The 72,089-nt window shown below is 48.7% G+C and overlaps 1 long non-coding RNA gene across 1 annotated transcript; it reads right to left on the minus strand.

Moving 5' to 3' along the window:
• Positions 1 to 1,476: 1,476 nt before the first annotated feature.
• Positions 1,477 to 36,507, minus strand: LOC144167821 (uncharacterized). The gene is made up of 4 exons (XR_013322131.1): positions 36,371 to 36,507; positions 31,491 to 31,625; positions 30,461 to 30,638; positions 1,477 to 1,741 (listed from the first exon to the last, which is right to left on the minus strand). It is a non-coding gene; the product is annotated as an uncharacterized LOC144167821 (long non-coding RNA).
• Between the last annotated feature and the right edge of the window lie 35,582 nt (positions 36,508 to 72,089).

Here is a 72,089-nt window from a genome sequence, read left to right on the forward strand (position 1 = left end):
CCGTCTGGAGGGTGGAAGGCAGTTGGTTCGCCCGCACTGATGGCTTTGCATGACGCTGCGGCTACCCGACATCCGGGTAAGTCAGAAGCAGCATTTGGTTCCGTGGTCGATGTCTCTGCATATCAGGATGCGTCTCCTGGACAGCACAAGGAAAAGCAGGGGTGTTCCACTGCTGCGAATGCGGAGCACGCAGGCACTACATTGCAGCGCTTCAAAAGTGTATCCGGTCTCAAACATGCTTACGGAATTTCGGTGGTGCTGATGAAAATTAAAGTTTACCAAGCGGACCAAAGTGGTACAATGCGATAGTCAGTTGCCCTCCTGGACGTTTCTTCCGAAAACCCCTGAGCGCACATGCTGCCGTGATTCAAATGCAAAACAGTTCCTACACCACACAAAGATTGGTACAGTTCAGAACACTAGCAGGAAGGTACAATGTGAAAGCGTTCGACAACGTGGCATACTCGGTCATACCGCGAGCCTTAAATAGGTAAACCCAGAAATGGGACGTTCGTTTCTGGCCGACGGAACCGCAAAAATGATTATCTCGGTGGACAATTTTCAAAATCTTACCGACTATACTAAGGTCTCAATATAGCCATGAATAACCTCCCTTGGAAACTATCACTCGGGGCTAATCTGTAACGTACAATTTACGAATATAGTATAACGATAGCGTGCGGAAAGGAAAATGCGCGGAACAAGAAGACACTGCAAACTGGCCAGGGCATTTCATAATCACATGCAAAGAAGCAAAACTTTAAGTTCCCGTCGAGGAAACCGGAAGAGACACTGCCGTCACAAGCCGCGCAAGGCAGAGAGGGCCCGGAAATAGAACAAGTGGGAGGGAAGGATGGGTTGTCGCGCCCCTTCAGTGTTTCGGCACGTGAGCTCGTAGTTCCCCATACGCATCCCAAAATGGATGCTCGTTGCGTCAATCACGACACTTAAATCGTTGTCTATATCTCTCCTAACGGAGCTGCCGGCGTTTTGTACCATGGACTGCACGGGTAACCGTCTTGAAACGAGAATCCCTGAAAATCTCCACAGAAGACATGCATTAGTTCAAGTTGCTGTGGCTTCATATTATGTTCATATCACTTTGTTCTTGATATTTTCTCCAGCGAGAAAGTTCTTTTCAGTTCCTCTTTTATCGTCATTTGCTTTATAGATTTTTTCTGCGTAAATTTGGTGCACCGGTTTTCCCTCCTTTAATACGCGCCAAGGCAATTGAACTTTCTGAATGGAGGAAATCTTTTCCAATCTATCTGGCAGCTCACAGCTAGTTTCTCGGAATCAACGACGCGTGCGAAGGATATAGTAAGATTTACAGTTGTCCATAAATTCGCGGGCTTTTAGGATTCCGAGCGGCCGTTGAGAAAATGTTTTACTCCGGGGTCATATAAAAACTTTAATGTGCTGCGGCGGTCACTTCGTAAGCAAGAGTAAGAAAATGGAATCGAAACCACCGTTATATTTTTTTATTTCTTTAAGCAGTTTTCTTAATATTTATTTTTGTATGCGTACAGTTTCAACGAAAACACTTTAGAAACTCTACTCAGTTTGTTGAGCTGCAGCTGTTGAAATCCGCCTTCCAAGCTCACATTCTCCATCCTTTATGTTCTCCACCCTGAGTGGCGAACAAAGCAAGATCCACAAAAAGTGCAGTCCCCGACGCAAGGCTTCTTTTGGCGTGACAGCTCGGCCATTAGGGTAGAATCCTATTCTTCGGTCACCTTCCCTGCAGCCAGCATTAAACAAAATGCGAAGCCAGCATTCTTTTCTTTTTTTTAATTTTCTGTGATTTCTGATAACAGTATACTTAAATATCAAGATTTAAAAAGTGTACATCATTTACTGCTAGGCTTGCTTCAAGTGATCTCTTTGCAGGATCTTTCTCTCTCTACAATCGGACTTTTTAGACTGGCCACCGCTGTTGTGTTCACTTACAGGGAATTTGACAGGTGATGTATTGCAGCAAAAGAAGTCACAAAATAAGGTTTACGGGGAGGTATTTTGTGTCGGGGGCTTCCTCGTACACTTTGAACACCAGACACTTGTGGTAGTACGCCAGAGCATATGTAGTTGCGTTTTAGTGTTTTTCTTTCCGCGTTTTGTACTACTAACAATACAAACATCATGTGACTGCGTAGTACGAAGGACTCTGGTAGTACTCCCGCTATCTCTTCAACGCAACTTCTTTTCTAGAATTGTTCTTGAAGCCATCATGCGTAGTTTTCTAATATATAGCGAAAAAAACGCATTAAATGCAGGTATTTATAAACTAACGCATAGCATCGAAACGAAATTTTATATAATATATCTCTCTAAGAGCAAATTTTACTTCTTTTGTTTTTTTAGAACAAAGTCACTGATAGGTACGATTAGAAGGAACAGCTTACTGCCCAATTTACCGACTGAAACTACATTGAACTTTCTGATCGACCCGGACAACATAAATTTTACCTCTAACAAGGCAAACGGCTTAACATGCCTTGAGAACACTGCTTCACTATTCCCGGGGCTTTTCGTAGCCATCGCAAACATGACCTCAAATTTTCGTTCTCTAATGCCACCTCTTTTCTGAAAGCGGCATTTCTTTCCAGCGTCAAACCACGTGTTTTAAACCGTATCTCGTTGCTGGTAGGTGACGTAACTCCTCTCCAAAAGTTTTCGAACACGTTAGCTGGTGCTAAGCCGGACACGGAAGGAGAACGGTCGCCATTTCGTTCCACGCCTAGTTTCTCACTACGAACTTCATGCGCGGTCACCATGAACACAACTCGCCCTGACATGCGACATTTGGGATAGTTAAGCCCAACTTGGCCGTTCAGGGAAAAAAAAAGAAATTTGTCGTAATACGAGCACGAGTCCATGAAAAGAAACGCCAATTTCACGATAGTATACAAAACTGGTTCGTCGGTACAAATTCCCGGCCGCGGCGGTCGCTTTTCTGATGGAGGCGAAAAGCAAAAATGCCCGTGTGTACGAGATTTCGGCGCACGATAAAGATCCCCAGGTGGTCGAAATTAATCCGGAGCCCTCCACTACGGCGCGCCTCATCGCCTGCGTTGCGTCGGCGCGTTAAACCCTACAATCAATCAATCAATCAATCAAATCCTATTTCGAGAAAAGACGATTAAAATGAATCGTAAACGGAAAAGCCCGCCATCTTAACTGGACCGGCTTATGTCCAGCATAGATAGACGAAGCTTTCTAATTGTCTTTATGTTCACTTAAAGCCGACGGCTGACACAAGCGCCACAATTCTCCCTCTGGAAGCTTTTAACGGACAGAACAAGAAATGAGAAGATATTCCTTAAAGGTGCGTAGTGTAGTGCAGAGTATAATAAATCAATTGCGTGAAGCCCCGCACCACGCGCGATCCTTAATGTGGTTTAATCAAATAAGTGTATGTGATGTGACTAGTACGAGTTCATTAAGGCGAAAGCCTCAGGTTTCTCATCCAACCGGAAAAGTGACCGTCGTCGTCGTCGGCGCCACGACGAATGGTACCAATACAGCCGCCGCTGCAAATAAGAAACAAAGGAAGTGGAAGTTGAAGGGGAAGTTGATCTCACGTTTTAAGAGTGCGTACAAATAGGAATACAGAAGGGAGGTGCCGTAGTTGAAAAACTTTAGGGGGACCGCCCTTGAGAGAGGGTGATTAAAAAAAGAGCACAGATATATATATATATATATATATATATATATATATATATATATATAATGTAGTAAGGAAATCATAATATAGTAAGGGTCAGAGTGGCGCTGGCTACCACCCTCAAGCGTCAGATACACTTCTAGTAAATATAAATTGCCCAGAAAGTGAAGGAGAACACAGTCGCCCAGATAGCCGAATTGGTAAGGCATTCGACATGTAATCGAAAGGCGTGGGTTCGGTCCCCACTCTGGGCGCGTGTTTTCTTTCTTTCTTCTGTATATTTAAAAAAAATGTTTACTTAATTAACCGTAGTGAAAAAGAAAAGAGCCTAACCACACCCCTATGCCTCCTTTGGCATTGTAGACTGCCGACCTATCTTTCTGTATGTCCTCAACGAGCCCCTCATTTCCTTACTGTATTATTCTGCGAAAGCCTAGCGAGGGTCTCGGTTCTGGCAGCCTTGATGCCTAGGTAGCATAAGAGGGCTTCCCGCCAGTAACCCGCTCATGACAGGCTGTAGACGTTCGAGTCACGCCCCGGGGGTTGAAAAAGAAGGTCCCCTTCTCGCCGTGTAGTCAGAGTGGCACTGGCTACCACCCTCAAGCGTCAGATACACTTCTAGTAAATATAAATAGCCCAGAAAGTGAAGGAGAACACACACGCCCAGATAGCCTAATTGGTAAGGCATTCGACATGTAATCGAAAGGCGTGGGTTCTGTCCCCACTCTGGGCGCGTGTTTTTCTTTCTTTCTTCTGTATATTTAAAAAAAAATGTGTACCTAATTAACCGTAGTGAAAAAGAAAAGAGCCTAACCACACCCCTATGCCTCCTTTGGCATTGTAGACTGCCGACCTATCTTTCTGTATATATATATATATAAATCTAGAGAAAGATAAACTCACAAAGCGCGCAGAAATAGTATAAGTAAAGAGTCGGATACACAGCAAGAACAATAACAAACAATGTTTACTTACGTAGTGGCAACGGGACTTGCCTTCATTAGAGTAAAGTTACATGATTTTGCTATATATATATATATATATATATATATATATATATATATATATATATATATATATATATGGCTGCGTCATCTATGCATCCTCTAGTGGGGGCGGTGAGAAAACAGCGTAAGGATACTGGATTGGCGTAAGCTATTCCAGTGTTCCGTAAGGCCTGAAAATATGATGGCCTATTTTTTTGCCGCCTTTGTAAACATTTACGTGGCTGCATCATCTATGCATCCTCTAGTGGGGGCGCTGAGAAAACAGCGTAAGGATACTGGATTGGCGTAAGCTATTCCAGTGTTCCGTAAGGCCTGAAAATATGATGGCCTATTTTTTTGCCGCCTTTGTAAACATTTACGTGGCTGCGTCATCTATGCATCTTCTAGTGCGGGTGCTGAGAAAACAGCGTAAAGATACTGGATTCCCGTAAGCTATTCCAGTGTTCCGTAAGGCCTGAAAATATGATGGCCTATTTTTTTGCCGCCTTTGTAAACATTTACGTGGCTGCGTCATCTATGCATCCTCTAGTGGGGGCGCTGAGAAAACAGCGTAAGGATACTGGATTGGCGTAAGCTATTCCAGTGTTCCGTAAGGCCTGAAAATATGATGGCCTATTTTTTTGCCGCCTTTGTAAACATTTACGTGGCTGCGTCATCTATGCATCTTCTAGTGGGGGTGCTGAGAAAACAGCGTAAAGATACTGGATTGACGTAAGTTATTCAAGTGTTCCGTAAGGCCTGAAAATATGATGGCCTATTTTTCTTGCCGCTTTTGTATACATTTACGTGGCTGTGTCATCTATGCAGACTCTAGTGGGGGCACAGCGTAAAGATACTGGATTGGCGTAAGCTATTCCAGTGTTCCGTAAGGCCTGAAAATATGATGGCCTATTTTTTTACCGCCTTTGTAAACATTTACGTGGCTGTGTCATCTATGCAGACTCTAGTGGGGGCACAGCGTAAAGATACTGGATTGGCGTAGGCTATTCCAGTGTTCCGTAAGGCCTGAAAATATGACGGCCTATTTTTTACCGCCTTTGTAAACATTTACGTGGCTGTGTCATCTATGCATCCTCTAGTGGGGGCGCTGAGAAAACAGCGTAAAAATACTGGATTGGCGTAAGCTATTCCAGTGTTCCGTAAGGCCTGAAAATATGACGGCCTATTTTTTACCGCCTTTGTAAACATTTACGTGGCTGTGTCATCTATGCATCCTCTAGTGGGGACGCTGAGAAAACAGCGTAAGGATACTGGATTGGCGTAAGCTATTCCAGTGTTCCGTAAGGCCTGAAAATATGATGGCCTATTTTTTTACCGCCTTTGTAAACATTTACGTGGCTGTGTCATCTATGCAGACTCTAGTGGGGGCACAGCGTAAAGATACTGGATTGGCGTAGGCTATTCCAGTGTTCCGTAAGGCCTGAAAATATGACGGCCTATTTTTTACCGCCTTTGTAAACATTTACGTGGCTGTGTCATCTATGCATCCTCTAGTGGGGGCGCTGAGAAAACAGCGTAAAAATACTGGATTGGCGTAAGCTATTCCAGTGTTCCGTAAGGCCTGAAAATATGACGGCCTATTTTTTACCGCCTTTGTAAACATTTACGTGGCTGTGTCATCTATGCATCCTCTAGTGGGGACGCTGAGAAAACAGCGTAAGGATACTGGATTGGCGTAAGCTATTCCAGTGTTCCGTAAGGCCTGAAAATATGATGGCCTATTTTTTTGCCGCCTTTGTAAACATTTACGTGGCTGCGTCATCTATGCAGACTCTAGTGGGGGCACAGCGTAAAGATACTGGATTGGCGTAGGGCATGAAAATATGATGGCCTATTTTTTTACCGCCTTTGTAATTATTTACGGGGTTGCGTCATCCATGCATCCTCTAATGGGGGTGCTTCAAAAACAGCGAAAGATACTGTATTAGCGTAACCCATTCCAGTGTTGAGTAAAGCCTGAAAATAAGACGGCATTTTTTTTTTACCGCCGGTCAAGTGTATTTCACGCGTCAACAATATCCCTTACTCAGAACGATCACTTGTGTATTTATTTCCGAACAATCCCAGAGCCTTTCCTTCAATCTTTCAACGAAATGATGTTCGATGGCCTTGGCCTATGAGATGGCACAATTTTAATTGACGGTGTCGCGATTGGGAGGAATTCCGTCGCCATGGTTTACAGCCAGAGGTGCCATCCGCCGCCCTGGCAAATTTGACCCAGAAACACGTGCGCTCGTTATTCCCTGGGAAACTGTATTCCTCCTAATTCGCGCCTCTCGAGAGCTGGGCGCCGGAGAAAAAAAACGCGCGTAAACTTTGGTCCGTTTAACTAGCGCGGAAGAATATTGATCAGCCGTACGCAGGTGCGAACTGGCCGGGTTATCGGAGCAGCCGAGGAGACCAGGGGAAATGGCGTGCAGAGGGTGATTGGGGCCAGAACAACCGTTCTCCCGAGCGTGCTCATAGACCGCTTTCGGTAACGAGTTCCACCCAGCGGGATTTCGTGGCGCTTTCACCGAGCTCGTGGGGGTGCCACGACAGATGTGCATTCCAAGCGCCTTCTTTAAAACTACAGGCGCTCATTTAAACACCGAAGCCCGGCGTTAAACTGGCGAAGAGAACAGCAGAATCCCGTCGCCATGAGCCGTTGTGTCCGCATGCGCTTCCAAAGCTGTCTCACACGCGGCAGGAGAGCTTACCTCGAAAGGGCTCGAACGGCAGATTCCTCTGGGTGAGCGACATAGCTGAAGCTGCATTTAAATTTGGGCCATAAGGGCGCATGGCCTTGGGAAAGGACAATTCTTTTTTTTTAGGCGGGTTAACCTTCGATTTAATGTGTTGGCTCCCGTATTTAACTAAGTAGCACTTCTTGTCTAGTAACCCGGGATGTTGGGGGGTTCGAATTTCATCTGTGCGTTTCGCGCTGCAGTTGTGCTTGCTGCCTGGGAAAAACCTAGCGTCATCTGTGTGTTTTTCATACCCGGGAGCCTGCAGGACCAGTGTGCCAAGCTAAAGCTTAAGTGTGTTAAGTGTTAAGCTCACAAGATAAGTCCACGACACGGTGTTTCAAAAATTACTCCCGAGCCAATGACAAATCTGTGCTTGAACATCTAGAAATATGTCTCGCTAATTTTGACGCTGATGACGCTGGCAAACCTATGGGATCGGTTTGAGGACATGTGTCACTACTTCCTTGACAACTTCATAACGGGTAAGCGTAAAAAAATTCACAAGCGTACACCCTGGATAACACCTACAATCATGCATTTGAAACACAAACTCAAAAGATTACAGAAGAATGCACAGGCTGACGTCATCAGAGAGCTTAAAAATGCCTTACTATCTATGCTGTTGAATAAGTCTTCTTGTGGTGCAGACAATATTGCAAAAGACTTTTTGCGCAAATATTCGGAACTACTTGCTAAGTTTCCGGTTACAATATTTCGCACTTCTTTGTCCACTGGCAACCTACCTAGTGACTGGAAGATGGCTGTGATTGTTCCTGTTTTTAAACAAGGTGACCCGTCTAGATTTCAAAATTACCGTCCGATATCTCTAACGTGTCAATGCTGCGTAATCATCGAACATAATATTTCTGAACAGATTATTGAATTTCTAGAGGAAGATACAGTACTGACAAATTGTCCATATGGTTTTAAAAAAAGTTATTCCGCGGCCACCCAATTGATGACAATAATTCATTCGTTTGCAGCGTGTCTTGACAACAATGGCCAAATTGATGCTATATTTTTAGATTTCAAAAAAGCTTTCGACGAGGTGTCATATGACAAATTAATAGCAAAACTTAAAAACATTCACATTGAAGATATTTTTGTTTCCTGGATCACAGCCTATCTATCGAACCGTCAACAGCTTGTAAAAATTGACGAAGAACAATGTCAGTGTCTTCCTGTCACTTCTGAGGTTACCCAGGGTAGTGTTTTGGACCATTGCTTTTTCTGTTCTATATTAACGATTTAGTAACTGTTGTTGACCCTAACTTTCAAATTTGATTGTTCGCTGACGACTGTATATTGTTTAGAGAAATCACAGGTACTAATGAGCAGAACGAACTCGACAAAAACATTGAAAACTTGCGTAAGTGGTGTGTAAAATGGGTAATGAAATTAAATTTTGAAAAAAGTGTATATCTTTGTGTGACAAGAAAAACCCCAGTGAACACTTGCGTAAACTAGGATCGTCTATAGTCACACAGGGTCACAGCAATAGGTACCTCGGCGTTACACTCACAAACAACCTATAACGGAACTTGCACATTGATAATATTTGCTCATCTCCCTCCCGGAAATAATGCTTCTTAATATATAAGCTACGAAATTCTCCCCCAACGGTTAAGCTTCTTAGTTATTTTTCTTTCATTAGGCCCAAACTGGAATGTGCGAGTATCGTGTCAGACCCCCATACTAAACAAAACATTAAGAAACTTGAAAGGATTCAGCGGAAGGCCATTCGGTTTGCTTATTCTAAGGTTTTGCGAACGGCCTCCCCCTCAGACCTAATGCTAACTAATATTTCTTCCTTTCACGATCGAAAAAAGAAGTCCCGCCTTGATTTTCTGTCTCTTCTATATAATCGCAAACTTGGCCTTGATCCAACCCCTTTTTTTTCTCCCTTAAACACAAGACCAATAAGACATCACCAACCAAGCGCACTAACTCTGTACTATGAAGAACGGATGCCTTTATATTCTCTTTTTTCCCACGCACCATTTCAGATTGGAACCAGGTAACCGAAACACGTCCTTCAGACTGGGTACGTGTGCATTGTTTCTTGTGTATGTTTTATTGTATTGCTCTTTGCATTGCACCATGCCCTCCTGCTTGGACCGAAGTGTGGTCCGCAGTATATATGTAATAAATAAATAAATAAATAAATAAATAAATAAATAAATAAATAAATAAATAAATAAATAAATAAATAAATAAATAAATAAATAAATAAATTATCAGCAGTCGCCGCGTTCCATTAATGTTGTACGCAGTGCAAGCGATACCGTCAGTATCACGGCCAATGTGAGCACCCAGGGGAACGCTTCACAATCCCTTGTACTCACGCCCCATCGCCATTACCATCCGTAAATAATAATCATCGTCATCGTTGAACTTGCGCTTCCCGGAACGTTCGCTCCGAGCAGGACAATACACATCGTCTCCGAGACCTCGCCCCTCGCTCTATCAAATGGTGGAGGGTGGTGTTGATCCCGACGTCTACCTCTCTTGGTCGTACAGCTGGAGCTACGATCATGTCGGCGCTTGACGCTAGCAACCAGCACCATGCAGCACGAAAGTAGCCGTAGTGCTACCAGCGCAGCAGCTCCTGTCCAGGCCGCCATTACTATCACCACTCACCAGCGTGATCCTCCGTTTTTCGGGGGCCTCCGTGGGGAAGACGTTGGCGAATGGTTCGATCAGTACAACAGGCTAAGCTCCTTCAACCGCTGGGACGACACGTTCAAGCTACAGAACGTTGGTGTCTCCTTGAAGAAGGTTGCTAAGACCTGGTACCACAATAATGCGGAGGGAATCTCTGATTGGAGAAACTTTACTCAGCAGTTGCGTCTGAATTTCGGCACGTCGTCAGCTAGAGCGGCTGGAGGCAAAAAGAAACTGGACGCCCACTTACAGTACCTGGAGGAAACCTACGCCTCGTACATAGAAGAGATCGTTGGACTGTGTCGTCGAGTTGACAAAGACATGCCAGAGGGCGATAACGTACGACACATCATAAAAGGAATCTACTCTTTCGCTTTCAATGCCCTGGTGATTCAAAATCCCACGACCATTGCAGAAGTTCGGGCGATATGCCAGCGCCTTGACAATCTGCAAGCCATTCGCCTCCAGCAGGATTCCTGGCCTACCAGCCCCTCCGGGAATGTGGAGCTTCGTGCTTTAATACGCGCTATCATACGCGAGGAGCTACATCACCGTGACGCTCCCTGCCCCCAGAATGCCCCAGTCTGCACACATGGACTGCGGGACGTGCTGGCGTGTATGACCAACATTCCCCAGCCATGTCAGTCTGCTCCACTTCACATCATTCCCACGTACTCAGAAGCTGCGTCCCGGCCACCCATTTCCGTGGAGCAAAAAAAAAGAAAACATCGTGCACCCGACTGCTCCCGCCCACTTGACCGCCCTCTGTGCATCTTCGATACCAGCACCTTACTCCTCAACGTGGCTAGCTATGCGTGCTCCAGGCGACCGGCCTGTGTGCTTCTACTGCGGCATCAGGGGGCACATTTCCTGTTTTTGCTGCAGACGCCAGCTAGATGAACGACGAGACTTGCCCCCTTCGAACGAGACAACCGCTTCAGCTACACCCCCCGTCAGCGTGGGTACTCGTCCCCTCCAGCCAGTCGACCCCCTCTCCTGACGTCCTATCCCCGCGACTCTCGCCCATTCGACGTCGTTCCCCTTCACCATTCCGTCGTGCCTTGTCACCACTTCGACCTGTTACGTATGCTCCCAACCTACAACAGGAAAAAAAAGGTGCTGCAGTTTTTGGAGGGAAAACTGCATCACTTGGACAGACCACAATTCCTCCATAACTACCGGCTAATATGCCGTCTGTTTTTGTCGAAGATATTCAAGTGGAAGCATTAGTCGACACTGGGGCTAATATTTCTCTGATTTGTGCTAATCTGTGTTCGCGTTTCAGAAAAGTCAAGACTCCTTATTCCGGTCCTTGTTTACGTGGTGTCAATGACAATGACATCAAGCCCACTGCTTAGTGTACCGTGCGTGTTACGATAGGAGGACTTCGCCCTTCTATCCAGTGTGCAGTTATTTCTCCGTGTGCCCATGAGCTGACTCTCGGATGGGAATTTCTCGCCTCTGCCTCTGCCGTTATCTCCTGTAGTCACCTGATCATCCGTATTGCTGACACACAACATCTCAGTTGTCCAGACGCGCCATACCCACCCTCAAGTTGAATGCCGATCACGTTTGGAAGCACGTTGTGAAGGCATACTATCAGTTTCTCCGGACGGATTTGCTGAAGGTGATGTTTTGGTGGTCCCATGTACTCGATTTCTGCCGCAAGCAATTGCCATCGCACCGTGCCTTCTTCGGTTTGTGAGTGGGTCTGCAGTCCTGGCTATTGTCTGAACCCATTCTGTTGTCTGAAGGAACTACAATAGCTTCGGTGGCTGATAGCAGTCCTGCTTCAGTGGTTTCCAGTGGCACGTCCACTTCAATTAGCCCATTGATGGCTGTGCCAGCGGATATGTCAGCTCTTACTTGCATGCTCAGTCCAGACCTTACATCTAATCAGGCCAAGTTACTACTCGATATTTTGGCCAAGCACCGTGATTCATTTGACGTTCATTCACCTGGGCTCACAGAGACTGCTGCTACAGAGCACCGAAATGAAACGGACGGGTCAGCCGTGATCCGACGCAGACCATACCATGTCTCCTCGTCTGAGCGCAAGACAATTCAAGATAATGTTGCCGATATGCTGAAACGGAAAGTTATTAGCCCATCAACGAGCTCTTGGTCTTCTCCCGTTGTTTTGTTTGAGAAAAACGATGGATTTGTACGGTTCTGCGTAGATTACCGGGCGCTCAGTAAAATCACTCGGAAGGACGTCTATCCTATGCCCCGCGTAGACGATGCCTTAGACTGTTTGCAAGGGACCGAATACTTCTAAAGCCTCGACCTTCGCTCCGGGTACTGGCAAATACCCATGCACGAAGCCGACAAGTAGAAGACGGCATTTGCCACCCCAGACGGCCTTTATGAAGTTAAAGTCATGCCATTTGGCCTGTATAACGCTCTGTCTACCTCCGAACGACTCGTGGACACGGTGCTTCGTGGCCTCCAATGGCACACTTGTCTGTTATTTGGACGATGCTGTGATATTTTTGAGCACATTTTCGCAGCACCTGCAGCACCTTGACGAAGTACTGACCTGCCTCTCTAATGCCGGAGTGCAACTGAATGCGAAGAAGTGCCGCTTTGCAAGCAAGAGCATCAAAGTTTTGGGGCATGTCATCTCCAAAGAAAAAATACGTCCGGACCCAGACAAGACAGTCGCGGTTGTAAACTTCCCTCGTCCCCTCCAACTGAAAGATCTGCGGAGCTTCCCAGGCCTGGCGTTGTACTTTCGCCGTTTTATTCGCAACTTCGCGACCCTTGCTTCCCCTGTGAAAGCTGGTTAGCTTTCACGTATCAACGTGCCCTTCATCTGGGCAGGTGATTGCCAGAAAGCGTTTCAAGACCTTAAGGACGTGTTAAAATTTTATAGATCAATATCATCATTGCGCCGATGAGATCATCATCATCATCATCATCGGTGCCCGTAATCTCTGGTGAGCAGCTCTCCCTCGAGCTGCTTCGTCTTCCTCTAATCACCATCTTGCAAAATAGAACACCACTGCATTGCCGAAACGTCTCGGCCCTTGGTCTCTCCTCTTAATTTATATGGTGCCGAAACCCGGGACTTCTGTGTGTTTTAACAGGACACCCTTACAGATGATCCCGTTCTGTGCCATTTTGACGATACAGCGCCTACCACCCTGCATACTGATGCCAGCGGGTGCGGCATTGACTCCGTTCTTCTTCACCGTGGCACTCAATCCAGAGAAAGGGTGGGAGCATATGCTAGTCGCTCACTGACACCCGCTGAGAAAAACTACACTGTCACTGAACAAGAATGCCTAGCTGCTGTCTGGTTCATTAAGAAGTTTCGCCCACACTTTTACGGCTGTCATTTCACCATCATCACAGATCATTATTCCCTTTGTTGGCTCTCAGCCATGAAAAATTTATCTGGGCGCCCAGGCCGTTGGATCTTACATTTACAGCAGTTTGACTTTACGGTCGTGTTCAAGTCCGTTGAAAAGCATTTAGATGCTGGCGCCCTGTCGTGATGCCCACTATCTACTTCATCGTCTGCTACCTTCACCGAGTCACGCCAACCACGTATACCGATGGGGCCTATCAGCCATACTTCAGTGGACGCGTTTATTGACGTGCCATCGATTTAGCGGGCAAATGCGTATTTTCGGACTCTAACCGACCGCCTCAATGGATCTGCTCGACCACCAAATAGACGGCTGCGACGCTAACTTAACAACTTCCAGCTGATTGATAGAGTACTTGGCCACATGAATCGTCATGCTGCAGGCTGCAAATGGGTACCAGTAATACCTGTGAGCTTCGTCTTCACGTGCTCAAAGCCCTTCATGATGGTGCGACGGCTGGACATCTTGGCTTCGAAAAGACCTACGACCGCGTCCAGAGTCGGTTTTTTTGGCCAGGCTTATCCACAACTGTTGCAAAGTACGTCGCACCGTGCGCCCCGTGTCAACACCGCAAGCGATCTACGTCCCCTCCCGCTGGATTGTTGCACCCGGTTCCCTGCCCATCTGTTCTTTTCGAAGCCGTGGGCATAGACCTGTACGGACCCTTACCTCCTACATCCAATGGCTGCCGCTGGATCGGAACTGCGGTCGACCAGTTGACTCGATACTCGGAGACTGCTCCCCTGCCGTCTGGCTGTGCTTACGAAGTTGCCGACTTCATCTTACGCAATATCATCTCGCGACATGGAACACCTCGGGTCCTGCTGAGTGACTGCGGCCAGACTTTTCTTTCTCAAATCTTTGCCGAAGTCCTTCGTGCTGCCAAGACCATTGACAAAAATTGTCTAGTTATCATCCTCAAACACATGGCCTTACCGAACGTTTAGACCCCACTTTGTCCGATATGCAGCCTATGTACATCACCCCCGACCACAAAACCTGGTAGGACATCATCGTACCTTCTTTACGTTTGCTTACAATTCAGCGGTTCAGTGCATGACGGGTTACTCTCCCTTCTTCTTTGTTTATGGCCGCCAACCATCTTTTGCACTGGACACCGCCTTTTTCTCTGCTCCGGTCTCTGCCACTTCACCATTTCATGAACAGTTCGCAAAGCGGATCGCCCACTGTCGCCGCATAGCAAGACTTCGCACGGATTCGACTCAGCAAGAACGCAGGGCAAGATACGACGCATCACATCGTTCTGTTCAGCTCTGCAAAGGGGATGAGGTAGAGCACTGCACGGGCCTGATTTTAAGGCCCGAGCCCGGCCCGAGCCGCTTTGTGAAGCCCGAGCCCGACCCGGGCCCGTAACACCGAGCCCGGGCCCGGCCCAGGCCCGGGCATTCCTAAGTGAGCCTATCCCGGGCCCGGCCTAGGCCCGTCGTCTCAAGCCCAGGCCCGGCCCGGGCACGCCGTCTCAATCCCACGCCCGGCCCGGGCCCGTCGTCTCAAGCCCACGCCCAGCCCGGGCACGGTCTTGTCTCTTTTTTTGAGCCTAGGGAGTGTGTGACCAGGCCTGGTCTTTGACGTTGAAGAAAATTTGTTGATTATATTTGGTCCAGTGTCTTCGTAGCGGGAAATCAGACGGAGCATCTAGTCTGTACAAGCACGCCTTGAATTGTAACGCAAAAAATAAGGGTTTAAAAGTACACGTACTCACACCGTCTGCAGTTCACGCCACATGGGCGTAATAATAGCTCGTATTCTTACACGAGGGACACCATCACCTTTGATGACCAGACTCTTGGCAACTTGATGTGGTTGTTTCGGTCACAAGTTGGTATTAATGAAATTTCATGCTCTCCATTTGAATCCACCAGTATGTACGTGCGTTGAAATATTTTCCCTGGAGTGGTTGTTAAGCGGTAGCGCTTCTCTAGCACGCGAGTTTGATTTCCAGCCACGGCAGCCGCACTTAGATTGGTTCGACATCTAAAACACATGTACATAGACATAGGTGCACAGCTCCAGGATGGCTTAATTATTTCCTTAACCGCTGGGGCATTCCTTGTAACCGTATCTTTGATATGTTATACACTAAAATATAAAATCTTGATGCAGTACATGAAATGTCATTAAAATTACAGTATAGTGGCTATCAGCCCTAGCAAAACATGTTTCTAAAACAATGTCTACAACTAACGTCAAGAAGCGCGTAAAAGTATACTCAGAATATTCAATTTTATGCTCTTTTCTACACTTCACATCGCAACTATTAACGGCCGGGCCTATGAATTCAAGCCCGAGTCCGGCTCGAGCCCGTGGCGTCGAGCCCGAGCCCGGCCCGGGCTCGCGGCACTGAGCCCAAGCCCAGCCCGGGCCCGAGGCACTGAGCCCGGGCCCGGCCCGGGTCCGCCGATAATCGACTTCGGGCGGCCCGGCCCGCGGGCCGAGTCGGGCCCGGGCTTTCGGGCCGGCCCGGGCCCGTGCAGTGCTCTAGGATGAGGTGCTACTTTGGACTGCGATTCGCACATCAGGCCTCTGTCAAAAGTTTCTTCACAGGTACCTAGGTCCCTACGTCGTTGTCGAACACGTTTCTCCCGTCAATTATCGCGGTCCTCCAGTGGACATCCCAAGGGACCGTCGCTGCCGTGGGACAGAAATCGTGCATGTCTCCCACTTGAAGCGTTTCAACCATCGCCAACCATTACCGCCTGCGGCCAAGCGGCCGCCTTCAGCCGAGGGGGAAACTGTGTGAGCATACGCGGCGTTCCATTAATGTGATACGCTGTACAAGCGATACCGTCACTATCATGGCCAGTGTGAGCACCGAAGGGTACGTTTCCCAATCCCTTGTACTCACACAGCATCGCCATTACCGTCTGTAAATAATAATCATTATAATCATCGTTGGACTCGCACTTCCCGGAACGTTCGCTCCGAGCGTCTCCGTGACCTCGTCCCTCGCTCTCTCAAAACAAATAAAAATAAATAAATAAATAAATAAATACAGGCAAGAATATTTCCAAACTTCTTCCACTGCTGCCACGCTCGATCCAAAATGCACGTATAATAACCAAAGGCTACAGCGGTATCTAAAACAAAAAAGTAATGTCGAGCTGCTCTTTGGAACAATAAAACCAAGGTTAAAACATCGTCGAAGGTTGCCGAGATAGAAGCAGATAAATACAAAACGTAAACTAAAACTTGGCGGATCCCACGCATAGGTAAGAAGTAACGTAAAGCACAGCTTTACATAGGTTGCTCAAGGAAGACTAGTCTTTCTTCAGCTACCTACACCCGAAAATTTTGATCTGTCTGTGTGTCTGTCTGTCTGTCTGTCTGTCCCTCGATTCAATTATCCAGCCAAAAGTTAAGAGAAATCTTGAAGGAGGCAATCTTTGAAAGGCAATACCTTTCCTAACCACCACCTCTGTAAACATATTTAGTACTTGACAACATTGTTGAACCAAAAGAAACATTAGGCATACAGGAGGCAGGACATCTGTGCACAACTCGTGTTCTTATACTTGGAAATAAATGTGTGATTGCCATTTCCAATAGCAAATAAAAATACGCCTTGAAGACAATATTTTAATCTAAAAATAGAAAAGAAGTGTCGCCTGAGGCCTGGTCACTCAGCGATGTTTCAAGTATTCCAAGTGCAACAGTAACAAAAGGCTTCAGTAGAGTGCGCGGCCGTAGAATGCTAGAAAATTGGCTTGACTTGAACAAACTTCGTCCGTGGTTATCGGGGTTGGAGCGATACGGACGAGCCGGAAGGAGAAGAGCGTGATAGGTGGGCGGTGGAGAGAACAGAGGAATTTACGTGGCAACTAGAGGCGGCAGAACACTATCGTCTTTGGACGACATTTGTAGCGGAGTGAACAGATACGCCGCCAATTTCTTGGGCAGTATTTTTATTTTTTTCTCGTTGGTCGCTAAATATAGGGACATTTATTATATGATGAGTACGTGTTGGAAACGCGGCGCAGAAGGGTCGTAACCCTTCACGTCATGTCACGTGATGTCACGTTTTCGATTTGTCCGACGGCACCGAACTGAGCCCCGTGCACCAAGCGCTTGATCTTTATGACTTGTTCCCGCTTGTCGCTTCTCAGCATAAAGTGGAAGTAGATAGGTTGTGAAAGGACTGGGCAGAGTGTTAAAAAGATAAAGAGAGAAGAAAGAGTAAAAGACAGGACTAAATCAGTCAGGGCGCATTAGTCATTAATGTGGCAGTCCGGGCTACAGCCGGTGCGGAGCCGGTCATCCCCAGGTGTTGAAGCAGATGGACGAAGACTTCCGTTTTGGTGTCTGCAGGGCCCTTGGGGAATAGAAGGTCCTCCATTCCAGTGCAGGGAAGGCATTAACGCTGGATCGCTCGGTGCAGCTGTTCTCTTGGCGCTGGGTGGTGGAGGCAGTAGCAGAGCAAATGCTCCAGCGTCTGTGGTCGCGAACAGTCCGCACATGTAGGGGAGTCCTTGTGCCCGTGTCGGTGCAGCCGCTGTGACGAAGATAATCGTGAAATACTTTCGCAGCTTAAATACTCAGCCGTTGTACATGGCAGGTCGCATTGTACAAGGCTGCATGCTTTTCTTGCGCATAGTCAGTTTCTAGCGTCCTTTGCGGCGTGCTCCTTCCCGCAACGATATGAGCTGTGACACTTGAAAGGGACTCACAGATTCTGACTCTCGCACTCACACCGACAAAGGCTAGCTGTAATTGGAGAGAGTGAAAACGCCATTTTGCGCCAATATTATACACTCCACGCTGGCTGGCCTGTACCCTCAGGCGAGCTGTGATTATTTCGTGAGTCAGAAGTAGAGCACTGCACGGGCCCGGGCCGGCCCGAAAGCCCGGGCCCGACCGGGCCCGCGGGCCGGGCCGGGCCGCCCGAAGTCGATTATCGGCGGGCCCGGGCTCAGTGCCTCGGGCCCGGGCTGGGCTCGGGCTTGAATTCATAGGCCCGGCCGTTAATAGTTCCGACGTGAAGTGTAGAAAAGAGCATAACATTGAATATTCTGAGTATACTTTTACGCGCTTCTTGACGTTAGTTGTAGACATTGTTTTAGAAACATGTTTTGCTAGGGCTGATAGCCACTATACTGTAACTTTAATGACATTTCATGTACTGCATCAAGATTTTATATTTTAGTGTATAACATATCAAAGATACGGTTACAAGGAATGCCCCAGCGGTTAAGGAAATAATTAAGCCATCCTGGAGCTGTGCACCTATGTCTATGTACATGTGTTTTAGATGTCGAACCAATCTAAGTGCGGCTGCCGTGGCTGGAAATCAAACTCGCGTGCTAGAGAAGCGCTACCGCTTAACAACCACTCCAGGGAAAATATTTCAACGCACGTACAGTGCTCAGCGATTGAAACGCGATACTCGGAGCGCGTGGCTGCCGGTGCTTGTTGCGCCACCGGTGAGCGCTTGTGAAAGCGAGCTGACGCATTGTGGTATACGGTGAGGGTGAGAGCGTTCGTGACGCAGGCTGAGTGCATCCGGGAGACAGCCTTTCAGTGTGTGGTTCTTGGCGGCGCCATAGGGGTGTCACATGTCATGGCTTCAAAACGCTGCGCCTGCGTGCCGTGCCCGCCACGATAACCCATCGCGATAAATGCGCATTCAACTTCTTCATAACGCGCGCGGTGCCAGCTCGCCCAGCTTCGCGGGGCACGGCGCGGCACGCAGGCGCAGCGTTTTGAAGCCATGACATGTTGCACCCCTATGGCGCCGCCAAGAACCGCACACTGAAAGGCTGTCTCCCGGATGCAGTCAGCCTGCGTCACGAACGCTCTCACCCTCACCGTATACCACAATGCGTCAGCTCGCTTTCACAAGCGCTCACCGGTGGCGCAAGAAGCACCGGCAGCCACGCGCTCCGAGTATCGCGTTTCAATCGCTGAGCACTGTACATACTGGTGGATTCAAATGGAGAGCATGAAATTTCATTAATACCAACTTGTGACCGAAACAACCACATCAAGTTGCCAAGAGTCTGGTCATCAAAGGTGATGGTGTCCCTCGTGTAAGAATACGAGCTATTATTACGCCCATGTGGCGTGAACTGCAGACGGTGTGAGTACGTGTACTTTTAAACCCTTATTTTTTGCATTACAATTCAGGGCGTGCTTGTACAGACTAGATGCTCCGTCTGATTTCCCGCTACGAAGACACTGGACCAAATATAATCAACAAATTTTCTTCAACGTCAAAGACCAGGCCTGGTCACACACTCCCTAGGCTCAAAAAAAAGACAAGACCGTGCCCGGGCTGGGCGTGGGCTTGAGACGGCGGGCCCGGGCCGGGCCTGGGCTTGAGACGACGGGCCTGGGCCGGGCCCGGGATAGGCTCACTTATGAATGCCCGGGCCTGGGCCGGGCCCGGGCTCGGTGTTACGGGCCCGGGTCGGGCTCGGGCCTTAAAATCAGGCCCGTGCAGTGCTCTTGTCAGAAGGCGCGTTTTGGTTGCCTAAGAGGACCATAAACGGATGCACAATGCCCCCAATGCAGTGAAGTGAGGCTTGCTAACCGATATAAAATGTTTACTTTGTGTGATACAAAATTAGCCGTAACCTAATTGAATATTTTGTAAGGGAACATGTAAATTGAAATTACGTGAATTCTTAAAATCAGAAAGGCATGGCGGCTTCTAAATTCCGTTTAGGTTACAGTTAACATTTTCAAGACGATAGTATTTCTTGGGCTACTTAAACGCGAAAATTACCTCGAGGTACTTGGTGTCTCGCACTAGGAAAACAAGGAAAGTGAAGGTTAGTATGCCTACCAGGGAAACCCTCCTGGCTTAGTAACGGTTAGTAGGCCCGGACCGATCTCCTCTGCCGTTCCCAGCGGCAATGCCCGAAGACTCTTGTTCCTTTGACCGACAGAGTAGGCAAAGAGGAAAACATAAACACAAGGCCCTTATTCTGCCTGTGGGGACCTGGCGAACTTGGAGTTCAGTTTACGTTTGCATACAAACTTCCGGTGTCCGGAGACCGTGAAAAGCAGGTGTTGCAAGTACCCGTGTATAGTGGAAAGCTTCATTGGTGATTCGTTGATACCTGGTGCGGGGCCGTCAATCGAGGACGTCAGTCCGCATCGGCCGCAGAGCTGAGGGTCGGGGTGGGGTGGGGGGCCTGGACCGTCGCCCCAAATAGGGTATTTCCTGTCTCCGAAAGTTGGGGCCCAGTTAACAAACCCTATGCGTGAGCGGTAACTCGTGGCCGGGCCTGCAAATTCGGTAATTGGCACTGTCTGATGCCCTCGCTGAGTGATCAGTCCTGAAACGGAGTCAGACATCTGGATCAGAGCAAAATTGCTGCCCCAATCCCATCCTTTTCTCCTATAACCCATCCAGATGCCCATTTCCCGTTCCCAACATCCCATCCCATCCCATCCGGCTATTTCCTAGGGGGGGGGGGGGGGGACACGGGGGTCACCCGTACCCCTGGCGGTCGGTCGCAAGGTAGGTTTCCCCTTTAATTTCCCTCCACCTTCGGGTGGACAAAATTCTTTTTGCCGTTGGGCCTTTTCATGTACGGTTGCAATTGGGTATTAAACCAGTTATGCATTTGTGGTACCGGGGAGCTATTGAAAGCTCCATTTACTCCATGTATGTCTGTCTATCTGTCCCTCCATTCAGCCGCCGGGCCAACAGTTATTGTACGAGACGTTCATACAGGCAACAAGTTTTCAAACTCTTAAATCTGGCGGAAATGTTCATACTTGTCAACATTTGTTAAGCAAAATGAAATCTGAGGTAAAACATCAATACATAAGTGATGTTCGCAGTGTTCTTCTAATTCAAAATACACGTTTGCTTCATTTTTGAAATAGCGAACAATAAAATACGCCTTGATAAAGTGTTTTCAACAAAACGCCTAAAAATAAGTCCCCTAAAATTGCAGAGGCCTTATTTAAAAGCGCGTGCGGTGCCCCTTCCGGGCTGCTTCCAGAGTCCAACAGGAACCCAAGGTTTCAGTAGAAGGCGCGCCAGCGTTGGAAGGCGGCAAAATTGAATTCGCTAGAGCAAGCATCCACTGTGTTTATAGAGTGAAGAGCTAGGCGGGAGGAGAGAGCCTTAGGGGCAGGCGGGAAAGAAGAGAAAGGCGGCAGCGGCGGCAGAAGACTATCGTCCTTCGTCAACATTTACAGCAAAGTGAGCAGATACGCGGCCAATTTTGAATGTCTGGTGACACATGCAAAGGACCCTGTTAAATGATTTCAGTATTACCTGATACATCCCACATTTAAAAGCTATTTCGACTTTCCTTCGACGGCACTCAATGTTTCATCTGTTTGGAAATTCATAATTGAAGATAACCGCTTGTCATAGTTCCTTTCCTTCCATTTTCGCAAAGCAGCACGTCACACATCATTGAAGCAAACCAACTATACCAAGGCCCCTACACCTTGTGGCGATAGTTTGCCAGGGATACTGAAAAGAAAGCGGCCATGTTTTTTATCTCAATGCTTATCTCGCGGTTGTAATAAAATATTTCCGAGCGGTGCTACACCACTATGCGCCACTTTATGCGCCGCTTTATGCGGAGTAATAAATACATGAACCCCTTTGGCTTGCGTTTATCCCAATGTTTCTTTAAATGCAGCGCATGCGGCTTTCCAAAACCACTGTCAATGAACGGGCAGCACGATCGGCCCGACGTTGACTGAGATAAGGAGTCCATAGGGGATGTTTGTATATCATCGCAAGATTTAGTTGTAAGCGCCACGCACAATTCTAGGAAAATGCGATAGACAGCATCGCCTCTGTCCTGTAGATCTCCTTTTCTGAAATTTTGCTTAGCGCCTAAGCTTAAATCCGACGTTGACCCACGCGGTGACGGCACGGCGGCGGTGGCACGGCGACGAGGGGAGTAGCCTCGGTGCTGCTCGCGGCGCCGTGGTTCAATGTTTCCCTTCCCTTGGACCCCCAACTTGACGCGTGACCATTCCCGTGCGCTACGCTGCATCCCACCCACACTGCGAAAAAAAAAACATAGCTTCCCTTCCCTCTTGTTCGTTTGCATGTGCGCCACCGAGTAGAAGGTCTCGCCACAGATCCAGCTCCCAGAATTTTCGCACATTTCGCCGGTTAATCAACTGGGATCTTCATAAAAGTACACCGATCGGATGTATAAACCTCCGTGTGCCACCGGGATACCCAATTCCTAGGTAGGGGACCATTTTATGGGCAATTAGAGCCAATTTTGTGACCCACGAGGCGCGCCCACCGGCCTCGGCCTCGGCCGAGGAAAGCGGTAGGCCTAGTCTCGGGCGACATCGAGCCGCAGCTAATTACCGACCAATCGCTAATTTAGCAAGCGGACACGGACCCAATATGTCGACTTCTATGAGAATTGAGGTCGATTGCGAAGAAATTTCGCCGGATCAGGTCACGAGAGCGCAGAGGTGGAAAACCGCCGGCTTGAAGTTGAAGCAAAACGGCGTCGGGAAGCTAAGCCTAACGCTCAGAAGCCACGCAAGCCAAGATGGCGCCGCAGCCGCAGCTGATGTCAGCAACAGACGTGGCGATGACCTCGATGGCGCCACCGGCAAGAGCCTTCGTCATAGGACGAAGAGGGTAAACGAAGGCAAGCTGCTCAAGGGCGCGAGAATGCCAGACCTCCCGCGCGAGGACATAAAGATTGTAATGTGGCCACGCGGCGGCTTCCGACTGAGCCATGTAGCCCCGGGTCGAAATCAGCCCAGCCATTACTGCAGCAACGTAAGTCAACGCAATTGCAGCATAGGAAGATATTATTTGTCTAAACCATCAGCAGAGCATAATCCTCGTAAGTACCTTGAAGAGGGAGCGCGCCGACAAGTACGCTATGGTGGAACGCATCGCACCCCGAGGTTCTCTACGCGGAAGCCTCGCTTCCGAAGCCAACACCAGAGCAACGGCAGCCGTCACCATCATTGTTAAGCTCGCCACCGGCGCGTCAATACAGACGCCGAATCCACCAGAAGCAGAAGTGGCCGTGGCCCTCGCACTCACCCAACCGGGAATTAGGACCGTGGTCACAGACTCCAAGACCGCCTACGCAAACTATCGCACACGCAAATCACCGGGACGGGCTGTCGAGCTTGTAGGGGTCCCGGCTCACTCGCAGGTGGAAGGCAACGCACTCGCCGACCACTATGCCCGAGACCTGTCAATCCGGGCCGAGGACGAGCCAGAGCTACCGCACCCCGTGACGAGTTACAAAGACATCACCCAAATGTATACAGAAGCGACAGATGTAGGCTTCCCGGTCCGCATCCGCAACTTAGCCGAAGGCAACAAACAATTGTGCGACGCACGCAAGTGGGGTCGCTAGCGCATTCCGTGCTCTTGCACAAGATGTTCCCAGCAGAGCATGACACTTCATGCCGCTTTGCAGACGATCCGAAGGCACTCTAGCACACATTCTTGGCGAGTGCACTAAGCTCAAGAACCCCCCACCATCCCTACCCCACCCTTCCCAACCCCAACCACCTAGAGCGATGGGAAACCTTGTTGTCCAGCCCCGACCTACCGACCCAGCTCGCGCTGGCGGCTAGGGGCCAGTAGCTGCTGGACACATATGGGACCTGAGAAGAAGGTTCCACCCCGTCTGGTGCCTGCGTGCACTAACCTTTGAGCTCAGTAAAAGGTGATTCTCCCGCCGCGGTGGCTCAGTGGCTAAGGCGTTGCGCTGCTGAGCACGAGGTCGCGGGTTCGGTTCCCGGCCGCGGCGGCCGCTTTTCTGATGGAGGCGAAAAGCAAAAACGCCCGTGTGTACGAGATTTCGGCGCACGTTAAAGATCCCCAGGTAGTCAAATTTAATCCGGAGCCCTCCACTACGGCGCGCCTCATCGCCTGCGTTGCGTCGGCGCGTTAAACCCTACAATCAATCAATCAAAAGGTGATTCTCTCTCTCCGCTCAACACTGACGCTGCGTGCGTCACCAACAAGTGTTCCTCCGCAGTGAAGGAAGCAACCCTCTCCTCTTGGCTGTAACACCTTTCTAACACTCTTTTTTTTGGTTCCTCGGAAGGGCCCTCCTGGCTATAGAAAGTCATTTCGCTTAGGCAATAGAACTCCACTGTAAAAGTCATTCTATCAAGGGGTGGATCTAAAAAGTAGGAGAAGGACTAGCTTTGTCGCCAGTTGTCCCACATACACTCTTGACACTGTCAGTAACACAAGGCAGGTGGTCTCCCCTTCATCCGCATGCACCTTCAACAAATTTCAGCGGTCTGTACCTTTGTACTTTTCGTTCCTGTCATTTTTTCTGCCTGTCTCACCAAAAGATCCGTTAAATTAGAGCACGTACGTCCTTCATTACGAGGACTAGTCTTCCCCAACAAGTGTGTGATGTCATTATTTCTTCTTGCAATGGGTAAATGCAAACGCCCCCGACTCCCTAATAAAACCGCGTGGTGCCTACGTGCCACTTCCACCGCTTCATCACCTGTTTTGTGGGATAAAACACGCGGGTTTTTAGGCTTCTACAAAGATGCGTTTTATGATTGTCTGCGAGTACATCAAATTCGTAGGTTCAGGGGATTAAGTGTGCACACGCGTAAAGCGAGCTGCTTCGCTGTACACTCTTAGGCAAAAAGGACTAAAAGTTCGTCCTTTCGGGGACTAACGGTGTCTGCCACAATCATTAGTCCCTTTGGGGACTAACTGCGAGGGGACGAACGGTTAGTCCCCCACCCGGATGGTCCGTTCCGATACTCCCCAAGGACGAACTGCGTAGAGTGCAGAAAAAAGAAAAAAACTCCAGCACGAGCAGGGATCGAACCCCTGACGCCCGGGAATACACACAAGGAACCCGACGCGCTATCCGCTAGACCACGCCGCCGGGTGGTAGCGCTGGTAGATAATATTCAAGTGTACAGCGTGTAGTTCTGTGCATTGCAACTGCAACAGATCCATTGCAACTGCTGCCCGAATTTCTATCTGTGCAAGCGAACGTGACCGCGTTTCGCGCCTTGCACTTAGCGCTTTGCTAGGTTTAAGGACTATTGCTCACTTCGATTCGGAGTAGAGCCTCACAACCATAGTTTTTCTTGTAAATAACGATCACGTCGTCGCCTAGTTGAGATAGGTAGCTGGGCGATCGCACGACTCATTTGTTTCCCCACAAATTAGCGCAAGCTAAGTGCTTTCTTAGTGTTCGATACATATGTTAAGTGCTCTATGTAACGTATGTGAAAGGTGTCGTCTGTGTGAGTGTCAGAATAAGGAAACATGCCGTATTTTCCTGCATCGGCGAAAGCGAATTCGGTGTTGCTTAGCCTGAATTCTTCAAATTCGCGTCGCTAGACGATTGCGACTGGGAAATGCAAGCGGGTTTTACAGCAGTTGCAGCATTGTCATAGCTTTGGTGCCCAAGGCAATTATGTACCGAGTGTAAAAGATAACTTCGAGACGCTTACCTGTAGCGAGCGTTTTTGTAATGCAGTGTCATCAGCAACATGCGTTTTTTCTCGTCTGTTAAACATATACATATTCATTACGCTCAGGAATCCACTTTTGCTATTGTCACTAATTTTTGCGTTACTGTTAAGGCGCTTGAAAGCTTTTATTGGCCGTTATTACCTTGCACGAATCGTATGCAACACAGCGTATCAACATAACCTCGCCGAGGAGCGTATGGCAATCGCGCTTCGCCGCTCCTTGCCATTACCCGCCGCTCTACTAACCCTAGGCGATTTTCTTATAACTAACATCAATAGTTTCTCCCGTGGCACCATCTAAAGCACCCAGTGACTGCAATGGCTTGTGTTTTGGAAATATAAAACTGTTCGCAGACATATGCGCGAAAGGGCAACGACGACGCCATTAGGGGATTAACGACGCAGCAAAGAGACTAACTGCATGCGTTTCGTCTTCCCGTTACTCCTTATAGATCGGCGGGGACGAACAGTTAGTCCGCATTTATGCACACGGCAGGTACTCTGCCGCAGATACTCCCCTTGAAGATGAACGGTCGCCCGCGAAGACTAACGGCTGTATTTTAGTCCCTATTTTAGTCCTTTTTGCCTAAGAGTGTACTTACGTAAAGCGAGCTCCTTCGCTTTGCTTAAGGTAAAGCATAGCTTTACTTATCTTGTCGAGCCGTTTCGCCGTCGCGGGGAATGTGACCGTCATTTGGCCGCTGCTGATCCGCACCCTTGGCAACACATCGCGTGACTCGCCGTGCCGATCTCCGCCGATGGCCTCGTTCGCTAGCCGCTGTCGCCGCAGTCGGCTTGGCGCATGCGCTCTGCACAGCTGGATCGCCACTTCACCACGTGACTCGCCGCGTGCATGCGAGCTCTGCCACAGCGGAGAACGAAGCATGGGCGAGAGCGGGAGGCTTTCAGCCGCTGTCAGCAAGCGGCGTCTGACCACCCCGCGGATATCGCCCGATGAGCTGCTTTACTGGAGAAGGTCCGGAATGCCAGGCACGGGAAGCTAGCGCAAAGACTAAGAGTGAGCCCTTCGGCACGAAAAACCACGGAAGCGGAACCACGACCAGAGACAGAGGCAGGCTTTGCACGAATAGTATAGTAATTAGAGCTGAATCAAGGGTAACCAAGTGAAACCAAGACTTAGCCAGTCTAAGCCAAGCTTCCGCTTTGCATATCCTGGGTTGGCTGAGGTAAGCCGCAGCCATTTTTTTAAATATGATAGTCTTTCTTGGGCTACTTAAACGCAGAAATTTTGGTCTGTCTGTCTGTCTGTCTGTCTGTCTGTCTGTCTGTCTGTCTGTCTGTCTGTCTGTCTGTCTGTGTGTGTCTGTCGGTCTGCCTGCCTCTCTGTCTGTTAGTCACTCAATTCAGCCACCCGGCCAAAGCGAACCACAGCCAAATCTAAAAGTCTACGTTCGGCGTTAATGTTCATACTTGTCATCATTGTTGATCAAGAAGAAGACATTACGCAAATATAAGGCACACAATCAGTACATGAGTGTTGTTTGTAGTGGCCCGTTATTAAAAAAATTTACGGATGCTTGGTTTTTGCGGTAGAAAATAAAATACTACGTCAACTGCAGAAAATCGTCGCCTGCTGTTGCCCGCGCTACCTGGCGGTATTTAGAAAAATCAAACGCCAAACAGCAACAAAAGATTACACTACACAGGTTCCCCGTTCCGGTCGCAACGCTCGTGGAGTAGGGCAACTTGGTTCTATAAACCTTGTAGTAGGGTCCCTCGATTCACGCGCGTGTCCGCCGTACGGCAGCGCTGGCATCGAGCCACCCGACTTGGAGCAGTGGAACACGCTAATTTTAAATTGACTTCAGCAAGCCTCTAAGCCTCTAGCTTGTTATCTTGGGAGGGACGAGGCGGAAGAGGAACAGCATGAGAGGTGAGCGGGAAAGAGAAGGGAGACATTTACTTGCCGGGGGCGCCAATCGACTATCGTCTTCCGTCGACATTTGCAATGAAAGGAGGAGATACGCGGACAATTTTTTTTTTGCTCTGAGAAGATTGGCTTAATGGGTCCGCATTATGTTATTTCTATCTTTAAATAGACAAGCTGTCAGAAATTCTACTCGAGTATCCACCCTACCTTCAACTCTTTGGAGTACGCGTGCTAGACCTATCTGCTATAGCTTCTGCTATAGCTGCTGCCTGCTAGCTGCCGCTATAGCGACTAGCTGCTAGCTGCACTGACACTTGAATATTTTCTTACTTGTATTTGTAGTTTTTTCGTTACCATTGCTTTATGAAAACGAATATTTTAAATTCGTCTGCACCCTGTGTCAGTACAAACTAACTCGAAAAATGTGTGAAAAAATTTCATTTGTCATGATGCGGCTCTCTCGGCGTCATAAAGCGTCTCCGTGGCGCTGTTGTGGCCGCTGCATGGGAAAGTATAGAGGGTGTGGGTTGTGGAAGTCCACACTTGTGTAGCGGAATTTTTTTTTTCTTTTCATGACCAACCCATCTCCAATGTCACACACCCACGCGTCCAAGGCCTCACCATACCAAAAGATGGCTCAGACGCCCAGACTCTCCTCCCCTTGCAAAGGACTCTCAACGAACTCATTCATATCGTCTGCAGGGTCTCCCATCACCGATTTAGTCACAAAAAACTGACACCCTGCGCATCATGCACGCCCTCCTCATTAGCAGGGTAACTTACGGCATACCATACGTGGCCCTGAAACCCGCGGAGAAGCAAAAGCTAAGCATTGCCATACGCCAAGCCTACAAACAAGGCCACCCTTGGGCTACCTTTAAAAACAGCAACAAGGAAACTTCTACAGCTCGGTGTCCATAACACATGGAAGGAACTGGAATAAGCTCATCGCATCTCCCTATTCACGCGACTCAAGCTTACGCCAACTGGCAGGGCTGCACTTATCCTGCTCGGCTGCAGGCCCCCCCAAAAGGCGAACAGAGGCAACGCAGCCCTCTAGCCATCCGACAATACATCAAATTCGCACCCATTTCGAGAAATATGCACCCCATCTATTACAAGGCCCGCCGAGAAGCCCGGATATAAGCCCTTAGAAAACGCTCCCCTAATCCTCCCTGTACCGTCGTTACACGGATGCGTCTCCGTACCACCAACAACCTGCCCATGTGTCAACCTGCCGTGAGTGTCACCGAAGCCAACGGTGCAGAACTCACGGCCGCTACAGTTCCCACGATATTATTGAGGCAGCAGAAGAAATTGCCGTCGCTCTAACCGCCACCACCGGAAGCGACTACCTCACTATAATGACAGACTCACAAGCCGCCTGCCGCAACTTACTGCTAGGTCGCATAACACCCGTGGCCTTAAATATTCCTAAATGTGTGCCAGCTCCCGGAAATGCGCATCATCTGTACTCCCAGACTCGAGTCCTTCGATGGAAACGAGCCAGCACACGCCGCTGCCCACGTTCATACCCACCGGGCCATTTCTCAAGAAGGCTAAGTCACGCAGCACCTTTGCCCTCCCAAGCCTGCTACTTTTACTTCAGGCACGGACATGCTCGTCCATTACTATCATGAACGACGACGCTTACCGCCACCACATCTCCATTTATCCAGAGGAGAGGCGACTGCCTTTCGCCGACTTCAAATTCCTATCCTCACCCCACTATCCTCCATGCCATGTAGCCCACCCTCTGCTACGTTACGTGTAATTTCTGTCCCCAACCTGGCACCCTGTACCACATGGTATGGGAGTGCCAGAAAACCCCATCCCTGACCCCCAATCCTCAGCCAACGTACGAGCAGTTGGCAGGCCAGCTGGCCAACTCGGACCTCAGTCCGGCGTAGCCTGGTGGAGAGGGCAGTCAGCGCGGACCAGGCCTTCCCGGACTAGAGGAGGGCCCACCGGCCGGGCGCCCAATCATCAGCGCCCGAAGCTTGCCTACATAAAGTTTATTCACTCACTCACTCACTTTTCATGCAAAGCCGTAGTCGTGACTTGCGGCCCTTGCATTGTATTGGACGCGATTAGCTAGCAAGATATTCTGTTTGGTGCCTTATATACGGGATTGTGCATTTGCTTGTGTCGCCTGATCTCCAGAACTTCATTCTAGTAAACTTTTGATTTGGTATTCATGAAGCAGTCGTGTATGTGAATTCTCGCCCCGTCAAGGCATTCCAATGCCGTGCATGACGTCTTGGCCCCAGTTGTTCTTATTTCGACGGAAACAAAAAAAAAAGAAAACGAAAGAAACAGCAATGTGGATGGCGGGTAATTGTCGGAGGACCAGTTTGTGCAGGTGAAACAAAAAGTACACGGAGCTCGGCTTCGCAAAATTAGAATAATTTTTATTTTATGCGGCTGTCAGCGTAAATGGAGTATGTGTTGCCGGATTTTATTTTGGAATGCCTTTCTTGTAAAGTTATTTTGAGGTTGCTGGCTAGGCACATGGCGGAGAAATCACACCAAGATCTCCACCCCATGGTCCGTTTACTTCTTATTTCACCTGCACATGTGTGTGTGAAACAGCATGGAACACGAGACGATAGAGCACACAAACGGAGCGCTTACTAACTACGGAAATTTGTTATCGCTAAGCAATCAATAAATATTGTTACCGCATAGATGCACAATTTCCAATGAAGCAATGTCCACCACCGACGACGACGACGACGAGGTGGGCGGGTGCATCCTGCGGGGGCTCGGTCATGGGCGCCGTGTAAACGGTGTAAATACGTCGAGAGTATCTCTGTTTAAGTGGATCACCACCAACCATGGATCATCTCATTTGTTCTTCTGCTGCGTAACAATAAGAAAAAAACAGAAAACATGTAGCTTCAGATTCCACGAAAAAGTCTAATGTTCTATCTTTTCCCATTTATTCCTTGACGAGCGATAATAAATTTCAATTCTTGCACAGCGCCCTGTCCTATAGTGCCACTGTCTTCTATCTCGTGTTTCTCTCACTTGCCCACACAAAAAAAAGTCGTTAAAAAAACAATTCTTACTAGTGATTTCCGCGAAAACTACGGGCTTGAAGTATCCACGACTGAAATTTATAAGGCCCCTCATAATAGGCGGACTTTTTTGTAACGTTGTGTAATTGACTGAGTTAACAGACCACACAGCTAAACTTAAGCTTCATCAGAAAGAATAGTTCCTAAAAGATATAAATTCTTGCTGATAGTAAAGGTAAGCGCTTAGTTGAAACTCTAGTTATCACTGTTTAGTTGAATTCGAATCTTGAGGAAACCTAGTGTGAAGACTCACACAGAACACAACTACCTGATGTCAAAATACTGAAAAAATAATAAATGCCCTTAGCAGCTAGCTTTCGCAACACGGTTAAGAAATTTCAGGCTTTCTGCTAACGTAATTACATGCATCCCGGGAATTTGCAATTTGAATTTTCTCAACGCGTGGCAATGGTACCGAGCCTTGTTTGAAAGGGGCGTTGCGTAGTTGTAGATATTCGAAATTAGCTATATTAATACCGATTGTCTCCTTTTATTTTATGAAAATTGCTATAACAGGAGAAAAGGGTTGTGGGTGGTCATGTGGAGTACATGTCCAACCAGTCGTGAAGCATCTTTCCAAACTCCAGCGAAATAGCAACGCAGAGGCAGTGCCGCACCGCACGACACTCACACTGTGAGCGCCAGAAGGGGGCGTCCAGTCAGGCCGTTGCCGAGGACTTGCCGTCCTGCATTGTTGCTTCCAGAAAAGTATTATGTTGACGCCGCTGTCTCAGTTGACAGTCCTACCGGTTGAACTTGGCGATCACTACGAAAATCGAAAGGCAGAAAGAGGAATGAACGGAGGGCAACCATGACCCCATGATCATGCGGCACGTGGAAGCCGCTTTGATAATCCGAGCCGCGTGAGGCGGATTCCTGGACTCGATTCTTCTCACTGATCTTTCAAGACATTGGAAAACTCGAATCGAAACTTTAAATAATTTTACAGCCTGTGGTAGTCATAACCTGATTGATACTGTTCAAGAGCTGAAGTTTGTGCCTCCTGAAAAAAAGAAAAAAAGAACACGTGCTCTGCAGAAAATTTGGCCTACATTTATTATACATGCTTCCCTATCTGATCCATTGAAATGCTTAGGCAAGGTCCAGTAGTCGCGTTTCACCATTCACTATTTCTGGTGTTCGATAGCATATGCTGCGACTATAACATTTTTGTGTCTGTCATTTTCAGCATTAATAAAGAATTGGTGCTGCTCCGAGCGTCACATTCGTATCCACGAAACTTTAACGAACCGACACGCGCCACCTTTCTTGCGCACTTTAGTGTTATCAATGCCGACAACAGCCTAACTCTGTGCAATTTCCGAGGCAGCAGTTACAATCCATGTAATAAATCTTTTAAATTCATTTAGACATTTCATTGCTTTGTAGATTTCATTTCGTGCAAACTGTTCTCATTCGCCTGATTTCGCCTGGTGTCACCTGGCTTCGCTAAGAAATTCAATCCGCGGCTGCACTATACCGGCGCATTACGGCACAACAACCTCAGTCATCTATTACGACGAATAGTACAAAAACCTTCACGACGTAGAATATTATACAGCAAAATAGCGCAGTTTTTGTACTCTTCACCTAAAAAGCGCTAAAACAATAGGTCAGAAACTATGCAGAGAGCCATGTGCATTCATCTTTTTTATTTCCAGCGTTTTTTTATTGTCGGGCCTACAACTTTGTTGTTTTATTTTTTTAATATGTGCTGCAACAGCCAGCAGCTGCTACAGTGTTACAAGCATGCAACATTGTGGCAGTGGGCCATCTTAAGTCACTGCCCGCGCTGTCACCCGACAATTAAAAAATCCTGGGCATTCTACACTAATGCGAAACCTGCGGAGGGGTAAGCACGCAGGGTATAAGTGCATCCTTGGCCCTATGGCGTTCTTGCTTATGGAGGTGAAACGGTTGGGGTTAGAGGTATACAGCTTTGCTGTAGAAGTCTCGTCTCTTTGAAGCACGAACCGTTCTGGCGCAAGGCGTTGGAAAACGAGTGTCCCGGTGTGTTCTTTTAGTACGCGTTACAATCAAGCGCGAGGCGTTAGAAAACGATTGTCCCGGTGTTTTAGTACCGTGACTACATGAGACGATGACGAAAGTAGGCACCGACATCCCGAGCCTCTAAGGGGGTTCGCTGCGAATATCGTCGGAAAACGACACAGTGCCAGACAAAAATTTGCACGTCTAGGTAGCTCAAAAAATGGTCTCGTTTTATTAAAGCTCGCAATTCACCCGACCTGTTCCCTTTTCTTTTTTTTGTGACCTTGAGGAAGACGTCATAAAATACCCAGGGGTAGTCTGGCCCTATTCTCCACTTTGGCTGGGTGCCGCCAAATACAACTATTGAAAGAATCTTCCCATTTTACCACCTGGGTGGAATAAAGGCCGGCACCGATAATTAAACAGCAACAAGTGCCGTAACCGGCATGTAGTAAGTGAAACGATCTTGGCCAATCCCCCAAGTGGGTATGCGCCACAAACTGCGCAGGAGGCCGCCTGGTTCTTGCTGCGGCAGGAAACTAAACATCCCCCTCTCGAGGGGCACGATCAAATGCAGAGCATTTCCGGGGGCGCACGACGTTAAGTAGTTTGCGTTACGTTAATGTTGTTGCACTTGTTGCTGTTGGTTGTTGTATTGTAATTAAATGAGGAGACGTAATTACGTGGTCACGTGACATCATTTATTAGCAGGTGGGTATGATTATTGTGCAGTGGGAAGAGCACCATGTACCTCGCGTTCCGCCCACAGGTAGTGAATGCGTTGTATCAGCAGCTTCTTGACGTAGTTTGAATGAGCTAAGGATATAAGGCGCGTTCGTAGCCCTCCATTCTGTGTCGGCTTTGTGGCGCAGTGGGTAGAGTACCGTGCACCTTGCGTTCCGCCCGCAGGGTCGTGGGATCGAAACCAGGCGCCGGTAAGTATTATTTGTTTTATATACTGTAGGGGGAGGGGTGCGGACGACGATGGACAACTAGACCGGGTGACATCGTGAGTTAAAGAAATGCTCTGCATTTAAAACGTTGCAGCGTTAACGTCAGTCTGGATTTTTAATGCTTAAGTATCCATTACCGAGTACCTAAATTAAATATATCATGTAATTCCTTGTCAAGAAAGCAAAAAATGCGCGACTAGTTGCCTCAAATAGGGGTGCGTCAGCCCGAGTCCTCCATCACAGGCGCATTTCCGACATGCTGGAGGCAGTTTGGATTTGGAGAGGGGTGCATAGAAGTGCAAAATTAAGCAACAAAATCGTGCAGTCCTCCGTCTACTGACGACGATCGTTGAACGCGAAGCTTTCTTCGTGCGAAATCGACTGGGAAATGGCCAAAGACAGATATGCTATTACCAAAAGACCAAACTGTGTGCTGGTCAAATTCAAAGCTCAACTAGTTAGAGTCTGAGTCCAGAAGGCAACCAAGGACACCAACACGAGAAAGCGTTGCGATAAACCATCATCGTCGTTAGATGGAGGAGTGCGTGATTTTTGAAGCCTAGGTGGCAGCTTGTAAAACGACCGCGGCATTCAGTGGTGAAACCGCGTGCAGGTGTTCGGCACCCACCTGTCTCTCGCCCTGCAGCCGCACAGGAAATGTTTTTTGAAAAACCGTTAACCAACTAGCCAGCAACCCTTAAAATCCTTGTAAACCAATGCTTCTCCACGACAAGCAATAGCGTTCTACTATCATGCGGTATTTATTCTGTAAACGATTCCCGATTACCGTAGTGAGCGTATTTCTGTGAAATGAAACATGGTTTTACCGCAGTTAATGAAGTTACAGAAGCGTCGCCAATCACAATTTCTCTGTTGAGGTAAATCTTAGAAGGCACTCCCCAACTTAGTCTTTCGCTTGTGCACGACACCGTTTCGTCATCAACTACCAAAAGCCAGCGCTGCAGCATTCCTGGATCGGCTGCACACAACGGCTTTATAGGAGGATTTAGCTGCAATAAGTTCCTCGATGGGCCAAACTAAATGCAGGCATGAATGATTTGCACGAACGTACGGATTTGCACTTCCAGCTTGGCGCATTGAGCGTCATCTGCTATTTGTAATTACTGAGCATGGGTGCAAACCACACACATGGCATGCCCCGTAAGGGTCACCTCCACGCCCAGGATACCGATCTAAAAAAAGTCCTTGTGGTTATCCACGCTTTGCAAGCCGCACGCAGCCAAACGACAGCAAACCATGCACAACAACGCTGCGCTGACCGCCACCGGAATTCCACTGACGAGCGTTTCGCCACGGGCGTCCGTATTCGCTGAAGAGACGGTGGGGTCATACAACGGCCGCCCGGTCCCTATAGGGTGTATACGAACGACTGTAGAAGAGCTAGCTTTCCAGTCGTAGTAAAGGTCTGGACGGGACCGAAATTAATGCCTCTTAAACGCTCACTCATTTCGAGCCTACACTCGGTGTGTAGATGCAGCTGTCAGAAACCCGAGCCTTTTTGTTCGGGTGACAGATAAGCCCGGCCCGCATATCGAGAACAAGAATGGGACTAGAGGGGCTACAGGCGCCGGCTCGCCGCCATCAGCGTGCCATCCCCGCCAGTGCTAGAAGAGTGCTGTCGAGTCATCAACGACGCACCTACCCCAGCCTGGGCAGTTCCCAATTGTGACGTTGTCGTGATTATGGAAATCTCAGTGCTCATGGCATCGGGATTGCCTTCCCGGCTCATTGCCACATGCGGAGCTTTTGCCGAGCACACTCTATTTGGAATGAATGCTTTTCACGGCTGTGACGTCTGCATACGCTTCGCAGTAGGGGCACCGAGTCAGCGCTTTTACTCCGCCCTCATCATCGCCCCTACGACTCAGCCCCCTCTGTTGAATATGTCGCTTAATTAGGAAGGCCTTTTTTTTCTCCTTTTTGCAGACACAGGCCGACGTGCTTTGAGTTGCGTTTTGCATTCGCATGTCTTTTAGGGGGCGGGTTGTGACAGCACTGCATTTCTGGGGAAAGTGGCTGGCGGCTGCCGCAGACTTCCTTGTTGCATTATAATTTCATAGCCATTTGCGCTGGTTAACACTCCGAACTGAGATTGTGCAAGCATATGTGTTCGTGGTCACCGGTGTAGTTAGGAGAAGACGAGGGCCTGTTTAGGGTGCACTGCCGGGCGAGAGGGTTCAAGCAAGGAGCCGGTTTGAAACCCCGATCTCTTTCATCCTGAATATTTCGGAGATATGTTGCCTCGTTGTATGGCACCCCCCCCCCCTCCCCACATCATAGGAAAACGTCACACTCTTTTTAAAGGCGAAAGCCTCGTATACTTCTTTAGAAAATTGTACTTGGTCATTGACGTTGCAACAGTCAGACCGGGCATTTGAAATGTGTTCGAGAAAACAGATCACTGAAAAAAAAAGGTCTCATGCCCTATGTACAGATGGCGCACAGCGTGTTACTTCTTACTGCTCATTAAAGACCTCTTTATTAAACGTTGCGTGTTTCCGGTATACGTACTCCCACTCTTCGGGAGTACGTACGACGAGTGGCTTACCTGTTTCGATGTAAAGTGTGGCCGGTGTCTGCCATTGCCCCGTTGACACCGCTGCTCACGCACCGCCAGCGCCCTTCCCGCCATTTTCATTGATCTGACCTTCACGCAGGTGCTCGTGCACTGCTGCCATAGAGATAACCCAGCCGCACTCCTCCCCTTACGTCTAACTCCTCTCCACCCTGTTTTTTTTACGAACGCGCATAGGGTTGCGCCGGTGGAGTTTTCTGCGTACCGGGACAGCTGGTTTTTCCTTTCGCCAGACATATAAAACTTTTTTTTTGAAAAGGCTTCGAAAAAGTGTGCTCTGTCCCAAACAAAAACGCAGTCATTTTGGAGTAACATTTACGACGAAGTTGCGCCGGACAATTAATTCACATTATTTTGCGTATTTCGCAAATCCGCTCTTTTACATTCTTTCCAGCGTTTATATCGAGCGAGGATTCCTGGCTCAAATATCGATATTTTCCAATTTTGAGCACTAACCACCAGCTCTTTCGAAATATGCGCACGCGCCATAAATTTCCACGTGTCTCACAAAAGGCGTCGGCAGCAGCAGAGGAAGGTAAGAACGCCCTGCGCGCCGCTTCAACGCCAGGAAAACCGGCGGCGCAATTACAGCGCCAAGTGACGCCCGCGAATGGCGCAGCCGCTCGCAAATGTAAACAAGTGGGAAGCCATACGGCCGCCAATGCCTGGGGCGTCCGAGTATTGTTCCGGCCGCTTCCTTCTCGGCTAATTGAATCCGACTGGAACGAGAAGCAAAGCAGAAGCAGTCGATGCTCCCGCGCCGTCCAAATCTCTCCCGCACGAAATCGCACCGCCCTGTACGGGGAGGGCGCTTTTCTTCCCGACGGAAACTAATTTTTACGCCACGCTGCGCCCACCGCCGCCCGTAGCGCCCCAGCCCCGCCGCCGCGAGCTGCGCTGATCGGGCGTTCTGCGCAGAATGCAGGGCACGACTCAGCATTTAAACAATGTCCTGCGTGCCACTATCTTCCCCGGGCGCTCCCTGAATCGGTGCGTGCTCGATGGAGGATCGCAAAAGCAAAGGAGAAAAATCCTCGTAGCGTTACTCTCCGAAATCTTGGCATACGATGCCTCCGCTGCCACTGTGTTTGAAGCAGTGTGTCGAACAATAAAAATACTGGTTCGGTTACGGTTCGGCTCAGACAAATTAATTCCGTCCTGGTCCAGCTCCGGTTCTACTAAATCATGCTCCGAACCGGTTCACAGCTAAATTATTAGCGAAATGTTGAAAACGTTTTGTACTTTATATTAACTATGAACTAAAATGCAATTTTCATTCATCCATATTGATGCATTTTTAATAGGTGTGGTTTAATATTGGAGTCCACTTTAAAAAATTAGGCTGCATTTCAAGGCAAACGTAAATGGAGCTCTGCACTCCCGGGAATTCTCCACCGATGGTGAAGCGATCCCACCTTCCCGCACGAACACTCCTGACCTCAATATATCCCCCTCGATAATATATAGAACGCCCTTCCATCTCATTGCACCCTTACCCGACGCGTGTACACTCCTCCACACTCCTCACTAACCAACCAGTAAGCCATCCTATATCGTAGCCTTCCGACCGGTACCTTCTACAATCGCGCCCACTATCTAGCCCCGCCAATGCTAACAGTGCGTCCCCCCACTCAGCGCATCCAACCTCGCATACTCCTGTACCACACTCCCTAACCCATGCCCCTCCCCCACCCCTTGAGCTCAGTTCGAGACTGCGTCATTCATGAATGAATTAAACTTTATTAACGATGCGGGGGCCTTGGTAGCCTAGTTGGGGAAGAGAAAGAAGGGAAAGGCAGTGGAGTGGCCGTCAGAGTCGTCCGGTCAGGTCTGCCGCTCGCACAAACTCCCACAAGGAAAGGATCGTGCTCGCGGCGTCCAAGTGAGGGGGGGGGGGTGGTGTCCATTCTTCCAATGATGTAACGCCGGCGCCCTTGTGCCTGTTCCTCAGCGGTGAAAGGCTGGGGTAGCCCCACAGTAGGTGCCTTAACGTCGGAGAGGCACCGGTATTGCACGTGCAGCACGTCGCAGTTGCTGCCTGGTCGCCCTCCTCGTTCTGATCGGTGATGTCCGCCTGTGGGTCACCGCCACGAATTCTTTTGGATGCAGCGTGTGCTCGCCACTTTCCACGTGTCTCAGTCTCAGTCCACGTGTCTCAGCCGAAGTCGGTCACTTTCGTTCACCCCACGATTTCGATTTGTGATCCTTTTGAGGAGAGCAATGAGCTGGTCCACCTGGGAGCTCAGCTGCTTAATGAGCTCCGAGTTAGACCTGTTCTGCTGCATGGTAAGGCCCAAGACTTTAATTTTGGGGACCTGCGGGACCGTGTGGCCCTGCACCTGGATGGAGATTTGGGGTGTCGTAGCCGTTCTTTTCTTTGGTGGAAGCACCAGTAACTCGGATTTGGTAGGTGAGCACTTAACAAACTCGGAGTGTATAATACCGCTGAAGAGCTCATTGAAGCTCACCTGTGCTCTCAGAGAACACGCTTAGAGCTCACTCGACCGGGACAACAGATTCTCTCGCGGCAAAACATTGCGGTCTCGCAGCAGACTCAGGAGTCATTACCTATCCCTGCTGATATAATTCAGCAAATAATCGTAAAGCATCTACCTAGGCACATGCATCCTATTCATAATTCGGCATGACGCAAAGCAAGAGCCCGGTCTCTCGCCAGGCAGCTCAGAAATATTTTGGAAGTAGTATACTCTGACGCAGCGGAGTACAGGCATCACGGGGCATACGCTATAGCGATCACCGGTCAAAAAAGCACTGCTCCACTCAACGCCCTCACAGCCATAACCACCTCCCCTACTGTGGCGGAAGAGGCGGCAGTTGCCTTAGCCCTCACACATAGGCCACATCCGGTAATTATAATCACAGATTCAAAAATGGCCGTTCAAAATTTTGCCCGGGGACATATCTCTCCCACGGCGCTCAAACGTCTCAAGCAAAATCCACCAGACGGCTCAGTGGAGCTTATATGGACCCCAGCCCACACTGGCATGGAGGGGAATGAAACTGCACACGCTATGGCTCGCGAACTCACACACCGAGCCGGCGTGAGTATCGTTCCTCACCACGGGGCGCGCTCCGCCGGAGACCGACTGATCACATTTAATGACATAACAGAGCACTACCGCCTCTCGCGTCGACAATTTGCCCCGCCTCATCCATCCCTTACGATAAGCCAGGCGCGTATTTGGCGGCTCTTGCAAACGGACACCTTCCCAAGCAGAGCTCCCCTCCACCACATCCATCCGACAGAATTCCCTTCGTCAGCATGCCCCCTGTGTGGGGAGCACGCCTCACTAAGTCATTTTATATGGCAGTGCCCCCAAGACCCCTTCCCTCTAATCACCAGCAGCGAGCAGTGGAGGGAGGCGTTGGGTAGCTCCGACCGGGCTACACAAGAAGTCCTGCTCAAAAGACCCACCGAAGTCACTACCAGCCTTAGGCCGGTGGCCACCGCGCTTCTCTGACCACTTGCTGGAATAAAGTTTTCTCCTCCTCCTCCTCCTCCTCCTCGACCCGGGCATGGCGGGGCAGGCCCGTTATCACCCGAAGACATTCCCGGTGTAGTCTTTCCAGCCTGTCGTATTTCGATTTTGTCAGGTCAAAACACACAGCTCCGTAGCAAGCTTTTGACGTTAGTGTTGCCATTGTGAGGGTACGAGGTGTGCGTGTGCTGGCTCCTCCGGATTTGTGGGCTATGCGTCTTACAAGATGCAAAAGCTGTTTCCACTTAGGCTCTAGCTAATTTAGGTAAAATAAGTGTAGCAGCATCTCACACAGAACTGTGCTCAGTCCAGTTCGTAATCAAAAAATTGTCTCTCAATTTCGCATATCTCAATTTCATTAAGGCTTTCAAGCTGACTTCTGTGATCATTGCGTCTCTTGGTTGCGTTTTCGAATTTGCGAAGTTCTGAATTTTCAAGCCGCTGTAGGTGTATGGGCAGAGCGCACTGGCCAAGAACCGCTGCGTTTTGCGTATAGACTGATCACGACGCCATTGTTGATATGGAGGTTTCTGTTCTATTGCTGGTTGCATTGACGCTGCTCCTGAGAGTCCAAACTTTGCGTGGTCTATCACTAGCGGCTCCGCAATGACAATGAAATCAGGCTTTAGTAACTTGTATTTTGATGATGATTGTGTTTTATGGCGCAAGGGCTTCTAGGCCAAAGAGCGCCAAAAAAGACTGTTTTCTATTTCTATTTTGATATATGAAAATCTAGTTACGTCGCTCCCCACGTTGCTAGCTGCGGTCACTGCGGCAGCTTGCGCAGCCGTAATCTTCCACGGGAAACGCTTGCGGGGAGTGTATATTTGCTTCGAGCGATTACCAGCAAGCTGCCGAAACCGCAGCAGTTTCAACGACAGTAATAATCACCGGAAGGCTGGAGGTGTAGGCGCGGGACTTCACATATAGCAATCAGGAGCGCCAAGACCGCCTCGTCAATTATGCGGTTAGGATGCTTGTTTTGTGCTTGTTTTTAATCGAACTGAATGCTGCGCCGTATGCTGTATGCGTGATTCCAGAGGCAGTGGGGACTTCTCGCTTCGCATCGCAGTCTTTTTTTCGGTGGGGATGATCATTACACGAAAATGCCAGCAACTAGACACTTACCGCATCTTTAATTGTAAAATGCTATAGACAGATGCGGGTTTGGCCGGTGCAAACCAAGCTCGATGAAGGTCTGGTTGGTTATACTGGATAAAGTAATCACGTGCACGACAAGCGCGAGCTATCTCAAGCGGTATATTTGTGCCTGCGTATAAACGGCGAGGCAGTAGAAGAAGAGAGACTGCACTGCATTATTCGCTTGGACTGAGCACAGCGGGCCCAATTCCACGAGATGAACTACACGAGCTCTGCCGGGTATTCTGTGACAACAGCGCTAACTTTCCAAATACCCCGTGGTACTGCTGCAGTGCGATTTTCAATTCTCAACCAGCATGGCGAGAGCCTCAAATCCCAGCATGAACAGAAGCGCTTTCGTTTAATTCTCCTGTGTTGTTAGGGGGGAGGTACGAAAAATAGAATAGGCTGGATTAAATGCATCATAGCCAATAACACCTTCACGCAATCAAACCATCGGCTTGCGAGTTCATACGGCAATGAGACCTTTTGCGAAGCTGTATTACAAGGGGATGGTTACTAACAGCCGCGCAAAAACAAATCGCACTTGGGCGTCAAATACATCCCGTATGGGCTAAAACCGCATGCATCCTGCGCGCCGCTTTCCGTTGGCGTGCCAACTACCATGTGCCTCTCCGGCCTCTTCAATAGCGCTATTCGATTCCCCAATCCTACAAGTTGTCAAAAAAGCGCACCTGAAAGAGGCTGCTTACTACTAAGTAGTTTTCTAGTTTGGAGACTATTACATGTTTTAAAATTTTCCTAGTTATTAGCAAAGTGGGATTGTTTTGCGCACGATGCATGAATTACGCAGCTGCTCAAACTCTCAACCTGAAATGGAATGCCCGTCAGCGTCTAAAATAACGCCTGACGTCCATCCGTGGTGCTAAGGACCTTGTCTCAGTCACTTTGCTTCCCAAGGCGAAAAATAATTACAGCAAAGAATACTTGCACACGAAATTAGATGCGCCATGTAACCATCGAAGAAATCAAGAGGCCGGATATAAAATAAAACAGCTTACGTAAAAGTAATGTTGAGAAAGTAGAAAAAAAAAGGAGCGTGCAGGAAGTTATAAAGAAAAAAAGAACATAAGTCGTCAAATTAACGTAACTGGCCCCTTACTTCGCTGTATTTTGTATAAAACAGGGATCTTCAACAAAAAATAAGCAGTAAGGTCATCACCTAAATTAGGCGTCACATTATTAATTACCCTGACGGCGCCCATAAAACCGTTCGGTCAAAAAAAAGGTTTTGATCATTTAAAGAATAACAAAAAGGGGAAGAAGATAACAGAAATAACTATACGGAAAGGCGTTCCAGTGTCTTGGAGGACAAGCTCCCAGCTCCCGCTAGCATCTCGTGTTCCTGAAGGGCGGTTCATTAGCGCTGGCGGCGAGCGTCTCCAAAGCAAGCCTCCACTCGCAGCCTCGATAACACTCCGCATTAGTATGCGTTGACAGTGGAATGGTGAGGATGGAGAAAAAAAGAAAAAGATAACATGAAAACGTAAAAAGTGAGTGTGATAAAAAAAAAATCGCGAGTGGGAATTATTTCCGCCGTCATTTTCTCCTGGACATCACTTGGACGTGAATGGCTGAATTGCTTCTTTTCTCCCTTCGTCGCGACGCCGTCATCATCTTTCTGTTTTACATACGCATATTTAAATCTTCACTCGATCTTTTGCGCGGGATATCTTCCATGGGCCTCTAATTAATTAGAAGCGTCGGAAATCACAGGAGGCGATGGCTGGAGGCTCCGGCGTGAATGTGGTAAACGCACTCAGAGCATGGCGATGGTGGTTGGATTTGTTGAGCAAGGCCAGCCGGGGCAAAGAGCGCCAAACAGAAGTAGATATAGAAAACAATGTACTGAGAGCCAGAATAATAGTAACATCAATAGAAGTCAATGAAGATGGCTCTTGTAAAGGACAAGGTTTTGATTATGTATGGTATGAAACGAGGTTTAGAAATTTAGCATCTCACAAATACCCAAACACGCGTTTGACAAAAACCATGGAACCGTCCCTGAAAAGCAGTGATAGGTGGAGTGGATGGGTTGGGTGGGGGAAGTGTTTGTTTGTTGTTGTTTTGAGTGCCTTGCATGTGAATAGGTTTTGAACTCTCTCGTACTTCCAGAGTCCTTAAATGCTATTTTTTGAGAGACTGTGGTACCGCCAAGAAAGAGTACAGTTGTTGGAAACGTGCGTTAGTACTCGCTTAGTGGCCACTTGTGTAATTCGCATGCTCAAATTACCCAAGAAGACCTCGGGGCATGCCTATAACACACGTTTATGAGGCCACAAGGCATTTACTGGGCTTACGCTTGAGTAAGCTGCGGTCACCGAGCCGGCGTTGCGGGGTGGATGCGTGCTCGACTCGCATTCCAGTTCCAAGAGATCGCTTGCCTTCCAGTCCCAAATGTGTGCGATTCCGTCTTCAACTTAATTGCTTTGCCTTTGTTATTCTTGCCCCGGCGGCCATATTGTGGCCACCTCTTGGTTCCGACGCCCGCTTTCAACCTAGCCAGTCAACTCGCGCTTTAACATTAAAACTTAAACATTGCAAATATCCTGGAAGCGCGCCTTTATTGCTAATGCACCAGGTGCCTAATGTCGCTAATGTTGGCGCACGAGAGTCACACGAGTCATAGAACATGGCCTGGAGTTCCGCCAGTAAATTCGAATCATGAAGCAGTTGGCGCCCCCTGCAAAGTGCGCGTAAAGAGGGCTCCTTGCGAGGCACCTGGGTGTTACTAGACGCCTGCTGTCAGAAATGAGAGCCACACGTACGCAGAACTTGTCCGCTCGAAGCGGCGAACGTCTCCCCGCTAGCGGCACTAAATGATGCATTCGCTACCCGCTTGGAACATTGGGAATGCACGCGCATAGCTGCAGTGAGAAAATTTGGCTCGAGTCGGCTCTTGTGTCGCGGCCGGCAATATATCTGTGCAGCCATTTGAAGTTGGGCGCTGCCGAGAAGAGGTAACTGAGTTTTTCGCACGACGAGCACCCAGATTATCAAGGTCTTTTTTTTCTGCTCGGCGTACGGTGTTGAAAAGCGTCGAGGTAAAATATTTTCCGTGTTGTCATGCGCTTCTTCCCCTGGGAGCGACATATACAGCTGTGCTAAATTCCCCGCTAAATAGTGCAAATGTAGCTGAATTCATGCATGAGGCGCCACACTAAGACGGTGGTAACAATTGTGAGAGCAGACGGCAATGGAGAAATTTGTGAGGCGAAATCATAACTCCGTAAGCCACAAATCTCGAGTCGCGGTCAAAAGACGGCTGGAAAAATGGCCGAAGGCTCACAGAAATGAAATAAGCTGGAAGATGGCTCGGAGTGGTTCCACATTCCTCAGCGAATCTCGAATAAACAAAGTAAAGCAATTGATGCTAAGAAAATGGGTGAACTTGGGTGTGAAAATTGAACGCCGAGACTGCGGAATGCAAAGCGAGCACGAATCCTCATCACCACGGCGTATCTATGGCTATGGGTAACTGAACTAGGAAAAGTGTATTAGACACATGAGATGAGGCTTACAACGGTAATCTGAGCGTGCTAGCGGCAAAAGTAGCAATTAGCCGGCAGTAAAGCACGTTTCCGATAGGGTGCCTGTAGGGCTACCAAGGGAGACTGGCCAAACCTTTCAGTCATAGAAATGGAGAGTACAACGCGCTAAAGGAACACGACGACGACTGGGATAGTGATGATGGTGGTGGTGGAGTTGGTGCGCAGCCGCACCTCTGGACACGAGCCTTTCCATTTCCAACTCATGGGCATTACGTCACGGCGTACATAAATGAGCGCGCATGCTACCTTCCACGCGAGAAGTATTCCAGTTCATTGCTGCAATGTCTATAGCGATGGGCCACGAGCCATTTACCTTAAGGGGCCACGCACACAAAATGCAAGATTGTTTTATTCGAAAGATTCGGTATTTTATAGTTTCCCAGCGCTTGTCCGGCAGCAAACGATGCTCTATTCCCTGGTAAATTGAAGAATTCAACCAATAATTTTGATTATCCCCCTGAATCGTGTTTCGTGGTGTATACGATGACGAATCCGGAAAAAGTACTGAAGATAACGCGAGTATGCGGACTGGGACAGTGGCAAATGGCGGAACGGCTTATTTGCTGTCATTCCTCCTAAATTGTGCCACCATACCGTTCGGGATCGCTGGATCTGTGCCTGGATAGTATTTCCTACGGCTAATAGCACTCGTTTCGTGAAAAATTGGGTATTCTCGCCAAACAAGTAGCAGAAGACCCTGTCGCTTATGCCGATTGGTCAGTGCAAGCTTCACGCGCCGGACGGCTGTGCAGCTATCACCGGCATAGTGCGTGCAGTACAGACTAGTGCTTATGCTTACGGGTGCGTTGGGGACTTCCAGTGTTTCCCTCACCATTCTTGCTGCTATAAAATTAACATGCATTAAATTAAGCTGAAATAGCTCATTTTGCAAGCTTGAAGGCAAAATTCTAGGGATCAATTTTACCTCTCACCTGAACTGGGATTCACATGTAGTAACTATCTGTAAAAAGCTTGCTCAAGTTACCGCAGTGTTATCTCGCTGTAGACGGCTTTTGCCTGTGAATGCGAAACTTCAAATTTACCATGCTTTGTTTCTGTCGCATATTAAGTATTGCAGTTTGGTATGGGCAACTACAAGCAAAACGAATAGTAACAAAATTTTTATGTTTCAAAAGAAAAATGTCCGCCACATTGCTAACCTGGAATATCTCGCTTCAACGCACACGGCCTTCAAAGACCTCAGTTTAGTCAAAGTAGAACTCATGTACCGGTTTCCAGGTTTACGTGAATTTATTTTAGTTCCGATTCTTTTAAACATTTCTTGACGACCATGGCCTCCCTTAAGCATAGAACAAACACGTTGTGTACGCGGAATAGTGATATCTGGTCCATACCTAAATTTCGGAATAACTATTAATTGCAGTCACTGCAGCACAACTTCCCGCAAATTTTTAATGAATATAAACATAAAAAATTACATCCATAAAGAATTGAAAAAAATATTTCTGTAATCTATAACCATTTTTCTACAGTATTTGGCTAACGATAATCTAATATATTGCACATTGCGTTCTGCGTGATGTTGAAGCGGCAATCTTGTTTCCTGCCAATCTTTAGAGTTTGTGTAATTTCTGTGTGAGGAATTTCATGTGAAATTCCTTTTGTGTTTGCATATACTGGTGCCCTTGTTTACGTAGAACTATGTATTCCTGTGTATTTAGTTTCTAGTTGTGTAATTGGAAATTTGTGGTTTCATTTCTTGTGTGTGTTCAGTGCTCGTTGCAAATGTGCCCGTTGCCAAACTCAGGGACAAGGACCTTTGTCATGCTGCTGCATGGGGGCTTTTTGTTATTGCCCTAGCATTCGTGTTGTTCTTTGTTAAGAATGCTGAATAAATGAGTTGAAATTTTATTGAATTGAACCTGAAAACAAAGAGTCCAGAATAGAACCACCACACTACCCAGTCGGCGTACACTGCACTTACAACAGGTGCATCTATTTACCACGAGGCGAGTACACAATTCTCCAGAAAAAAAAAAAACACCCGAACAAAAGTTTTCCCTGTTGAGGGGTTACACTAAGTACCGACGAACTTCTAAGGCGCAGCAAGAGAACCATCTTTGCTGAGAATGTTATGAGACAGCATTTGACAACAGCATTTGACTCCAACAAAACGCGGCACATACGGCGACAAACAACGACATTTAGCATGACCTCTTACCCTGGCAGTCTTCATATCGTGAAATGGTTTGCGTGGATGCACTGTTTCACAATATTAGTGATAGCAGCAACAATAATTGGCGAGTGGAGTTGGAGGCTGGACGCTGTTGTGAGTAGTTTTAACGAGATGAGGCACGTCAGAGATAAAAACCGTTTGTTCCTTGTGTCAACGATAGGCTTTTCAGTTGTCACACCTTATTGATTGCCAAGACTTGCATTCGATTTCCGGGTGCTAATGGCAAAGTTCCAAAGAAGGAACATATTTGTCGTACCCACCAGGAGCATCAACAAGGCAACAAGAAGCACTTCAAGGAGTCATTAATACAACTGAATAATTCTGGGAGAACAGTTGGCACGGCCATTTTTGTGAGTCGTGTGAGGGCAGGATCTATGAAGTCCTGTGCCATGAAGTGCTTACAGCATGTCTGCTATGACGAATGCAGCTAGCTGGTTCACTTCGTCTGGATGGCACCTCGTCCAGTGTAGGCCACCCATGCTGTAGACCTGCACAGGTGATAGGGAAAATAGTACACAAACTGTTTGCAATCACAGATGACCCACGAAAAGTCTGTAAATTTCGCTGCAACTAGTACTCAAGTATTGCCTCCAACCCATGCCACCTATTTATAACATAAGAAGTTCTCATTCTATTCGTGCGGTCGCGCTATTAGCAACACTAAAAACATGCGTCTTTGTAATTGCGCAACACTGGTCTGGCATATTCCTAATGCAATTCAGTTAGGTATAACAATAATGATAATGCTGCTCACATGCTCACGCAGCCTGAATCCCTTTGTCTTTTTTGTAAAATCAGGACGAACAGCGAGAGTGAAATGAACTTAGTACAAAGCCCAAACAAACTGTTGCCTCACGGGCCCGCGAAAGAAACGCATTCCGAGAGGGGGCACCTGGCGAAGGTATATTTGGCCGCTGTGGGGAGGCGTCATGGCAAGCAGCAGTGAGCACCGTACTGGTGACCCCCAGAGGCCATGGACTGAAAAACATGACAGGTACACACACAGCTCAGAGTGAATAGGTGCAATACGCGCAATACGCGTTTTACGGAACTAGCCAAAGTATGACCTCAGGAAAAAGAGCAAATGCCTAAAAAAAACGGCTAGTGTGGAACAGTTCTATGCAATGCCTGCAATACCGATATCATATACGATGTAGAACTAAGACTAAATTTGAAGGTTTCAATTCACTGCATACTCACCCCGCCTCGAGAAAAGCTGTTATCTGCTGACTAAAGACGCGTTTTCACCGCACTTTATTCGTCATAGCGAAGCGACGCGCGCGCGTCTTTGGTGTCAGCGAGTGGGTTCGCTTAGTACGCAGGCAGCTTGGTATGCAGGCACGTGTATAATTTTACGATGAGTGTACGGATGCTGTTTCCGCCCAGACAAGCCAAATAATGCAGATACGGCTATACTTTGTCGCGTACCTTCGGACGGGCGGCTTTGCAGTGCATCATGGCCATAATAATTAATAGCAATAACAGTTGGCCCAGCTAGCAATGGCTAGATAGTATAATACAACGCCGCTTGCGCGCTCACGTAACTTCAGTGCAGCCACAGCGCACAACGCCTGCTTCGCCTACGGACCGCCGGCCGGCCAGCCACTTCGGCAACTCACCGCCGTCGTTTGCGGAATGTGTACGCTACGTGGGATGACGGGCGCGGACCGCTGAAATCCCTCTGCGCTTCAGCAAACAACAAAACCTGCCTAAAATATCATTGCGTCCAGCTAAAAAAAAGTGCCCCCGTCGCATGCCCCCGCGCGAGGGAAACGAGTAAATGCAGAGCATTGGGGGTGGTCACGTGGCGTAGGTTGTGGTAGTTGGCGGTGGTAGTTGTAGTTGTTGTTGTCGTACGGGTGCGTCGACGGCGCTTGAAGGCCAAGTCCGACGAAATGCACGGGCGTTGGAGCACGGGGAGTTTGCGAGCTTGCACGAGTTCCTGCGCGCCTTGGACGTGCGGTCCGGGGAGGAGTACTCGGAGATTCTGCGGGCTGGCGCGTCGCGTCCGTGCGTGCTTCACGCGAGGACCCCCGCCGAGAAGCGCGTGAACGCGTTCAACCCGTGGATCGGAAGGGTTCTCGACTCCAACATGGACCTGCAGATCATCCTCGACCACTACGCGTGCGCGGCGTACGTCGTGGACTACGTCAACAAGGCCGACCGCGGCATCTCGTTCTCGTAACGCGGGGTCCGCCGCTCGCCGCTGACGTTTCGAAGCCGTGTCTCGCTCTCGATTCGATGGATCCGCAGCTCGACGTTGACGACTGGCGGCGGCCTCTCGTTCTCGACGCTCGGGATCGGCAGCTCGAAGCTGACGCTTCGCCGCTGCCTTAGCGCGCGCAGTAGAGGGAGAGGAGGTAGTACCTGCTGCTGCAACGCCTCTTTCAGCGCCGGAGCACGCGCATGCGCGCCCGCACCTGTTGTTAAGAGCGGACAACGCCGAGGGACGACGGGTGACAGTGCGAGTTAAAGAAATGCTCTGCATTTAAAATGGCCTCTTGCGCGTTTCCGGGGCGTTTCCTAAGCTCTTATCCTAAATACGCAGAACTAGCAATGTCTGATTTCACTGAGGCTACGCAGTGCTAGCTCGCAGCGTTTGAAGTACAGCCTCCCAAATTTTTAATAATATAGAGGGAGCGACGACCGATCGTCATGTCAGCGCCTTATCACGGTCTTCAGCGCCAAAACAGGCGTGGGTACGCGCACGCGCACAGAACTCTCTGTTGTACGATCGTCGTCTGCTCCGCTGTTATTCCCAGGGCAACACCCCCCCTTTTTTCTTATCTTGCAAGGCCGTTTTGCTACCGCAAAGGTAGCTAAGAAATGTGTGGCAGAAAGTCATTCAGATGCAGTGGCAGGGGGTGTATCACTCCCAAGAAAACAGCATAGCAGACAACACTCATACAGCAGATAGCCTATGCGCGTGCGTGTACTCTCGCCTATATCACTGCTGAGCACCGTGATAAGGCGCTGACATGCCGGTCGGTCGCCGCTCCCGCTATATTATTAAAAATTCGTGAGGTTGTACAAGGAAACGTAAATATGATACGCAACATCAGCACTTTAAAAAAAAGTCTCACCTTTCGTTCAGGATGCAAAACCGACGTCGCAAAGAAAGCATTACGCGTTTCTTTATCCACAAGAGAAGTTAGCACGAGGCTGCAGAAACGCACGTGTAAGCGCTGCCGAAAGAGTCAAATGGCGGCTTGCGCTTGCGGCTTGGCCAGGTTTCCCTTCATATCATGCATAAAAACACTCAGAACCATTCAACTTGTACATAAATAAAAGTGTGTAGTCTAATATTCAACAAAATTGTAAAAGTATAATAAAAAGTGTGTTAACCTAATTTAAAATAGTTTTTACCACTCGCGCCAACTACCGGAAGGATCAAAACTTAGGCGTTCACGTGACCTTATTCGGCCGCGATATATATATATATATATATATATATATATATATATATATATATTTGGCGTTGTAGACTGCTGCCCTATCTTTCTGTATTTTCCTCAACGAGCCCCTCATTTCCTTACTATAGTACTCTGCGAAAGCCTAGCGAGGGTCTCGGTCCTGGCAGCCTTGATGCCTAGGTAGCATAAGAGGGTTTCCCGCCAGTTACCCGCTCATGACAGGCTGTAGACGCTCGAGTCACGCCCCGGGGGTTGAAAAGAAGGTCCCCTTCTCCCCGTGTAGTCAGAGTGGCGCTGGCTACCACCCTCAAGCGTCAGATACACTTCTAGTAAATATAAATAGCCCAGAAAGTGAAGGAGAACACAGTCGCCCAGATAGCCGAATTGGTAAGGCATTCGACATGTAATCGAAAGGCGTGGGTTCGGTCCCCACTCTGGGCGCGTGTTTTTCTTTCTTTCTTTCTTCTGTATATTAAAAAAATGTTTACTTCATTAACCGTAGTGAAAAAGAAAAGAGCCTAACCACACCCCTATGCCTCCTTTGGCGTTGTAGACTGCTGCCCTATCTTTCTGTATTTTCCTCAACGAGCCCCTCATTTCCTTACTATAGTACTCTGCGAAAGCCTAGCGAGGGTCTCGGTTCTGGCAGCCTTGATGCCTAGGTAGCATAAGAGGGTTTCCCGCCAGTTACCCGCTCATGACAGGCTGTAGACGCTCGAGTCACGCCCCGGGGGTTGAAAAGAAGGTCCCCTTCTCCCCGTGTAGTCAGAGTGGCGCTGGCTACCACCCTCAAGCGTCAGATACACTTCGAGTAAATATAAATAGCCCAGAAAGTGAAGGAGAACACAGTCGCCCAGATAGCCGAATTGGTAAGGCATTCGACATGTAATCGAAAGGCGTGGGTTCGGTCCCCACTCTGGGCGCGTGTTTTTCTTTCTTTCTTTCTTCTGTATATTAAAAAAATGTTTACTTCATTAACCGTAGTGAAAAAGAAAAGAGCCTAACCACACCCCTATGCCTCCTTTGGCGTTGTAGACTGCTGCCTTATCTTTCTATATATATATATATATATATATATATATATATATATATATATATATATAGTTTGGAAATGAGGGGCTCGTTAGTAAATACAGAAAGAAATGCCGGCAGTCTACAACGCCAAAGATGGCATAGGGGAATGGTTAGACAATTTTTTACCGTTAGTGACGTTACATTATTATTTTTTTTGATTAATTACGTGAGAAAAAAAGAAAAACACGCGCCCAGAGTGGGGACCGAACCCACGCCTTTCGAAAGGCGTGGGTTCGGTCCCCACTCTGGGCGCGTGTTTTTCTTTCTTTCTCACGTAATTAATCAAAAAAAAAAATAATGTAACGTCACTAGCGGTAAAAAATTGTCTAACCATTCCCCTATGCCATCTTTGGCGTTGTAGACTGCCGGCATTTCTTTCTGTATTTACTAACGAGCCCCTCATTTCCAAACCATATTATCGTGCGAAAGCTTAGCGAGGGCCTTGATTCTGGCAGCCTTGATGCCAAGGTAGCATAAGAGGGATTCCCGCCAGTTACCCACTTATGACAGGTTGTAGACGCTCGAGTCACGCCCCGGGGGTTGAAAAGAAGGTCCCCTTCTCCCCGTGTAGTCTGAGTGGCGCTGGCTACCACCCTCAAGCGTCAGATACAGTTGTAGTAAATATAAAATACCCCAGAAAGTGAAGGAGCACACAGTCGCCCAGATAGCTGAATTGGTAAGGCATTCGAGATCTTATCGAAAGGCGTGGGTTCGGTCCCCACTCTGGGCGCGTGTTTTTCTTTCTTTCTCACGTAATTAATAAAAAAAATAATAATGTAACGTCACTAACGGTAAAAAATTGTCTAACCATTCCCCTATGCCATCTTTGGCGTTGTAGACTGCCGGCATTTCTTTATATATATATATATATATATATATATATATATATATATATATATATATATATATATATATATATATATATATATATATATATATATATATATATATATGTATATATATATATATATATATATATATATATATATATATATATATATATATATATATATATATATATATATTCTTTATGGTCGGGGCACCGGTTCGCCGCGAACGCAACATTTTCATAGGCACGCTCAAAAGCGTTTCCAAGCTCTTCAAACAACTTAATATTTGAAATAATGGTAAAATTAATAAGAGTCTCTGATTAGTTTTCCACAGAATGTTAACATTGTTAACTAGCAGCTTGGTCTCCGGAATAGTAGGTACAACCGTTCCGCCAAAAAGACGCTTCCTTTTTTTTCATAGCTTTAAAACAGTCTGGTTTATTTTCCACCTATACGATAACATAGCATTATTTGTGTTTTCGCGTCACTGTGTTCGAATATACGGCCAGTAAAACGTTTCAGTCCAAGCCAATGACGAAACTAAGGCGAGCGCATGGTGTAACGACGGCCCAAGATGACACAGACGTCCTTGGTGTGAGCCGCATAGACGCTAGCGCCAGATTCCTCCCTACAGTATATAGTAAGAAATTTTATGCCTAACACGTCCTGTAGCAGAACTGAAATTTGTCGTAAATTGTTTAATTTCTCGATTAACAAAGCCCCGTTTCCTGCAGGGCAAATGCTGATGACACTATAAAACACCAGCTCTTTCAAATACAGCGACTTTTATTTTGTCCAGATGGCCCCGTTAACAGCAGCTGTGAAACGTGCTCGCCCGCGGCAGTTTCGCGCCTGAGAGCAGCAGCAGCAGCGTAACGCCCCTTAGGGAGCCCAAACGTCATAGCCGTACTACAATCGAATACCGATGCTTCCACATTTACAACATCACCGCGGCGAATCAGGTGTCCTCAAATTTTCATTCATCAACGTAAACAAGAGCACAGTGACACATAAATGAGTGAAGGGATACGTGGCGGTGAGGTGACTGTGAGAGGAAAAGAGGTTCCCAGCCTGCACCACCACATATGTATCGCAGGGGGCGACTTTGGACACACCAATCAGCGAACTTTGAATCGAGCATATATCTCCTCAGGCGACCAACCCGTAGGAATTTAAACAGCGGCGCTGTTAATACTAGCCGAAAGACCGCTAGGCATAAAAATACCAAGAAAATGCCGAGCTGTCTTGAGCGCGTGCATCGCGACGACCGCCGAGAGTCCCCGCCAGGCGCAGCGGCTTCACCAAAAAAAGGAAAAGAACTCCAGCTCCGCTGTCAAGCGCTACCGCGCATGCAAAAAACACTCCATCGCTAATGGTAATGATGAAAGGGCACCCTGCTTTGGAGAGGTCACCGAGGCCGCCACATTCCCTAGAAGCCATTATCAATAATTAGAGAGCGCCAATCCTTCCCGAGAGGACGTGCAGATCCTACCCCCGCTGCCTGGAGTCGATGATGAAGACCTGGTGGAAGTCTACAATGCTGAGGATGACTTTGTATCCACTACTAGCCGCGAAGAAGACTTCTTCGATGCATATGACGACGATTACTAGCACCGCCACTGTGCAAATAAACGACGATGCTGAAACTTGTCCGGCACGCTAGGCTCACCTGCAAGAGCTTCGCTAGTCAAGCCTTGCGCGTGAGTGCAAGGGTCGCTGAATTTTTTTGAAAAAATTTCTCTCTTGGTACATTTTTCGTCTAATCACTGCTATATTACTGCTTTTGTTTGCACACACGTTAAATTTGACTTCTCTTTCTGGCAACCAGATCGTGTGCGTGACATTAATAACTTTCTTTCAGGGTGTTTTCAATCGCTCTCTTTGCCCTATCTTTGCGAATTACCGTCGAAAAGCACCTGCCATAAAAACCGTTCTAAACTTTCTATCCCTCGCTTTTCGCAGGAAGAAAACAACATTAGGCCTTTTTCATAAGCCACGCATAACACCATAACCCCGCGTATTTTCCATCTGAATATGCCAAATTCGCTTAGTGTCTCGCGCTTTAACCAAGGCGTCCGCATAGTGCAATACTTGCAAATGTCATATTCGTTTTTGTTCCAAAACCGGCGGTGAGAGAGAGAGAGAGAAAGCTCTTTATTAGAGGAGAAAGCCGAGAGTTTTGCCGGAATCGTACCACCGACATGCTACTCGGCGGGGGAATGGGTAGGGGAGGGTAGAAAAGGCCCTATAGATACAGGGCAGAAGAAAGAGAAGAGAAGAAGTAAAAAAAAAAAAAAGAAACGGGCATCATGTAGTTTGTGTGAACAGTTCGACGAACGTCATGTTCTCAGTAGTTTAAATCAGTTCAGTGACGCCGATCTCGTCCAGGTATTCAAACAACGCCTTTAGTGCTTTGCGTTGTGCTGAAGGAGTGTGCCAGGGGCCAAGGAGCACTTGTAGGCTGATTGGTCCTGGGCGTAGGTGTTCGATCTTCTGCTCCAAACGGCACCTTGCGAGCATGTAAGCGGGGCACTCTAACAGTACGTGTTCCACGGTTTCTGGCGATCCGCAGTTATCGCAGTAAGGATTCGAGGTGGCGCCAAGTCGAAACAGGTAAGTTTTTGTAAGCGCTGCATTGAGTCGTAATCGGTGATACAAAGTTTCTAGTCGGCGCGGAAGTCGCTCTGGCAGCTTAATCCTCAGCTCGGGGTCTATGTATTGCAAGAACGAATAGTGGTGCTCTGGAAGAGACCAGAGACGGTTCCGCTCCATTAAAACAAGTGCCTTCGTCATAGCTGAGGCATCATGTTTGGTGAAGAAGACCTTCCTCATATTATGCATTTGAAGGCCCCTGCGAGCTGCTTCATCTGCCTTTTCATTACCTGGAACACCACAGTGGCCTGGTAGCCACTGAAATGTCACTTGGTGCCCAGTGTCTTTGGCCTGGTGGTGCAAGTAAGTTATTTCACGAGAGGCGTGTTCGTGAATGCTGAAGCAGTCGTTGCGCAGTAGACTTTGGAGGGCTGCCTTGGAATCTGTGAAGATGGTCCATTGCCCCGGCGGTTGGCGGAGAATGTACCGGATGGCTTCCTTGATGGCGTGAAGCTCGGCTGACATAGATGACGTTGCCCGCTCGAGACGATAAGAGAACGTCTGTCCAGTGGACGAGATGAAGATCCCGGAGGAACTGCGGTCAGGCGTACACGACCCGTCAGTAAATATTTGTTTTGTGCCTGAGTATAGTCGGCAAATGTGGCAGAGTGTCAACTGTAACAAGCCGCTTTGATTCATATTCTTTTTAGAGTCGATTCCCAGGATGTTGCATCTAATATGCAATGGCGATAGGGTCCAGGGCGGGAAATGAGACGGCATTGAATTTGGTGCCTGGGTGGGAATCGAAAGGTGCAACGACTTCAATGTTCGACCGAAACTTGAGTTCCCATTTTCTATCAGTCGGGTTATTGTACGGGTTTTGGCGTGTGTCCGATGTCGCAGGTGTATCCGCACGGTTTCTTGCAGCCTAATCACGTCCAAGGGCAGACAGCCAGCTTCAGCGACAGTACCCAAGCACGACGACCCTCTGGGAAGTCCGAGGCAGATACGGAGGCAATTGTTTCTTGCCGCGTCTAGCTGTTTCCTGCTTGTTGGTGACAGATTTTGGAGGACAGGGAGACTGTAGCGCAGTATGCCGTCGACATAGGCTTTACAGAGTAGTATCATGGAGCGGCAGTCACTGCCCCATCGACTACCGGCAAGATACCCGACGATCTTTGACATCGCAGATATTCTCGTACGGAGCCTTTTAACCTCCGGAGCCCACGAAATACTGCGGTCTATTAAGATTCCGAGGAATCTTTGAGTACGTACATATTGCAGGGTACGGCCTCCGAGGACTAATGGATATTGCTTCATGTTCTTGCGAGTAAAAGCCATCGAAACACTTTTCTCAGAGGATAAATGCAGTCCTATTGGCGAAGGGTATGCTGATATTTTCGCAAGAGCTTTCTGCAGTCTTTGTTGTGTGGTGCGACGTGACCGCGCCGCACTCCAAATGCAGATGTCGTCCGCATAGAGTGTGATATGTACGCCACGCGGGAGGACTCGCTTTAGGTGGATGAGTGTCAGGTTGAACAGGAGAGGGCTCAAAACGGCCCCTTGAGGCACTCCTTTTTGTATAGCGGTGACTAAATAACGTACCATACCCCGATGTAAGTATCAAGAGACTCCATGCTTAAAAGTGGGCTCATTTATATTGTCTAGGCTTTTTTTTCCTAGGAACCAACATGGAGTACCTAGCATGGAAATTGGTCTTTATTTATGTCTTTTATTAGCTGTTGCACTTTTGGGCTTTCATTACACCAAGCTATTGTAGCAACCTGTCCCCGTTGCATTGTATTTACACTATGAGAGCGTTTTAAATAAAGAAATAACTTATCAACAAGAGAATTACGTTTTTTTAGACATCGCCCAGTTTAATCACAGAGAGAACGAGAACTACTATAACTTCGGTGCGTTTCGACACTTTAAAAGCATGTGCTAAAGAAAGCTTTGATACAGTACCAGATTTTAGTGTAAATTTAAATTTGTTTGGACAGCATAACCAATAATAACGTGTTAATAAACTGCCTCATTTATTTCCGGATTTCCCTTGAAGGTTCGCATTTTAATTGCTACCAGTGGACAAGAAAGCAGCCCGGAACACTGATAGCCCAATTAATGAGCGCCTTTGGATATCTGCGACTGGTTTACGCAGAATAAGCAGCTTGAATTTCGGTTATCGCTGCAGGATCGGGCGAAAAAAATGCGCCCAAATTCTGAGCATTGCCTACCTACGCTAAAGTATTGGGCGCGGCTTGTCTTCATTTTAACCTTTCTTTTCCTTCGACAAATGAGCTACGTTTATACTATTATCTCGATGCAATGTGGCAACTTCCCGAACTATGCACCTGTGTGCAAGTACACGGTATTACACAGTTGTTGTTTGATCGGTTTTTGTGATCCGATTTGTTTATTTTTGTCTTCCCTGTCTATGAGCGGTGTATTAGATGGACATTTTTGATATCGTTAGTTATTACTGATCAGTCTGTATTTGTTTTTGTATATGCCTCCGGCCTGTTACTTCCATTTGCACAATTTTAACGAAGCACTCTGTTAGCTTCACTGATTTTGCACTTATGTACAGGTGTAGGGCATTGGATAGTAATGCTGACTCATCAAAGCTGTGCATCTGCCACGACACGTCAGCACCGTAATTTTATGCCCTCACAATCATCGGCACCGAACACAATTCCTCTAAACGTCACGACGAAGTCACGACATGAAGTCTTGCTGGTGAACGCATGTGTACTGCGTTATGGTGCTTTTTTGTTCTTCGTATATAGATGCATATAGGTTTACGACCTTACAATGTGGCGTACGAAAACGGGCATACACATACAGCATATAGGGGCATATATTCTAACCGCATACTATTGTTGTATCTTGTTGTATATGCTGCCCATTGCATATGGTTCACTAAGCGCACGTTTTACTAGGGATCCTGTTTGATGCTTCCGAAGTTTCGAGTATCTGGCGGCTTTTTTGTTTGGAGCTATCCTCTCCAAAAATAAACATTTACCTCTGCCTGCTTCCGACGTCACACGCTTTCCTTGAATGCGGTAACGATGAGAAGCCTTTCTGCACGCGTAAGCAGACTATAGTAGCGGCCTCACCGGACGCCGCCGCCGTCGCTGAAGTGAATACCGCCGGCCTCAGGAAGGTGTTTTATTTTTCCGCGAAAGGAGCTCCTCGGCGGCAAAGCTCAGCTCCCTCACGTCGTCCATATTCAGATCGGCTGATGCGGCGCTGATGTGGCGGTGGAGCGAATGCGCCGGCGGCCGTCACAGATTTCCCTCGGGTGATACGGCCCTTTGCTTCTTCTACCCGAAACAGCGGCGCTCTTCTTATCCCGCCATCGTGGTGGACAGTATGGCATCGCGAAGCTGACCGCGCGCACTTTCTGCTCGAGGGTTTGACAACTTTATAAATCTTAACGATGAACCTAGAGAAGCGTTCTGTCGAGACTGTTTTGGTCTGCGTTGTTATTGTCGGGCTTTTCCTTATCCAGGTAGTTTTCGTCTTGCACATATTTAATATTTCCCTTTTTCGCGCAAATAAGCTTCTGTTGCACAGCAGAGCACTTTTCACTAATCCCTCCACCCCCCCCCCCCCCCCAAAAAAAAAAAAAAAACGCCCAACCACTAGCAGCTACCAATGAATTTCGGTTGTACCTCTCAGATACAACTATATATTGCAATCAATTTATACAACATTCGAACGCGAATTCAATCCGAGCCCAAAGAGACCGCTCCCGTAAGATCAATAGGAACCGAATTACCGCTATATCGAGGGCGAATAGCAGCTCGCTCGGTGCATAATCAGGAAGACTCCAATCGCTGATGCAGTTTTCGTAAGGTATTTTTATGGATGTATGCTAATATGCTACCCAGGATGAAAGCATTACTCATCTGTACTTCCGAACAGCCTATGGCTTTCAAAACATCTAACCACACCGCGCGACTCCACCAGCGAGACTGACCGATGCCGCTGGTCACGTTGCTCGTTGCTGCATTCTTAGGTGTAGCCCTAACCACACGGCATGACAGCCGCAAGCGACGTGTCGGAGATGATGCTGTCGATTATATACATCGCCAGAAAGTTAATTTGGGTGCCGTAGCGATGGAACGCTGGACTAGCTCCTTGCTACGGGTTATCTGTAATGTGCCCAGCCACATAGGAAACGGACCATCTAGCAGGTATACCGGGAGCGCTGCCGAGATGCCTTCTCTTCAGCCGAAGCGGTGGGAGGAGGCGCCGTGTTCTATACCGAACACGACGCTCCCCGTCGGGTGCCCTGCATGTAGGGACGGAGATGCTTGATTTGCTTAGCCTTACGGGAGAGACTGCTTCGTCAATATCCGCGCGATACATCCGATTGTAACGACCGAGTTTGCCGAACGTGTAAGAAGTGAAAACTAGGAAATAGGTGCCTTCTTTTCTATACCCGACCACAGCACGTAATAAGATGAGCGCCCGGAGAAACAGTGAAGAAAGGGGCGAAGTGAATTAATAAGGGTAAACTAGCATTCTGATGCCGGCGGTACTGCTTTGCGTACTGATAAGTTGTCTAGATTATCGGTAATAACTTGGTGCGAAGAACTGCGTGGTGACGTGTCTTAGTCTGATAAAAAGAACAAGCAACAAGTAACATAGAAAACGACAGTAGCCCGGGCCGGACCCGATGAATGCAGTTAGTTCGACGGGGTTATTCAGTTGTCTATGTAGCAGTCTTTCTCGACTCGTTGATTCCCAGCCAGCGAACATATGGGCGGATCTGACCCGCTCATTACCTCATCTCTGTCAGCATCACAAGGGCATAGCAGCGTCCGGGCGAAATAGAACTCGGAAATAAATTACGATAATAAAAAAACGTAGATGACATTACCAGCTTCACCCCACCTGTTCTCGTGCCGCACCACTGAACGAAAAAAAATGCATCCAAGAAGTAGGTATGTATGTATTTATTGTACAATAGAAAGAAAGGAAGGTCCACCAACAAGCGTAAATTGTCTCGCCTAGGGGCGGACACAGGAACTCCTGCTGGTGTAGGGGAGGTGGGATAGGGAGGAAAGAGTACATAGGAATATTGGCATGGGCTAGAGGGCTTACATAAATATATAACACATGAGCAAGATTAAGAAGGGATATATACAACGTATAGGGGAAGAAAAAAAAACGAAACACTAGACATATAAATAAACATCAGAATACAGGACACAAAAGGGTGTAGCAAAAACGACACCTGACACATACAAACGCGCGCACACACACATACACACACAGGAAAGCTACAATAGCAGCCGCACTCTACTGCAACCCGGGCAGTTATGTGAAGTTGTAGCGTAGTGCGCTGTGGAGCCCCGAGGCACCCAGGTATGCTCCCAGGGCCTTGAGCACTTTGTCCCGCTGCCAAAGCAGTTCCTCGAACAGCCGCACTCCTCGTGGCACGGCCAGACAATTTGCCCGCCCTGCCGCAAACTTTGGGCACTCGTACAGTACATGCGGGAAGGACTGCACGGGCGCTGGGAAGTGAGTGCAGGCGGGGCTGGTCACCTGCCCCAGTCGGTGTTTCCTCTCTCCCGTCCATGCGTCCCCCACGCGGAGGCGCAGGACAGCCGAGCGCAGTCGACGAGACAGGCGTGATGCCCGCACAGGTGGCAGACCTTCTCCGACACGAAGCCGGGGGTCTGGATGCCTTGTGCGGAGGTGTCGTTGGATGAGCAGGCGGGCGTCGTCCACTGCCGCCTGGGCCACCATGTCGGAGCGAGGCAGCACGTGTGCCCCGGCGGCCAGCTCGTCTGCCCGCTCGTTGCCGTCCAGCCCGATGTGGGCTGGGACCCATTGCAGGCACAGCCGAGTGCCCCGTTCCGCCAGCTGCACCGCTTTCTCCCGGATGCCCCGCACCAACATGGAGTGCGAGTCCCCGTGAGTCACCGTCCTGTAGACGCGCCAGGGGCACCCGGGAGTAGCACTGCAGGGAACAGCGCTCGGGCAAGGGCTCCACCTCCAGCAGCAGGTCCAGGCCCAGTCCGACACCCACCAGCTCAGCTGTGGCCGAGGATGAGGCATAGGGCTGCCGCGCCTGCCGGGTTGCCTCTCCCAGCACGGCGGCCGCTACAGCCGACCCCTGCTACTGCCGCACCCAGCCGTCCGTGTAAACAAGGGCGTGGCTGTGTAGGTCGCCCCAGACGACGCCCCGTGCCAGCTGCAGTTGTCTGCAGTGGGGCATACGCCGCTTGCTGCGCAGACCTGGGATGTCCAGCCTCACGTCAGCTGTCAGAGCAGGAGCCGGGCCACCAGGGCGCGCATCCACGGCGTCCACCACCTCTTCGTAGGGCGCGAGCATGCGCCCCATGCGCGAGTGGTGGTGGCCCCTCAGTCGCTGCAGCAGCGGGCCGCCCCCCTTGGCACGCCGCAGCCGGTCAGTTTGGCCAAGCGCCCGCTGGTCAGCTGTCATCTCGAGGGTCCACGCCCCCGCCGCGGCCACCGTCTTCTCGCACGGCGAGCTCTGGGGCAGGCCGAGGCAAGGGCGTATCCTCTTGCAGTAATCCCTTTCCAGCTGCCACCAGGTTGGTTTCCGCAGGCTCACCAGCGGCATTGCATACATGAGGAGGCCCACAGCGGAGGCATTGTGCAGCCGGAGAGCCGCCCGCTGTGAGCAACCACTGTCCCGGTCCACCATCTTGTGCACTGCCGTGGTGGCCAGCTGCGCCCTGGCTCGGAGCTCCTTGGCTGCCTGCCGGAAGTTCAGCCAGTGGTCCAGGGTGAGCCCCAGGCAGCGCACCCTGGTCCTCCCCTGGAGCTCCTCACCATCGATAGTCAGGCGCCGGCTCCATCCACGGGCGGTGGCATCCGGATGCACCAGCATGGCGTCTGTGTTTGTCGCCGACAGCTGTTGGCCGACGCCCGCCAGCTTGGCGTGACTGCATCCATGACCACCTGCAGCTGCCGTACAATGGCTCGTCCCTGACCCTAGGGCCCGAGCACCCGCAGGGCAATGTCGTCGGCGTACACCGAAATGTACACTCGGTGCCCCCTCCTCTGGGCAGGCAGCCAGGCAGGGCTGCCATCACCAGGTTGAAGAGGAAGGGGCTGATGACGGAGCCATGTGGGGTGCCCACGTCCACCAGCCGGGAGGCCGACAGGATGTCCCCCACCTGCACCTGCACCGTGCGGCCCGTCAGGAACGCCTCAACGAAGCCCCGCAGCTTGCCCGCAATGCCAGCCTCCTCCATGGCCAGGGCGATGGCATGACGCTGCAGGCTGTCGAAGGCGCCCTTCACGTCCAGCAGCACCAGGGCCTCCACCTGCTTGGAGGCCCTGGCGTTTTCAAGGACCGCCACGACGTCGGAGATAAAGTCGGTGGTTGCCTGGTGCCTGCGGAAGCCCGTTAGCTGCTCGGGGATGGACTCTTCCTCCGCTGCGATGGCCTCCATTCTCCGCAGTGCCACCCGTTCGAGCAGCTTGCAGCCGCAGGATTTGAGGGCCACGGGCCGGTACGCCGTGACTGCCACAAGGCCCTTGTCTGGCTTTGGGATTGGCCGCAAGATGGCTAGCAGCCACTCAGGTGGCCATGCTGGGCTCCCTGTTCCAGGTGGCCTCAAACCCGGCTGACACTAGGGTGAGATCAATGGCGGTGGCTGCGCAATTGCCACGCAGGAAGGTGCTCTCACCAGTGTTCAGCACAGACAGATTCGTAATATCAAAGAAGTGGATGGTGGAGCCTTAACATCAGCCTCTCGTTTAATGCCATGCATGGTTACGTGCCCATTGTGCGACTGTTTTTGAGGCCCTGATCTTAAAACAGCGCTGGAATCAAGCGTGGAATACCAATGAGCGTCGCAAGTCATGCCAATAGCGACGGTACATTCATTGTAATACTCGGTATGACCAATGATCTCCATTTACGTTATTATAATGTTTATGATAGAGTTATAAAACCTAACATACAGTAAAACCTCATTAATTCAGATCTCAAGGGCGGGAAAAAATGTCCGAATTATCAGAATGTCGAATTAGCAAATGAATAATAAGAACGCGCATTTTTAATTCTTTTATTTCACACCTTTACTTTGAGAAGAAGTCCGTGATGCTTGGGTTTATTTGGGGACAGCTGAGCGGAAGGGACTAGTTTGCGGGCATGCGATAATTCCTCTAGTGCAAGCGTATTACCTGGAACATCGTAACAAAATTTCTCTACAACGACCGGAGCGTCCACTTTAACTTCCTTGGTGAAAATAGGAAACAAGCTGGCGGCATCTCTCGACGACCTACCACAACTCATGTCGTCACTGTTTCTAGAGGCGTCGTTGCCTTGATTGCACCATCGTCCCCTATCGTACGTTTTCGACAGAAAATTTTCCTTCACCTCCACAATCTACTTCGACAGGGCACCGTTGCTGTCGACAGAGAGAGAGAGAGAAAAGGCTTTATTGAATGTTCGCCTGCAGGAGGGACGAGCAAAGGCTCCGCGGAGCCACCCCGACTCTCGACGCTGCCGAGGGCGTCCTCGAAGCATTGCCCCGCAGGCGTCTGCCAGTTCGGCGCGCGAGGGGCCTTCGGGGATATCCCCTCGAGGCCTCCGTCGGCGCCTCCCCGGGCTTCTGCCTGGCGAGAGCCGCCTCGAGCTGCTGGACGGCTTGCAGCTGCTCCGTCAGGTCCGACGATGCAACCGCTCGTGCGATGGGATCCGGCAGCCGCCCCTGTGGCGCGGCCGCTTCCGTTGGGTAGCGAGAACAGTCCCATAGGATGTGGGTCAGAGTTGCTCTGGCACTCGCGCACACACTGCACACGTCACTTTCATAAATGTCTGGGCACACGTGGCACGCGAGCGCCGGCGTGATTACCGATCTGGTCTGCAACTGCCGCGCCCTCGTCAGTCCCGGGTGGGGTTGCGGAATAGTCCGACGTTTGAGCCGATACCAGCGCAGGACCTCGGCATACTCGACGAGGGGCTCCTGCTGTTCGATGTCCTGGCAGCCGTCATCGCCTTGCGGTTCTCCGTCCCTCGGTCGACAGGTGGCGAGCGATGGCGACGGATGGTTCTCTGCCGTTCACGGAAAAGCCGGCCGTTGGTCGCTGCCGTTAACGATGGTAGCGATGCATGCTTCGAAAACTCGTTTCAGACGCGCCGTCCTTTACTTGCCTCTATTCCAAGTTAACCGGTGCGCGTGCAATTTTTCTTCGAATTAGCGAATGTTTGTTGCCATAGTGCTACGTAAAGCGGTGAGCTCGCTTAGGGTGAGCACGGGAGCGCGTGGCCGCCGGTTCTATCAGAGTAGCCTACCGTGGGATACGCGAAGCAGCACGCAAGCGCTTTGCGTGTCGAGCGAGGCTATGGTTTTAGCGCGCGAATCGCGTCATCGGAGCGTCTGAACATCGTCTGCTAATTTCATCTTGCCTGTAGTGGCGAAGCAATCCGCCGCTGTATAAATATCTGGAAACTGCAACCTGCGAGAAAAACTCGTTCATTAGCTTGAATGCAATGTAATCGGTACGTCACTTCGCCACTCGCTAGCTTGATTCAAGCAGACTCGATAAAAAGACGACGCTCGTTTTAGCAGCACTTTAGTTTTTTAAGTGATTGCCACTAAGCCGAAGGAACACATGCGCACAATGTTTATAAGAAATGACTTGAGAGCTTTATACCAGCTCGGGCACTAAAACCTCGATTCAATTAATGCTGGAAAAGCACCTTTGTGGTTTTTATAGGCATGTTCATACAAAGATCGAGTATTGAAGGGTTATAGCGAGGCACCATTAGCAGATGACGCGCAACAGCAGAAAACGAGCAGACGCATAGAGTTTCTCACTAGTTCACCTAGAGTGGAATCTGGCGCTAGCGTCAACGTGATTCGGCGAAAGCGCTCTACGCCTCCATAGGTGCCGCCATAGTGTGTATTCCGGCCGGAAGTTCGGCGTGGCATGGCCGGCAACGACTCTGCCCTCACAAAAATGGATTACGAAATTCTGAAGAGTTTTCATGGAGATCTTATGGAGTCACAAGAAATACGACAGAAACTCATCAGGAACTCTGAGATTATGGAGTTGCCCCCATAAAAAATCTACAAAATTTTTATAGCTACTTCTTCACAGAAATTCATTAAGAGCTAGCTCCTCAACACCTCTATAAATATTCTGTAGAATTTCTACAGTCACTTTACCATAGAATCTCTGTGAACTTAAACAACTGAAGTCCTCTATAAAGACTGTAGAATTTTTGTTGTGACTTCCCCATAAAAGTTCATTAAGAGCGAACTCTTCAACATCTCTATGAATTATCTGTAGAATTTCTACCGTCACTTCTCCATAGAAACTCTGTGAACTTAAACAACTCAAGGCCTCTATGAAGACTCTGTAGAATTTTTGTTGTGACTTCCCCATAAAAGTTCATTAAGAGAAAACTCTTCAACATCTCCATGAATATTCTGTAGAATTTCTGCCGTCACTTCTCCATAGAAGCTCTGTGAACTTAAACAACTCAAGGCCTCTATGAAGACTCTGTAGAATTTTTGTTGTGACTTCACCATAAAACTTCATTAAGCTTCCACTCATCAAAGCCTCCAAAAAGACTACATAATTTCTACAGTTAGTTCTCCATAGAAACTCTGTGAAATTTAACTCAAATATAAGCCAGCTCCCCAGCACTTCTATTGTTTGCCATCATAACTCGTGTGTGCCAGCGGCCGTCCTTCCATCCAGGCAATACGATACACGCGCGCACACACACGTACACGCGATTCACGCGTCGCGCGAGCGTCGGCGTTGATCGGCGTCGCCGCAACATCACGCAGCAGAGCTGCGAGAAGCCGCACCCACATGCAAACGCATGGAACAGGCGAAGTAATGCGTCAACCGCTGCGTCGACGAACGTTGCTGGGCACGTTTCAATGAACTCGATCTGCACGATTTTTAAATTATTTTTGATCGTTTATGAGCAGTTATTTCAATTGTTTAAATGCAGTAATTAGCATTCTAGACTTGCCATACAAAATGCACTTTCTTTGCTCTACTCATTCCTAAGAATGATTGCTGGCCATTTTTGAAATGTTACAAAATGTATTTAAAGTTACAGTCAAATCTGAACAAAACAACACAGCCTCATGAACAAAGACGCTCTTCGAACAAATTCCTTACAACTTGATGTCCTACCTAGAAGTAATGTACAGACTCCTTCATGTATTTAAAGCGTGAGCAAAACAAATTTTCAGCGCTGCCTTGCTACTGAGGTTAGTCAGACTTCACTTGTAGATTAAAAGGCAAGGTGTCCTGGTACCCTTTGTTTACGCCAGTACAAAAAAGGTGATCTAGCTATCACCAAAAAATAACCGGGGGTTTGTGTGAAGATTAGAACCATTGACCTTCAAAACAGTAGCCCAATACCGAACCTCACGGAAGGAAGCAGGGACTTAGTGCAGAACTTTGTATACAAGCGACGTTGCCAACGAGCCTTGTTTTTTTTTCTTTTTTTTTTGGGGGGGGGTGGTCATTGTCGTCAAATCTGAACAAAATAAGATAGGATGACGAACGAAGACGCAATTAGCACACTTTACTTGCTACTTGATTTAACCTGAGTGTTATGTCCCGACTGCAGCTTCATGAAGTCAAAGTGTGAGCAAAGCAAATTTCTGGGCTGCCTTGATATTGAGGTTACCGTCGAACGTCACTTGTAGGTTAAACTGCAACGTACTCTGCCTTTTTTTTTGCCTTGATAAAAAAGCCGATGACACCTTCATTGCAAAAAAAAAGTGAGGTTTCGCCATGATTCGAACCATGAACTTTCAAAACATAACGCAATCGGCCAAGCTCCGAACCGCTCGACGACGCCGGATTTTTTTTTCCAGACACAACTTTTATTTACAAGGATATACATATATACACAATGCACTGGCACGCTCGATGCGGTGACAAACATTGTTACGCGTATATACTGTCGCCACAGGAACTCCAACCACGTTTAGGCGTGCCTTCACTTGAGCCGCAAAGTAAGCAACTAAGTGGGACTGCGGTGGCAACAAAGAACAAACAAGCAGGAAAATAGGACATCCTGAGACACTATAATATCAGAGTACATGAACTGAGAATCGTGTGACGGTAACTTGTTCCCCTATGGGTGTAAACTCTGGGCAAGGATGTACAACGCCTGTTCAGAGGGGAGAAGCGTCTCTGCAACGTACTAGTGGGGCAACATCACAGCCGTTGCCAGCGATGCATCTCTTTTTCTTTAAAGCGCTGCAGGGCTTGGCATCCTTTTTGCAGTGAGTCGCGGAGCTCCGTGTCAGAATCTGATGCCCCCAACACGCTCACTGTCCATTCAGCCTTCGCCGTGAAGTGCCGCCAGGTAGGCCTGGGGCACGGTGTAAAAGTATATCTTACACCGTGGCCTGGGGTTTCTGGCGCACTCCACTGCATCCACTCGAGCCCTCCACAGCGAGTGGAGCCCCAGGACAAGCACGCAGTCCCGAAGCGCCTTGTTCTCTGTGGGCGCACTCAGGTGTCGGAGGCCTGACCACGACAGGTCCCATCGCTAGGTGTACGCGGTCTGCAGCTCGCCCCAGAAGACGGCCGCGGCGTTACAATCTGTGAGGACGTGTTCCGCCGTTTCCCGTTTTCCACAGAGGAGACAACCCGCGCCGCCATGGAGAAAGAAACCCTTATCCTCCAAACGTGCCTTTGCAGGCAGCACCCCCATGTGGAGGCGGAAGAAAAAGTCCTTTGAGCCTGTGGGCACAGGGAGTCGTCTTACTCGTTTCAAGACATCGTTAGGTATTGGGGGTTGTCGGTAGAGAGGGGGCGGCAGGACCTTCTCCACGAGGTCCCAGTACAGTTTTCTGAGTTTTGTTTTGAGCAGATAATCCCAAGAGAAATGCTGCTCGAGCAGGGCTAAGGCTAGCGCGATTTCTTTGTAGAACCTCGTTCCGCACGTGTCAAAGCAGAGAGATACTGTCGTGGCAAGCCACGGGGCCAAATGTCTGGTGCCCAGGCACTGCGTGGCTGCCACTAGGAACGGATCGCGTAGACCCAGAAAGTACAAGAATCGTTGGATAGTCAGTTTGAGCTCCGCGTTGACGAGCCCAAACCCACCCTTTTCTAGGCTCCAGAAGAGGTTTGAGTGGCGCATGGGTTCGAATGTGGAACGCCAGAGAAGTACCGCCCAGGACCGGTGCAGCCTATCCAGGGTGTCTGCGTCGATGGTAGTTATGCGGGCCCCGTACAGCACTGCGGGGTATGCAATCGCATTGCACACATGAGCCCTCGTGAACAGCGCGATGTTTCTATTTCTCCATGGTTGCAGCTTTCTTTCCGCAGCTGACAGCTTGGGTTTCCACCGATTTTTGACTGCGGCGCTTTGGTTGAGGTTGACGCCCAAGTAATTGGACATCTCCTCTTGCCAGGCCATTCCAAATACGCAACTTGGTTTGGAAGCCCAATCACCCAACCAGGCTCCCCTCGACTTAAGTAGGTTTGGCTCTGCTCCCGAAAAGCGGCAAAACTGGTTTGCTAGCTTAATTACCTCGCCCACTTGTGATCCACGAGTGCAAATGTAGGCCACGTCGTCTGCTTAGGCGAGAACACGGAGCTCCTCGTCTCCCATCTTCAGGCCAATGATGACCCCGGATGCAAGGGCCATACGGCAAAGTGGCTCAAGATAGAGAGTGAATAGGATGGGTGACATGGGGCAGCCCTGGCGCACCGACCTGCGCATGTCTAAGGGCGTTCCCACAGACCTCTTTGTTACTACGCAGGTAGAGATGTCCTCGTAGCAAGTTTTGATCCAATCGATCATTGTGTCACCGATCCCGCAGTGTTGGAGGAGATCCAGTAGAAATTTCTGGTCCACCTGATCAAAAGCTTTCCTCAGGTCCAGTTGAACAATGGCCAAAGGTTCAGCCGCCTCGACGGCTACCCTCATGCAATGTAGGTTGGAATTGATGGACCGCCCTTTCAAACCGCATGTCTGGTGCGGACCAACTACAGCGCTCAATGCACTCTCCAGCCGTCCGGCGAGAACTCGGGCCAGGATCTTGTAGTCTGTTGAGAGGAGGCTGATCGGACGGTAATCGCGACGTCGGGGATAGAATCGGTGGGTACTTTTTTGGGTATTAAGGCCAGGTGGCTTGTCCGCATGGATGATGGCAGGCGCTTCTGTTTTTTTATTTCTTCGAAGACCATGGCTAGGATGGGGCTCAGTTCCTTCCTAAAGGCCATGTAGAACTCTGAGATGATACCATCCGGGCCAGGAGATTTGTTCCGCGGTAAGCCCTTGATGGTACGCTCTATTTCCGCTTCTGTTATGGGGGTGTTGATCAACTCTTTCGTTTCTTCAGGTATTTTGGGAATTTGATGTAGTACTTCAGCTGGGATTGCATCTAGGACTGACCGTCGAGAGAATAGTTAGGTACGCGACGAGGCAAGAATGTGGTACCCTAACAGAGGCTGCCAACGAGTATTGTCGGGTGATTCGTTTTGGTCGTATTTGACTAATTTCAGCAGGGATAACGCTTGTTTCTTCCGCACTGATCTTGTGGGCGAGGCCAATTATGCTAATACTGCGAGTGATGTAACCAAACCTCCCTTATGTGAGCCAAGAAAAGCTATCGCGCTTCATCGGTCCCCTTATGTAAGCTGCGGTAGCCGCGAATGAAATTGAATGCCGCGCTAGATTTCTGGCGTTGATAAACTTTGTTCGTTACGCAGCGATCTTGCAGACATGCCGATCATGCTAACACTACAAGCGATGTAGCCAGAGCTCCCGTATTTAACTCACAAAAAGCTATCTCGAACCCCCGATCGCCCCGATGAAAGCCAAGCTAGGCTAGTCACGAAGGAATGCGCACTTTCGAACAGAAATAGCTTGTAATTTGCCTCAAGGCACCGATTACCGCAGGTTAAAACGACATTGATTGTTTTCTGCGAAAGTAATGACCCCAAACCAGGAGATGGACATGCAATCCGGACGATGTCGCCTGCTTTCGTATGCTATCTAGCGCTGCGTTGACGCTGATATCTGGCGAGCATAGACGTCGGCGTAACTCCCGCGTAAGCTCACGTCGCCGTGAATTTTGCCGACGCCGTCACCGCGGGGCGATGTCGACGCCGAAAGAGCGGAAAATACGCTGCAAGTGGTTGCGGCCTCAGAACAAACCGTAAAATTACGGCGCCCGCAACCCCACGCCAGCTGTAATTCCACCATAGACCCTGAAATTGCCGTAACTGTCGGTACAATTACTGTTTCCTTTAAAAAAAAAAGCACGCTCAAGCTTTTTTTGTATATAATTGGCAACTAATATATGTATTTACCAATAACTTGGGCATCTACTTCGCAACGCGTTTTTATCAAGGTGGGTGTCACTTTAGGAACTAGTTTTTCCCTCGGACGAATATGAGACAGGAAAGTGCTGCGCGGCGAGCCCGACCATCCTATCTGCACTCCGTATCGGTGCGCGTGCTACTGGCCGGTGACGGCACGGGCGTGCACGCCTTCAACTTTCGTTGTTTCGGTGATTTGACTACCATGGATTTATCTACCGGACGAAGAAATACTGCGAAGCAGTGAAGGTAAGTGAGTACTAGTGAACTTTGTTTTCTTGTCATATGTATTTATCGTAGCAGAGTTGCTCTGGAACTGCGGTCCGCGTAAGCGGTTAGCCCTAACGATTTCAGTGACTCGCTTTGTGCGTTGCGCAGATCTGTCGGCAGACCTTTGTACCTGGCTGCTGCGTGTGTAAACAGAATGAATTCTCGCGCAATTTCTAGCCCTGTGTTCGGTGAAGTGTGTGTGTCCTGTTTTGTTTTGTTAGCCGAATGTTTTGATATGAAGTGAAATAAGGGAAGCTGGAGAGTGCGAATATATGTGCGTGTGCGAATGTAAGTGCGTGTATGCATTACACGCACATCGTGCACTTTTAGCCTGATATTATGTGCTCTGTTTTTATTTCGTTTCAGTAGATGCCGTTTTTTCCCGTCATAATAGTTTTCAGTTCAAAAACGTGCACAATAAATTGAAATATTGCCGTGCGTGTAGCATTAGAATAAAATAAGAAATCGAGTGATTTCCGAGCATACAGCATTAGATTAAAAATGCCATCTCGATGTTTGTTTCGCGTTTCGATTGAATGATTAATCTTTTTGAACGCTCAGTTTGGTCGTGAAATGTTGGAATGAACAAAGTGTATGGAACCCGGTTTTATTCGTAACGTCAGAACTACACGCATGTCGTAATTGGTACAGTAGTATGACTAGCGCTGGTTGCGCTTCGTACTGTTACTGTAGCATCGCAAACGCAAATTAACCATTCAGAACCAAGTAAAAATATTCAAGAATGGCCGTTAAATTTCTGTCACTTACGGAATTTCCAGCTTAATGAATTTTAGTGTGCAACACACCTTGGTGATCAGAGTAACGCAGCATTCGGGATTTCGCAGGTTTAAGGCAGAGTATGATTCTGGTGTCTGGCCTGTCGTTTGCTAATAACTTACATGTTGCAGGCTGCTGACTGGTGCAACTTGCATTCAAAATTACTTATTGGTGCGGCCTACTTCAAGGACCCAGGCTGTTTCCTCATCGGGCATCGCCGACTGTTTGGCAGTCTATGCAAAAGTGGGTAAACACGTTTATTTTATGGTTTTTACGGACCTCGTCTTGCTGTTACATGCACAACGAAATTTCAGTAATTTGAAGTCGTCATTTTTTCGCTGGGGACTCTTTAGAAGGTGTTTAAGCAGTCTCAGTGCCGTTTTTGGTGACTATTTGTGCAGATTAGATTTTTTTTTCGACACAACGTAGCACTGCGAATGCTTGATGTAGATTTACAATCTAAACAACACAAGGTGCGAACTGACTCTCATTTGTTTATTGCACACTAAATGTATGTATATGCGGAACTTTTGTGGAGACGCAGATGTGCTGCTGAACCTGGAATGATGCCAACCATTTCGAGAGGTTCTTTTGGCCACAGCAGCCAATTTTGGAATAAAAGCACGGAATGGCACGGAACTAAATAAAACGATCGTTATTTTGAAACGTTCGCTATTCTGAAGTACGTTGTAGTGAAATAATTTTACATTAAAACTATAAGCAGTCGGCGTGGGATTTCTTAAACGCTCGTTAATCTGAAAAGTTCGTTAATGTGGTGTTCGTTGTACCGAGGTTTGACTGTAGTGCCCTGCTGAGCATCCCTTTATAAAAGCTTTAATGACCTTGTGGGCTGGTTGTTATCTGCTTTGCCCTAAAATCCTAGCCCCATTGAATTGCTGGTAACGATTGCACGCCCCACAAAGGGGAGGAAATGGGGGGCAAGTGGGCCAAATCGCAATTTTACCTGTCGCAAGTGGTCAGTGCCCATTTCGTTGGCTATATCATTAATGAA

The sequence above is a fragment of the Haemaphysalis longicornis genome, unplaced genomic scaffold (assembly GCF_048455015.1).
Source record: "Haemaphysalis longicornis isolate Haplotype H1 unplaced genomic scaffold, Haemaphysalis longicornis Haplotype H1 scaffold_2, whole genome shotgun sequence".
Classification (NCBI taxonomy): domain Eukaryota; kingdom Metazoa; phylum Arthropoda; class Arachnida; order Ixodida; family Ixodidae; genus Haemaphysalis; species Haemaphysalis longicornis.